General features: G+C 38.7%; 1 pseudogene; it reads right to left on the bottom strand.

The window, feature by feature from the left end:
* Positions 1 to 27,321: 27,321 nt before the first annotated feature.
* Positions 27,322 to 71,085, bottom strand: LOC149152789 (uncharacterized; annotated as a pseudogene).
* Between the last annotated feature and the right edge of the window lie 1,004 nt (positions 71,086 to 72,089).

The following is a 72,089-nucleotide window of genomic DNA, read 5'->3' as shown; positions in this document are numbered from 1 at the left end:
TACGCTTGCCGATATGATACTGGAAACTCAGAATTGCTTCTGTTTTTTTCACCCATAACCTTTGACCACAGATCTGCAGAAATGGCAAGATTAGTAACTCACATAGGCAAATTGTCCATAACTATTACTTTCTTAATTAAACATTACATGAAAGAAATCAAAGAGGGTTTACCTTATGCATTTAGGGAGATTAATGAAATTAAATGATACAAAGGAGAGAGAGAGAGTTAAAATGGAGGGAAAAATTATGCAAGTCTGGCACCCAACATCTCCCCCCAACTAGTCCTTCTGCATGTCCTCATGCAGCTCATTGAGTCTTCAGATCTAGGTTGGACCGATTGTGGTAACTTGCAGCTAAGCAAGGTCATATTATTTGGCCATCTCTGTCCCTGGAGGCTTGTATCCTTCGATCATAAGGACATCCTTCCACCAATCATTACTCACATTGCATGCTGGAGTGTAATGCTCTGCTGGCAACCAAATGAGTGGAAACTAAAACCTCAGCCCCATCCACCAAACCCCACAGGTCTGAATGCATGCAACAAAATGTGGCACCCTTTCTAATGCTCGTGCAAAATTGGGTGCCCCAAAAGGCTCCCGGTTTCTGACAGCTAATGACGAAATCATCCATCTTCTTTGGCAACTATCAAGGGCTTCATCCTGAAAAGTGACTATCTGTCTGACACAGAGGTCAGTACACCATCTTTGTGCTACCAGCATTCATTCCTTAAACCCCTCAATCTGTATAAAGGTGGAGTGCCTGTTATAAATAGTCATTGACTGGCCATTCTCCCTCCTTATTATCAGTGGCTTTGTAGCTTGATTTCCTTCAAAATTATCAAAAGCCTTCCTCCATTTAACCTGGTTAATGGTGTAGGAGGTAAAGGGTCTTAGGTACACATCTCCTATGAATGGAACCATGTTGAGGCTCTTGTTATCCTTTAAGAAATAACCATGCATGTAGATCCCACACATCAAATGTTGGTTCACAATATCATGGATTCTAATAATACACAAGAATTGTATCGGGTCCTCGATCTTATTGTTGATCTCCTTGTAGATGCTTTCCAAGCAGAAGAAAAAGAATTTCTCATGAAGAAACAAAGCGTAACTATGGGCAGGAGGCCAACATGCCATTACTTACTATGCTAGGGTAAGCATCTACTCTTTATCTGCCTTTAACACCTATATCTTCCCTTCTAAATCACTTATCTTTCTCTAATGTTTCTCGTGCTTCTGTTTTTCTTTGTCCAGCTGGTCTACATACTTGGTAACAACCATAGTAGCCTGCTCTCGAACCCTCACTGTCTCCTTCTTTTGTTCATTCATATCAGATTTCCATCTCTGAATTTCAGCCACTGAGAATAATTCTCGGGCCTCAAACACCTGTTCTATAGGACCAGTCTGTGTAGAAATAGATGTTGTGGGAACATATTTGGTCTGTACAGCTGTCGAGGAGACCTCGACCTTAGGCCTTATGGCCTTCCATTTATATTTCTTTACCTTCTTTTTCAGCCGAGATACCTACTTTCTTAGCTTCTGAACCTCCATGTTTAACTGCATGGTCTCTCCAAACTGAAGTTTATACCTCTCCTTGAGAGGTGGTCTTCTCCCCTCACATTGTTCCACCCACTCTTTCTTAACAATAAATTCATTTCTCAACCCCATAGTTGGTTCAGGAGGTGGTGGATTGTCTTTCGAGGCATCCGCTGGTTCCTTTATCAAGTCTTCCTTACTTGGTTTCTTGACCTCGAGAGCACTTTCCTCCTCAAGTTTTCTCAATTCGGGAATTTCTATTGCCTTGACAGTGCCTTCGGCAATCACTCCTTGCTCCAATCCTGCTGTCAAAATTCCTTCCTCGACTTGTTCTTCAGGAAGCCCCTGTTGGGAATCCTCAAGTAATGAGCTAACAATGGTTGCACCCTCCTTTGGGCCAATGTACTTCAATATTGGAGGAACAACAATTTCTTCTATTGAATCTCGAGAGGAACGAGCCTTATTCACTCATCTTTGCATTATGGCCTGAAATAGAGAGTGGGGAATATCCTCCTCTTCGTCGATACTAGTCATGCCTGCTACTTCTAATTCTCTTTCTTCTTTTCCTTCATCCCTCAATTGGGCCGAGCATTCTTCATGTGGTGCCTCTTGTCCTGTGGTCAACGCTGGTTCTTGTGGAACAACGTCAACCTCAGGATCCACCTCTTCCACATTTTCCTATCCTGACTGGGTTGGCAGTGGTTCTTGTCTAGCACCCCCACTTATTTCAACATCCACTTTTATTTTGGCAAGTGGTGTTGTTCCTGGTGTAACATCATCACTCGCCACATTTTTGACCAAAACTTCCTCTCCTTGTGCTTCATTAATGAAAGTTGATTCCTGCAAAACAACATCAACTCCATCCATTTCCTTTGTACCCCCATCGATAGATTCCACAAGCGAGGCTGGTTCTTGTGTGACATCCTCGACTGTATCACTAATCGTCTCCTCAACTTCCATTTATGCAATAATAGGCTCCACAGATGGGGCTGGTTCTTGTGTGACAGCCTCGACTGTGTCACCAACTACTTCTTCCACTTCTACTTCCATGTCTGCAATAATAGGTTCCATAGCTTCTTCCACTTCCATTTCTACATTAACAGGTTCCACAACCAGGGTTGGTTCTTATGTGATAACCTTGATTGTGTTACCAACCACTTCTTCCACTTCCATTTCCATTTATTCATTAACATGTTCCACAATTGGGGTTCGTTCTTGTGTGACAGCCTCGATTGTGTTACCAACCACCTCTTCCTCTTCCATTTCCATTTCTTATGGTTCCTCTTCTTCTCTCTCCATTTCCTTGGGCTCCTCTTCTTCTTCTCCTGTTGTACCAGTAGGAGATGTTGGTTCTTCCTCGGGCTCTTCTTCCTCTCCTGTTGTACCAGTAGGAGATGTTGGTTCTTCCTTAGGCTCTTCTTCCTCTCCTACTGTACCAGCAGGAGATGCTGATTCTTGCCCCTCCAATTCCTCGGGCTCTTCCTCTCTAGAAGCTATAACAATTGTCACTTCCTCCTTCGTCCTCTCAAGGAATTGCATCCAAGGTACTTGCAATTGGGTCATTGCATGCATGACAAGCAGTCAAACTAGTCCATGATTTGTGAGGACCACCAGCACTTGGCATGAGCACTGAGTGGACTGTGCCATAAGTTGAAGACTCTTCATGAAGAACAAAGGCATCTTCAGAGAATGAACTTGTTCCCATCCAAATCGAAGGTGGGCTAGAATTTTGAAGTGGTATTTGAACAGGGTGGTAAACTACCCCTTGTAGGTTATATATTTCATAACAAATCTTGCTACTTCACCCCATGGATGCGGCAAAGACTTCCGGTCATACCACCTTCCCTTCAGAACAACACTTTCTCCAGCCTGTAAAAATAATTCTGGGAACACGGGCAGGAGAGCCTTCCTTGAGAACCACTTCTGCCCATACTTTGTTAACCCACTAACTTTTGTAATGGCCTCCTCTATGACAGGGATTTCTAATCCTCTAACCCACGAGCAATTCTCATCCGAAATCATTGCGAATTCCACCGTGATCCCCTCGTGGAACCCTTACAGTCTGTTGAAATAAACATCCCATCCTACCTCTACAAAGACTTGCCACACATCTGCATTACTGTGGACCAAGGTTGCATCCTTGGGTTCATGACGCACAGGTAGTCCACCCATCCTATAGAAACTATAATAGCACTTTGGACGCAACAGACTATTGGGAGGAGTGACAGTGACCAACTTCTTGCAGTAACAACATGGTAAAAAAAATGAATAAGATGGAATAACGATAAAAATGTGGGTAATTTCTCCGGAAACGAAGAGAATCATGGTGGATGCAGTGAATGGTATGGTAATAACTATGTAGTAAATGAAAGGTACATGTTTCAAATCCTAACATATGCCAATGATTATGCGGAATAATGATGGAGATCATGGAGGATATCATTGCACAATTTTTAATGATTGTAGCAGTTCAATCATTATTGCGGTTTTAATCACACCGTTGTTTAATTATGATGGCACCCCCCCAACTTATAAATAGCCGTCCACGACATGTCAATTCCTTGTCCACATAATATTAAATTAAATCCGTAAAATTTAATGGAGATGTACCTCGTGACCTACCTAGCAGTTGAAAGAGTAACAGCAGAGTAACAATAATGAGGGAGTAACAGCAACGATGGAGTAACAACATTGGCAGAGTAACAACATTGGCGGAGTAACAACGTCGGAAGAGTACCAGCATCGGTAGAGTAACAGCAACCAAGGAGTAATAGAAACTAAGGAGTAACAGTAAGCGAGGAGTAACAACACCCAAGGAGAAACAACACCCAAGGAGTAACAAAACCAAATGAGTAACAACACTCGAGGAGTAACAACACCCAATACTTAGAACATTTCTCAATAAGATCAATATTAGTGGAGTGACTATCCCAATTACTCAAGAAATTTTTCAGCTCCTCAATTATTGTGCCTTGATAGTAGATCCTGCAAAAAGACAACAAGTGAGTAGTAACAACATTTTATATATATATATATATATATATATCTATATATATAATTTTTATTTATTTTTTAATTCAAGGGTGCAGAGGAGGTATCTTCTATACCAACAACCTTCCATCCAGATTTTTTAGAGAGATGTTTGATGAAGGCTTCTCTGGAGGGTAGGTGATGGTAGATTCTAAGTTGATGTACATTTACAATGAAATAAACATGGGAATCATCGATTTGTACCAATCTAAAAGTCCCATTGTCAAATACCTCATCAATCTGGTATGGTCCCAGCCATCATGAGAGAAAGATTTCCTTTAAAATCCTTAAAGCGGGAATCATACAATAATGCCCAATCCCCTCTATGAAACACCTTATTTTTAATAAATTTGTCATGCCATTTTGCTCTCTGTTGCTATATGGCAGCAGTTCTCTGGACAACCTTAAATGAATTTCATCCAGCTCATTTAGTTGTTCGAGCCGGTGTTTCTAGGCTTATGAAAGGTCCAGCCCAACTTCCATGGTTGTTCTGAGCATACTGATTTCAAATTCTACTGGGAACAATGGGGATTTGCCATAGACAAGCTCAAATGGTGAAAATCATGTCGTGTTCCACCATGTTGTTCTATACACCCAAAGAGCTTCAAGAAGTTTTACAGCCCAATCCCGGCGATGATTTGCCTCGGTCTTGGTGAGAATGTTTTCCAATACTTTTTTTGTGGTCTCGACTTGATCGTTCCCCTGAGGATGATACAAGGTTGTTATCCTATATTTTTCCATAAGATTTGCTATCATGTGTGATGTGAAATGTCCTCCTCCATCTGAAATTATCTCTCTCGGAGTACCATACTTGGCATAGATTTCTTCAAATTGAAAGTCCAAGACAACCTGCTCTGTCGCTTTTGCTACAGCCTTGGCTTCCAACCACTTTGTCACATAATCTATGCAGAGTAAAATGTGGAATTTCTGATGTGAAGGTGGGTTAAATGGACCCACAAAATCAATGGCCCACCTTCCAAAAGGCTCAAGAACTACTTGTGGTTGTAATGGCATTTTGTCTAAGCAACTAGGCTGACCCATCCGTTGGCAGTTATTGCGTCTTCGAACATAGTTCCTGAATTATTGAAGATAGATGGCCAATAATATCCCATCTGTAACACCTTGTGGCTGGTTCGTTTTTCTGAAAAATGCCCCCCACAAGGGCCATCATGAGTAGCTCTCAAAACCTCATAGATGTCACTCTTTTCTACACAACGACATATTTGTTGATCACCCCCTATATAAAAGAGATATCCTGCTATCCATGAGTAACAGGAACTATGATGAATAATCCTTCATTGTTTCCTATATGACAAATGCTGAGGTACTTTTCTTGTAGCCAAATAGTTAGCAATATCTACATACGAAGGTGTATTAGTAGAAATTTCAAAAAAAAATTCTTCCAGAAAGCTATCTTCTACAGGTTCTCCTTCATTGTCATCATTTAATCTAGATAGAAAATCAGTAACTACATTATCCTTGCCTAGTTTATCTATAATGGTGATATCAAATTCTTGAAGTAATAACAACCACCTTGTTATATGCCTAGGAGTTACATGTTTTTTCATCAAATACCTGATTGTTGCATGGTCAGTGTGCACAAAAGTAGGATACCCAGTAATATAGTGTCGAAATTTATTAATGGCATAGATAACAACCAAGAACTCTTTCTTCATTATCGTATAGTTTAACTCAACATACGTTAAATTCTTGCTGATGTAATAGACCGCATACGACTTCTTCTCCTCTTTCTATCCCATCACTACCCCCACAACCATTTGAGAGGCATCTGCATGGATATGAAACAGAAGTTCCCAGTTGGGACCGTGTAATATTGGAGCTTGGTAGATTAGTTCTTTAATCTTTTCAAAATCTACTTCACAATCATATGTCCATAAAAATTATGTGTCTTTAGTTAACAGCTGAAAAAGTGGAAATGCAATTTTAGATATTTTTCTATAAAACGCCTATAGTAGCCAGCGCAACCAATAAAACTACATACTTGAGTCAGTGTCTTAGGTATAGGAAAATGTAGAATTACCTTTACCTTGGCAGGATCAACTTGTATCCCAGCAGCTGAAAGTAAATGTCCCAGCACTACTCCCTCTTCTCTCATCATATGACATTTTATTGTACTCAGAGAAACATGCATTTGTTTACACCTTTTAAGAACTTTCTCCAAGTTTTCCAATCCTTCTTCGAATGACCCCCCATATGGCATGAAGTCATCCATGTAAATTTCAACACTGTCATTGAGTAAATAAGAAAAAATCCCCAATATTGCCCTCTAAAAGGTGGCAGGTGCATTATAAAGACCAAACGAAAGGTCTCGGTAAGAGAATGTCCCCCAAGGGCATGTAAAGGTAGTCTTTTCCTAATCCTCAGGAGCTATTTGGATTTTTCTATACCCACTAAGCCTATCCAAGAAAGAGAAAAACATCTTTCCGGCCAGGGTATCAAGGACTTGGTAGATAAATGGCAGAGGAAAATGATCTTTCAAGGTTGCTTTATTCAACTCCATATAGTCTACACGAATCCACCATTTACTATTCTTTTTAGGAACAATGACCAACAGGGATACCCACTAGCTGTCCGAGATTAGGTAAATAAATCCTACATCCAATAACTTCTGAATCTCATCCTTGACAATGTTCTTCAAGGCAGGGTTCATCCTTCTTTGACGTTGACTTATAGGTCAACAATCTTATTTCATGTAAATATGATGAGTACACAAATTGACAGGGATACCTTTCATATCAGTATAATCCCAGGTGAAAGCTTCTTTCTGTTCTCGAAGGATCTTAAGGAGTTGTTTTATCTGGGCCGATGAAAGATTTGGGTTGATATTCAATGTATTCCCTGGATCAATCTCCACCGGCATGCTGTAAAAAAGTGTTGTTACAAGCATGTCGTCACCTTCAATTTCTGATCCGATAGTTTCTTGTATCTCACAGCTCATGACTGATTCCAAAAACAGTCGAGTTGGATCCGCAACAAGATGAGGGTTATTGATAAAAGTGTTGATAGTATCATCCTCTCTCTCATTCTTAAAGAAGAGGGTTTGCCCCATAGTAAGCATTGGTTGAAGTTCCTGCTATTCAATTTCAATCCCATCCAAAGACAAAGAGTTTTGCTTGGGATTTTTCTATGAGCTAGGTTCTGCAGGGGGATAAAGAATAAGGTTTTTCATATATTTCCCATTAGAAATTATCATGTTTCTTGATTTATTCGATATAGGCATCAACAGTTGCAAGCCATGGCCATCCTAAAATAAGGGGATGACCACCAGCTGGGGACTCTGTATGCAATACTAGGAGATCAATGAGGTAGCGCTAAGATTCCACTGAAATAGTTATGTCTCCCAATTTCCCTATTGGTCTAATTGTAGATCTGTCAGCTAATTCTAATACTATAGGGGTTGGCTTGAGGTCACACAATCCTAGTGTAATCATGGTTTCGAAAGTGATTACATTAATTGCAGCACCCAAATCTACCAGTACATTTGGAATATCTACCCCATTAATATAAACTGTTAGAATTGGGTTCCCAGGATCCCCATATTTAACAGGCATAGCCTCTCCTAGGATAATGTCTGATAATCTCCCCATAACATTAAATGTAAGCAGATCTTTTTTTCTCTTCCCAAGTCTCTTGGAACAATATTCTCTGATATTTTTAACGTAAATCAGTACATATTTCATAGCCTGAAGTAGGGGGATTTTGACAAACAAATTATGTAATTATTCTAAAAGATCAAATTTTGGTTGAGGGACTGGTTTTCTCAAGGCTAATCATTCTAGATAAGGAAGATTGGTTTGACAGTCCTGAGTAACATTCAAATGAGAAGGAGAATGTTTCACAAATGGTTGGGTTGTCTCATCCCTGACTACTTGAGACTCTGGATTCTCATCATCAATATGTTCAATAATAACGGGTGATGTAGAAGCATTCACTACCCGTCCAGAACGCAGATTTATCTCATTAAACCCCGCGGTAGAAATGTTGTATGAAGGAAGGTTAGGGGTGTCTGCTTGCTAAGCACTCTTACTGTTTGGATTTGTGTTTGGCTAAATATGAATTTGAGTTCAGAGAGGAGGATTATTGGTGGGGGCGTTAGAGGGAAGTTGTAACTACTGTTGTTGTGTAGGTTGAGGAAATTGAGTAGTAGGGGGGACAAGACTACACCAACTTTGATACCATGAATAACTTGAATTAGGTTGAGGACACCATAGTTGCCAAGGTGGGTATTGATAATACTGAGGCCAAAAAGGAACTGACTGAGGATTCATTTTATAATACTAAAAAGGATCCTGAGAAGTACCTAGATTTAGGCCTGATGACCATGGTTGCCATGGTTTCTTGGACCCCATAAAGCATAGTTGATATGGTTCTTCATTTGGTCATTGAAATAATTATTTTAGTTCTAGAAGCGATGGACATGCACCGGTGGAGTGGTTCTGCTCATAGATAGCACATGTTTCTATAGTGTCTAGTGGACACTCCTTCATTGGGTGTTTGTTTCTACATCGTGGGAAGAAAATAGCCATCATTCTTTCCAACTCCATCTGCTTCTGCTTTTTCTGTAATGTGTCCATTTGGGAGGATAATATACTTAGGATATCAGTTTTCAAATTATCCAGCAGGTTCCCAGTTTTTGCTTTTGTGATTCCCCTGCTTGCTGCTTTGAAAGCTTGAATCCCTTGTTCATTCCTTGTAGCTCCTCTTGAAAATTGAATACAAAGTTCACAAATAGTGTCAAAGTATTCCCTAGATATATCCCCTTTTCCTACTACGTTTACAGCTCCAAAGATTCTTCCCTCAGGACCCGAAGAAAAATAATTTTCAAAATATCCTTATCCCAGTCTCGGAGAAAAATAATTTTCAAAATATCCTTATCCAGGTCACTGTGGCCAGACCTCTGTACTTAAAGCGCTCTACATAGTCGTCCATATTTTCATCCTCCTTCAACATAAACTTGAAAATTTATTCCTTAATGTCTTGGGATTTACAATAATCCTGATATTTCTCCAGGAAGGTCTTCTTCATCTTATCCCAGGTAGAAATGGTTTTCCATCATAAACCCATGAACCATCACAACGATGTCCCTTTTAATGTAGCGGGAAAAATTTTCAACTTTTGAGCATCATTGATATAGTCATACCCTCTACAAACGATATCAAACTCGAACAGGAAAGTGTCTGGATCCTCCGTGGAAAGCCCATGGAAGTTTGGTAGTGCGGTCAGTGGAATAGGCTTCATTGGTGCATCACCTGTAATTTCCCCAATTGGGAAATGAATTGAAGATGTTGCAGGTGCCATAAATATCCTCCAATACTCGCTTGGAAATTAAACAGGTTCTTGTTGTGTAACAACTGGTGGTTGTGAAGATTTGATAGCACTCCCATGATCATGATGTGAAGAGAATCCTCTGAGGCTTCCTTCTTCAATCCTTGAGTGGATCTCTTCTTTTGACCCTCTGCTTGCTACCTCCTCCCAGTCTAATACCAGAGGAAGTGTCTTTGCTTTCTCTAATTCCCTATTTCCTATTTCTCCTACAATTTTTGAAAGGGATACTTCCACCTTTGGAGGCTGTATAGGTTGTTCCACAAAATGTCCTTCAAATCTTGTGGTAACCCTCACCCTAATAGCCACTCACAAAGAGGCTTCTAATGTAGCTTTTGTAATAATTTCCTGGATATAGGTATTCCTCCCCAAATCCTTCCTTCCTTGCCTTTGGGGTCCTCCTCTACCCCTCTTATTCGAACCCTTGTTCATACATTTATTGGAAAGAAAACATTAAAAATTTCACAGCTCAAGACCTGGAGCAGGGAAAGGAAACTCTTTTCCCTCCCCAGGACGAGAGGATGATTTAAAAACAATAAATCAACAGGAAAAACTAAAGCTCAGGAACTGGAGCAGGGTGAGGAAACTCTTTCCCTCCCCAGAATGAGAGAGTGGCCCCTATCAAAAGGAAAATGAAAGAAAACCCAAAGAAAACAGCTAAGGCTCAGGATCTAGAGCAGGGTAACAATTCCCTCCCCAGAATGAGAGATTGGTTTCTACAGAATCAACAAAACAGAAAATAAACAAAAAGAAAACAAAACAAAACACTATGCTTAGGACTCAAAGCAGGGCAATAAATTCCCTCCCTAAGACGAGAGATTGATCCATAGATCAGTGTAGATCATGTTCTTGCACCTTGTTAGCCACCCCGGCAACGACACCAAAATGTTGGTGTCCCAGTGTGAATACCTATTCAGCCCCTTTCCACTTTTAATTTATCAATCCGGGTGCATAATTTGTTTTAAGGCAACACACAAAATATATGTAGGTAGCAATGCCACAATCAATCACTAATCTTAGATACAGAAATAGAGTTAACGAAAGAGTCACTGTGAAAACAATTAAGAATGAATTGTAGAACTATAAAAATCATTCACAACAATTAACTAAAATATTGTAACAACAATCAAATTAGCTCAACACATATGAAATAACAACACACGAAAATAACACAACACCTGATCAGAAGAGTGGGTCCAACTCTTTGACGAGGGTTGTGATGGATTCACAACTTATAGAGAGAACAACAAAATAACTTGCATTCGATTAACTTAAACAGTCTTCTATTACAATCTCAATCTCTTGCATGGCTAACCCCCATTCACAACATTGAAACCCTTCTTATACAATACACAGAGAAAATTGTTTCTCAAGATGGCAACTAATGTTCTATCATTATACAATTGTTACAATGACCAACTAGTTGTTGAGAGAAATACAAGAAAGGTCGAGAATAGGCCCCGAATCCATTATTTTGTTACAGCGCTTGCCAATATGATACTAGAAACTCAGAATTTCTTTTTTGTTTTGCACCCATAACCTTTGACCAACAGATCTGTAGAAATGGCAAGATTAGTAACTCGCATAGGCAAATTCTCCATATATATTACCTCATTAATTAAACATTCCATGAACGAAATCAAAGAGGGTTTACCTTATGCATTTAGGGTGATTAGTGAAATTAAATGATACAAAGGAGTGAGAGAGAGAGTAAAAATGGAGGGAAAAAGTATGCAAGTTTGGCACCCAACAACCGGCAGTTGAAGGAGATATTGACCATCTGATAGATTTCATGAGAAGGAAGTTATCCAAAGCTGAGAAGAATTACTCTACTACAGAACACGAAGGGCTGGCGATGGTCTATGCACTACAGAAATTCAAACATTATCTGTTATGTGGACATTTTAAAATGTATACAGATCACTCCGGGTTGAAGTACCTGGTTAATAAGCCTATGCTGGGGGGAATATTTTCCAATGGTTGCTATTGTTCCAGGAGTATGACTTCAAGGTGATTGTAAAACTTGGAAGGTTGAATGCAGGCCCAGACCGTCCATCTCGGGTTGAAATAGGTGAGGAACCAAGTAGTCTGGAGGAAGGAATGCTAGACGCGCATCTCTCTGCAGTGCACATCGGGTACAATCATTTTTCCAATATTATTTAGTTCTTAACAATCGGAACAGTCCCGAAGGTTATTCCACTCAATAGAACAAGAAGTTAGTAGTGCGCGTTGCATATTTTTTGGTGATTGCGGGTCACTTGTATAAGATTAGATCAAATGAGATATTGCATAGGTATGTTCCAAAGTTTGAACACGCTAGTATCCTAGCTGCAGCTCATGGAGGAGTGCTAGGAAGCCAATATGAAGGGAAGGCAACCATACAAAATATTTTTCGCGTAGGATTGTGGTGGCCTACATTACACAAGGATTCTAAGGCGTACTACAAGGCATGCGATGCTTGCCAAAGGACAAGGAAACCTTCATGAAGGGATGAATTTCCTTTAAATCCCAAAGTTTCATTGCAAGTATTTGAGAAATGGGTCATTGACTTTATAGGTCCCATACAACCACCAAGAAAGAAGAAAGGTGCGTGGTATACCATTACTGCAACTGAGTATTTAACCAGATGGGTGGAAGTGTAGCCAGTGAAGGATTCTGCAGTGGTCACTGCTGCGAAGTTTCTATTTGAGTATGTCTTAGGAAGGTTTGGTTGTCCTAATATTTTGATGAGTGATAGGGGTATGCATTTCCTGAATGAAACGATCAGTGCGATGTTGGAAGAATTTCAAGTGTATCATAAGAATAACACACCTTGTGGTGTTGGAATATCCTCTCTGTCGACAGAGATGATCCCTCTAGCCTAAGAGAGTGGGTCTAGCCACAAACAAGACAATCTAACATAATTTCCCTTAGATTGAAAATGGATAAGATCCCGTCTTGTATTGCTTATCGTTGTTCAATGATGTCCTTGTGTTTTTGCTCCAGCAATCAACTCCTTACTTGTTAATAAAACACCTGAAACAAATAGACAAGAAACCAAGAGCATACAATAGAGTTCAATCTACTTAAGTGGCTAAGGAGTCTTAAGCTACCAAATATAGTATTGCAATTGATATAGGAAACAAAATATTAGTTTTATTAATATGACAAAAAGGAAACTACAACCTTCGCCTTAGCGTTGCAATTTTGCTTCGATGGGTACGGATGCCAAGCATCACCCTAACATCTCCTCAAACACCTCAATCATGGGAGTTTAATATATCTTTCTCATTGTTCACACCAAAACATTCTACAATCTATTCTCCCTTTAACAAGCATAAACTAAGAGTTAAGACTAGCAAGCTCTCCAATCTTCCAAGCTAAATCCAAGCTAACAGAGGTTGGAATAACAGGGAATTATATAGGCATGAGAGAGGGGATATGGTTCCTCTAATGATGGGAAGAGGCCTTATCTCTTAGGTTAGTTCTTTTTTAATAGGGGAAAGGAGCCCAAAAAGTCTATCTCGGCTTTATCTCGACTAACCATTTACCATACCTCTACCCACGAAGCATCTAGATCTAGAAGCTTCCATTTCATTATCAAAAACTTTCCAGAAGAGGATCAGTGTGGGTAATCAAGGGATAACAACATTGATCAGTGTGGGGCTCAGTGTTATTCTCAGCAAATCAGTGCAGGGAAGAAACTGAGGGATAGCGCCGACCTTTAAAATTGGGTTTAATGGAAGTATCTCTGGAAATGATGTAAAGGGAAAATGCTTTGTAGGTGTAAATTGACTTAGAGAGATGTACTTCATGATAGGGAAGTACACAGGGTTTAATATAGAGGTGCTCCAAGATCAAGGAATAGGGAGTACAAGAACAGTGGAAAAATGTTGTGTAATAGATGCTCCCTAAAGCATGAAGGTCGAACAAGAGTGAGGGGTGAAATTCTTTATGATTAGATGCAAGGAACCTGATACTGTCATCAGAAAACCTGCAAGTCAAACATACATACACATACCTGAACTCATAATGATGCCCGATAAAACAGAGAGGCATATAACAATACATGAATCCATTGTATAGGTGTAGTTATCCATCAAGAAAAGGATCATGTGCATGAATCCTAGGCATGGATGAAGCCATCCAACTGAGGGGATAAAAAATGATACCCACAGCATGGTCACAGCCATTCGGCTAAATAAACATGAATGACTCATCACTCCTCGCAACCTGGACTTTTGTGATCCAAGCCCAGGGTCTTGCGCTCCAACACGACCTTATCAAAGTACAAATTCTAACATGTGAATAGACGTGTTGAAGTCAAACATGCTATAAATTCACTTGATTACTGGTCAATGATGTGAACTGTTAACAAGTGCAAGAGAAACCACCAATAATGACAATGGCTCTCAAGGTACTAACAACACAATTCACAGAGTGTGAATAAGGAATCAAAGTTGAACACTCGTGAAATAATTCGATCGAAGGCCAATGATGAGAACCGGTCATCAAGTGCGAAGAACTTGCCATTGAGGCATGCAAGCTCTAAGGTACTGGAAGGGAGTTTCTAGATCAACTTCTTGGATAATGAGCTGAAGTCGACAGGAAGTGATCTATCGAAGGAAGGTCATAATGAATGCTTCATCATTGACACAAAACAGGAAACACAATGAATGAGAGTAATCCAAGATGGTGACATATGATCAAACAATGTACAGGTAGGAAGACTTCTCTTGAACACGTAGATGACACGACTCCAGAGTTCGGAAGCATTTTACATCATATGGTCAAAGGTCATTATAACATGTAGGAGATCATATGAGAGGTTTAAAATGGATAACCCAAAACCCGGGAAGGCAAGTGCCAAGTGAAGATGTCCCAAAAATCGACACGAGCAACATATGAGTGTCAACTTTCAAGAGTGATATGCTGCCTCAAGTGAAGAATACAACTTATGAAATACTTCCAATTTCCCCCCACCATTTCTGGGGAGTACCCTAGCTAGTTTTAGACAAGCTTGATGGGGATAGCATATTCTTGTAATATAAGTCCATCCTTTGGATGGATCCATCCTAGAAATTTTTACGAGCCCTAGGAAGGAGTAGCTCGGTCTCATTATAATGACAAGTCATATGTCATATAATCTTTTAATGAGTCCAACAAAGGTGAAACTCGACATCTTTTTCATTTTTTAGAGAGTTTGAAGAAGACACGGAAAAGAAAGCTCCAAAAGGTCCCTTTTCATAAATATGTCCCTCAATCCCAAAAAGGTAGAAAATAATACTCGAGAGAACCTCCTATCCATGTTCAATTAAGGTGTACCTCTTTCATAAATAGTTTTATCCCAGCCCGAAAAAGGGGTAAATATATACCGGGTAAACGAAGTTTTATAACCATTTATGGGGTCAAACAACAAGATCTCGAGAATATTTTCATGTTTTGAGAGTCGTAAAAGAGCTTAAAGTAGGCTCCCCATTTTTATTTACTTTAACGAGTCAAAAATGGAAAAATGCTCGGCAATCTTTTCATATTTTTGGAGTTTGAAAAGAGTTGAAATATGAACGAGTGGTATGAAAGGATAGAAATTGGTTCTGGCAATGGTGGAACTACTCAAAACATGTAATGGACAAGAGGCTAGCTAAAAAAACCACTCATTGTTACGGTTCATCTAGAAAGGAAAAACAACCAAGTGAAAGCATATGATTGGCTAAAGAGATGGTGGCAATGGAATGAAACAACCAAATCTCATCTAGCAGAAATTAGCTAATAAAAATGGCAATCACGAGATGTAAATTAGGCATGGGTTCATTTTACACAAGCTTGAACCATGGGGAGCTTTGCTTGAATTCGGTTTCATGTTTATACAAGCTTGAAACGATAAACTATTCTTGAGTTTGGTTTCATTTTTAAACAAGATTGAAATAAAGACAAACTATGCTTGAGATACATGCCCCCCAAGCATCATTTCATTTAGTTAGGTGGATGGAATGAAGGTTCACTTTAGAGATCCAGGACAGACTCACTGGGATTTTACGAGATCTTAATCAAAGGCTTGATTTGGAAAAGGGAGTTGTTTCATTTTTTAACGAGGTAGATACAAGAAGAAACTATCCTCGGAAATTTGCTTCATTTTTTTTAACAAGTTTGATATAGGAAGAAACTGTCCTTGGACATCTGCTCCATTTTTTAATGAGGTTGATACAGGAAGAAACTGTCCTCGGACTCCTTAATTCATTTTTTAACGAGATTGACCAAAGACAAGGAACTAGGCTCACATCCTTTGTTTCATTTTTTAACGAGCTTGACACAAGACAAGGAACTATGCTCCAGACATCTGTTTCAATTTTTAAACAAGGTTGATACAGGAAGAAATTGTCCTCAGACATCTTCTCCATTTTTTAAAGAGGTTGATACAGGAAGAAACTATCCTCAAACTCCTTGATTCGTTTTTTAACGAGCTTGACACAAGACAACGACCTATGCTCTGACCCCTTGTTTCATGTTTTAATGAGCTTGACACAAGACAAGGAACTATGTTTCAGCCCCTATTCATGGACCATACAATAACATGGCTCCCAAGAGGTCCTCACTAGACAGGAGAACCACATTGTGGGAGGAATACATGTCAACTGGTACCAATGACAGATCGGGTTCCAATACAACCAATACATAATGTACTACATCATTTTTGTTATCATGATAAAATGTGGAGATAGAACGGATAGCCACATAATTGACCTATGGTGGGGAAGGTATTACTTACAAAAAAGAACCAATAGGGGATGATGGTTGCAAAGGAGGCACCTCGTGACCAATGAAAAACAATTGATCAATGGTCACTATTCTCCCTTCATGTCGAAAACAAACCACATGGAAAAGAAAAGAAACAAGAGCTCCCATGACATAAACATAGTCACATCCAAGGAGAAGATTTAAATATAAAATACCTTGAACTACCATCACATCTATATAGATGGTCTTTCCTCCCAAGGTAATAGGGAACTTCAAAAGGATCCCTAAGGGCTGACTAGTCCCTCCGTGGAAAGCCAACAGATTCTGGGTGATAGGAACAAGCTGTGGGGAACCCAAAGCTTGCCAAGTAGTAGAAGACATGATGCTAACAGACACACCTTCATCTAATATAGTGCCATGTACTACCATATTATAGGCTTGTACTATGATCTGGAAAGGCAAATAAGATGGAAGGCAAAAAGAAGTCAATTGACTCTAATCAAAAGAAATGATAGAACTACTTGGTGCGGGTATCATATGATTTCCCCCATACTCCCTAGGAATGGGAGAAGGACTCTCTCGAACAACTGGGATGGGAGGGTCACTCTTCGATTCATGAGAATCTAAGGAGACCAGAAGAACATGAGTAGTATGATCACCACTCTCTTCGGGAACATAGTGAATGATTGAAGGCAGTGCCAAATCACCACTCTTTCTGACTAATGGTTGGACGAGAACAGACATAAGAGAGTCATGCTTAGGAAGAGAAATATGGGCAAGAGATGAATCCAAGTCAATCTCTTTACCAACTAGGAGAGGGTCAGAAGAAAGTCTCTGATAACCAACTGGGAGTTGAACTTGAGGAGCTATAATGTTTTCCAAAATTTTGGAAGCTTTTTCCATAAGAGTACAAAGGTGAATAAGATGTTTCCCTTCACATAGACTACAGGGGAATCTAATCTTCCCCTTCTTCTTACCATCATTAGTTGAAGGCATAGCATCGATATGATCTCTAGAGGTCGACGGGGATGGTCGATTCAAGTCTTGATACCATACCTCTAAGACTCTAGGGATGCCAGGATAGTCTTGATGGAAATGGTCACCCTTACACAACTCGTAAGGGAATCTAACCCTTCATGGAGGATCGGAAGGTTTGTCTACGAGAGGTGCATTTGGAGTAATAGCTGCACAATTGGCTTCTCGCTTATCTAACTTCTTCTTCTTCTTCTTCTTCTTCTTCTTAGCCTCCTAGTTACTAGATTTCAAACTTTCACCAGGCGAAGTAAAAGAGGAAGGTGAAGAAATAGGGGAATAAGGTGAGAGGTCAACCTTAGAATCAACGTGATGTGGTTCAAATGAAGGAGATGGCTGGATAAGAGTTGGGACACTTAGGACCATCGAGGTCGAAAATAACTTGATAGGTAAACCAATGGTTAACCTAGGGAGGGACAATGTTGCCATATAAGGAGCACCAGCATTTCCAAAAGAAGGAAAAGGACCAGGATTCCCATATGAGGGGAATATTTGGCTACTAGACTCTAGAAATGTTTCCATTAGAATCGACCCTAAAGAATCAGTAACGAAGATAACTTTAACCAGGAATATTTCGTGGGTAGTTAATTTTAAGACACTGAAACAAAATTGTCCTTTTCATATTTTAAGAGTCAAGAAAAGAGCGAAAAGTGACTCTAGTTTCTTTTGAAGTTAACAAGCTTAAAAGGATAAGTACTCAATGATATTTTCAAATTTAAAGAGTCAAAAAGATCAAAACGACTACTTAGGGTACTCTAAGCATAAAGGATTACTAGGTAACCGTGAATTGCAAAATACCTCTCAGCGAACCGAAAAGTACGAGCAGGCTATCTCCCCGAATGCTGTGTTTGGTGTATCACATTTAAAATGCAGTAGACTTGGCTTCCTATGGATAAAGGATAGCAACCTATAGAGGTCTCCCTTTATATATGCGACGGTATGGGGAGCACAAGTTCATACTTGCACTGTCTAAAGTTAACGACAGCTGCTAGGTTTAAAGATATCGGAACACGTCTCTAGCCTAGACCACTAAATGTGAGCATTAAGTTTCAATGCTTCCTTATATTAATTCAATAAATTTTAGTGATTGATATTGAATTAGGCTTCAATTCCAAGGCCCTACTACTGTCATCTGAAAACTCCTATATGCCAATGTATGAGAAAAGATATCTTTCTTCGATGAAAGTTAACGCTAATTGAGGGATAGAGAGCACATAATCAATGCAACAATCAAGGAATGAAATCTTTCACTAATACATGTCCTAAATGCACTTGATCTTCCCTTAACAACAAAAGAAGTTTCATTTCATTTCCAATGCTTATGATGATGTAATTCTAGTTTCTCAATGATGCTACTAATGCAATATTTTCACTTAAGTAAACTAGAATGATGTTCTTCCTCTCATAAAATGAAAAATGAATCTTTCACATAGGGAATTTTTAATGAAAATTTCACAATTCCAAACAAACAAGCATTAATCAAATCCAAAGCACGATAAATGAAACTAAAAGAAAATTATTCCCTGAATCGAACAAACCATACACATAAATTCTTCAATCAACAAACCAAGCAATGTAATCTATGCTTGGAAAGAGAAAAGAGACTCTCGAAATAAGAGAAAAAAATGAGACTCTTTCACTCATTCAATTGAAAATAAAGCAATGAAGATGTTGCGACTAAAAGATGGATTAAATGAAGTAGAAAATCATAAACTTCACACAATGAGTAAACAAACAAATGAAATCTAATTGACATAGATTCCCTAAGGTCATAGAAACCATCCAAAAAAAAATCAAAAAATTAAGCAATGAAACTTCAAGCCAATCAATCAATCAAACCTAACAAACAAAGCATCCTAGTCATCTTAGTTCACAGGGAGAATAAACACAGACAGGCCAAGAAACAGAATCTAGAAGGGCAAGACACAATGGCATATGGTTTAAAAGAAACCTCAATTTCAACCTATAGGAATCAGTGATACTATTTAACGGGTAGAAAGAGCCATAAAGGGCTGTGGCGTGAATGTTTAAGCAAAACTAGCACTGGTCAGCGCGACTGTCAGCAAAATAACAGCACTGATCAAGGGATTCAAAGAAAAATAATTTTTTTTCTCAAACCACAAATAGACTAGCCACTCTAAATTCAAAATAAAAGACTACAAATGGTGTAAAATTCAGAAAACAAAGGAGAAACGGTGGTACGACAAAATTCTTCACAAACCACGAGATGAGGAAAAATCCAAAGAGAGGTATATGTCCCCAGCGTAGTTTCCAATTTGTGGTGTAGGGATATCCTCTCTGTGGATAGAGATGATCCCTCTAGCCAAAGAGAGTGGGTGTAGCCACAAAGAAGAAAATATAACATAAGTTCCCTTAGATTGAGAATGGATTAGATCCTACCTCTTGTATTTCTTATCCTTGTTCGATCATGTCCTTGTGTTTTTGCTTCAGCAATCATCTCCTTACTTATGAATCAAATACCTGAAACAAATAGACAAGAAACCAATGCACACATGAGCATACAATAGAGTTCAATCTACTTAAGAGGCTAAGGAGTCTTAAGTTACCAAATACAATATTGCAATTGATATAGGAAACAAAATATCAATTGTATTAATATGACAAAAAGGAAAGTACAACCTTTGCCTTAGCGTTGCAAGTTCTTTTCGATGGGTCCAGATCCCAAGCATCACTCTAACATATCCACAAACACCTCAAACATGGGAGTTTAATTCTCTTTCTCCTTATTCACACCAAAGCATTCTAGAAGCTATTCTCCCTCTAACAAGCTCTTACCACGCATAAACTAAGAGCTAAGACTAGCAATCTCTCCAATCTTCCAAGATGAATCCAAGCTAGCAGAGGTTGGAATAGCGGGGAATTATATAGGAATGAGAGAGGGAATATGGTTCCTCTTCTAGTGGGAAGAAGCCTTATCTCTTGGGTTAGTTCCTTTTTAATATGGGAAAGGAGCCCAAATAGGCTTTCTTGGCTCTATCTCAACTAACCATTTACGAAACCTCCACCCACGAATCTTCTAGATCTGGAAGCTTCAATTCTATTTTTAAAAACTTTCTGGAAGAGGATTGGCATGGGTAATAGAGGGATAATAGTGTTAATCAATGCAAGGCTCAGTGTTATTCTCAGCAAATCAACGTGGGGAAGAAACCGAGGGATAGCACCGGCCTTTAAAACTTGGTTTAAAGGAAGTATCTCTGGAAATGATGTAAAGGGAAAATGCTTTGCAGATGGAAAGTGACTCAGAGAGATATTCTTCATGATAGGGAAGTACACAGGGTTTACTGTAGAGGTGCTCCAAGATCAAGGAATAGGGAGTACAAGGACAGTGGAAAAATTCTATGTAACACGCCCCATCACCCACAGGAAAATGGAATGGTGGAAGCTTTTAAAAAAAAATTGGAGCACGAATTGACAAAAGTATGCAATAGGCAGAGGAATGACAAGGAAATGCATGTGCCTTCTGTATTATGGGCTTATAGGATGACCTGCAAGAAGTTGACTAGACAAACACCATTCAGGCTGGTCTATGGAATTGAAGCAGTTATGACGATGGAGTATATTGTGCCAAGTTTACAGATTGCATCCTTGACTGAGATGGCGGACTATGAGATCTTGGAGGAACGACTTGCATAGATCATGGTGTTGGAAGAAGACCGCTTCCTTGCAATATTTCACCAACAAGTGCAAAAGGACCGCGAGAAGGCATGGTGTGATCAACATATTAAACTACACACATTCAATGTAGATGATTTGGTGCTATTATATGACAACAAGTTCATGAAGTTTCTAGGAAAGTTTCGAATGCATTGGTTGGGGACGTATGTTATTAAGGAGATCACAAATGGTGGCACAGTTCATCTTGCGAAGCTAAATGCAGAACCATTCCCTGGAAAGGTGAATGGAAGTACGCTGAAGTTGTATGTAGGGGATCCTTCCCCTACATGATGACTATATGGAAGCAGGATAGTCTCAGTAATCCTGGTAGCTACAAGGGATTACGGGACTATAAACTACGTTTTCTGACTAAGGGAAATGCAAGGTAGGGAGGCTAGGTGACGGATGACAGGTGTGCACCAGGTGAAGCTGCATTGGATCAGCTGCGCCATGAAGGATGGTGCCATGCAGGTGGGTCCAAAAGTAGTCGTTGAGGTTACTATTCATGATTTGATGGCCAAAAATCAGTTAAGAAGAGTGGGTAGGCACTATTTATGGCAAAAATCTTTGGAGATCTACCACCAAGAATGCATTTATTATCACAGTTTTGGGGGAATGGTTAGATTTGAATTCAAAACTTCCTATAAATTATGCGTGTTGGTTCGAAGAAGAACACTTTGCATTCTGAGAGTTGGTTGGGTGCATTGCTTTCTGAATCTTATGAATCATAAGGTTTGGGAGGCCTTGATTGCCAATCCAGTATTTGCAACATTTCTTGAAAGTGACCAGAGACTTGTTCTTGATAAAATGAATGCCACAAATCTCGTGGAAGCCATAAGTTCAGAAGCTTATTTGTCTGATGTGTCGAGACCTAAGATTTCGATTATGGAAGCTTTAACCCTTGTGCCTGCCACAATGAGGTCATCAAGGCCACAAAAATCTGACTCAAAAGAGAAACAATCCGCCTCAAAATAGAAACAACCCACTACAAAAGAGAAGAAACCAGCCACAAAGGAGAAACAGAAGAAGAAGATGCAAGTGAGAATGTCATTGAGGAAGAATCCAGAGGTACGCCACAAGGAGAAAAAAGACAAACAGTTAGAGAAAGTGGTCAATTTGGAGGAGGAGGAATACCAGGGCATAAAGGAATTGCGCGCCGAAGAAGTTGAGCCTATCTTACGACTCCCCGAGCGTATCCCTCTGCAGAAGGGAAATACCAAGGTTACCAAAGACCCCGATTCTAGGAAATTCGCAGTTTTAAACCCACTGTTGCCTGAACAACTAGAATTCGAAGGCACACCATTAGCATGAATTCTGGTGCTGAAAATGGAGGATTGGGACCTCGTGGACCATGAGAGGTTACCACATTTGGTAGCAAGCAAATACATGACAAAAATATACCATGAAGAGACAGGTTTGAGGTGGTTGGATCCCATGAAGTGGATCACAGGTGTTGAGTAGGCAGGGCTCCTGCACATGCTCTGCATGCCTCATTTTCATAGATCAACAATAAACACAGTATTTGTGCGCCAAATCCTTGCGTTGGTGCATGATGGGTGACTATGGCTTGGGGAACCCATCCCCATTATCGACATGTTAATCCATGGCATGACGAAGCTACACTACAAAGGGGCGGGCCATACCAAGGAGTTTGGAGGGAAAACTGGGGAAAAAGAATTGGTGGAAAAGATGAAGGCAGAGTATGGGCTCATTAAGAAGTCATGCAGATATTCTATCCACTCTATTAAGGACCAGGCAGTGCAATTTTCCACCCAGATTCTTGTAGGAAAAATTATGAGGAAGTGTCGCACATACGAATTTTCGGTGCCGATAGTGTCACTTGCAGCACAGTGCACGAAGAGTGTCCAATATAATTGGGTGAAATATATATGCAAGGAGTTCCTCGTGAATTATTGAGAAGCCCAGGAAGAAAGCAAGTTGTTTCATTATGCTTGGATTTTATTATCCATTGTCTTGGTAGCTTGGAGATTGCTGGAGGACAGCGAGTTTCCCCTCCATAAGGAATATTCACCCGAGGCTGCATTGTTTGCCTCGTTGCGGTCTACTAAGGATCTAGCAAGGATCAAGGAGTCCAAAATTTTCTAGATTCTCATGGCGATGGAACTTCATATGGTTATCAGTCAGAGGCCAAGGTTGTCCCCAACCCTGTTCATGCAGTTGATGGCCTATGTGGAGTTCAAGGCCAATTTCCACAATGTGTCAATCAGAGTGTGAAAGGACCAAAAGCTCACATGGCACAAGTTTCCCTACTTGGTATTGGAGATGAACGTGTAGGAGATCATGGGGTATTGGCTAGAAGAGTGGCGCAAACCCACGGGGCTTGATGTAGGCACTAGCAAAGGTGCGAATAGTTCTTCTGCATAGAGGCGCAAGGAAGCAGCTCAGAAAGCCATGCACACTCTCACTGAACAGAAGAAAAAGGAATTTGTTGCTAAGGTAGCTGCGGAGAAAGAAAAAGTGGAAAAAGAGTGTGCTACCAAAGAGCAGACAAAAAAATAATGACAGGAGACAGATAAAGGAAAAAGGTTAGCATCAAAGCACACAGACAAGCAAGAGCCGTGAGAGCAAGAAGGAGGTGGTGGTGAGGAGCAGAGCAATCCTTTCACCCTTAAGAGGCATGGGAAGGAGCAGAAGGGTGGACAACAAAAGAAGCATAAGTCTTATAAGCAGACTCATCTCGATCTAATGGTCTTGACTGAAGGTGATCTCGATGAGATCGATGAGAAATTTAGAGATACAACAACAAAGGTACTGCAAAAATTTGACCAACATTATATGCAGACAGTAGGGAGTGTCCAAAAGGATCTGCATGAGCTGTAGATCCAGGCTAACAAAATTTAAGTGGGCATCGGGCAAGTGAGCAGGGTGCAAATGAGCTTGACATAGGGAAGTGGCATAGTGGTGGAGTTGGAATGAACTCTAGACCTTAGATTCATACCATTTCTAGAGGGGTCAGATTGCATCAAGTCGGATGATGATCACACTGTGATCAACACAGTGAAGGACATGGGCTGATTTTGGCCACATTGTTGCTCTAGACCCTCCATGCGCTGCATCAGGGGGTTTCAAACGAACTGAAGATTCGAGAATAACGCACCCTCATAGTCATCAGTGAGTTTAAATTTAACAACAAACAAATGGTTGCAAAAAAAACGTAGACACTAAAGGCAAAATAAGAGATATAATAGTGTAGTCAGAGCCTAAAGACAATGATAGAACAGGCCTCCAAAACAGTGTCAGAATTGCAAATCCCGGAGGATGTTGAAGCCTCAGCAAAAGTAAGGAAGTTCGCTGCCGCAGTACTCACATTGAAGGATGAAGTTGGTAGGGTTACCTTCAACTTCAAAATGAATATAGCAGAGTTGTAGTTGAAGTTTCAACCAATCACTCCACCAGAGGTTCAGGAGTAATGCGAAGTGGCAATCAAGGATGGAATGAACACATTGGATATCGTAGTCACTGATTGTTCCTCAATGTTTGATGCAACAATGGAGATATGGACAAATCTGCAGGAGGACACAAGCCTGCAGATGCTGACCACCAATGTCCACGAGACAGAGAAGCAGTATGATGAGGTCCAAGAGACTACACACACTTTGGTGCCATCACAATGCCTAGCGAAGTTATAGGAGGGAAAGCAGTTGTAGGCACAAGTGGAAGAATTGCAATGGAAAGAGGCCCTGCTAGAGGCCAGATTATAATTGTGGCTAGAGGAAGCTTGTCAGCTTACTCTGTCACTTCTAGAAAAGTTCAAGGGGATTTATAAGACACAATGGACAATGTGCCTAGTAGTTTAGGGGCCAACAATAGAGAAATTGGTCGAAGAGGTACGACAGGCTGCAGCACAGAGTGCTGCTAAGGTTGTAGTGATGTGGGTTGAGTTGGGTGGTATTCGCAGTAAGATCGAGGCACCAACTGATTGACTCGAGGGTAATTCATGATCTTCGCATTAGGGGCCTATTGGGATAAGGTTCCTAGGGTTAGTTTTGGGGTTAGTTTTGGGGTTAGTTAACCCAAATTTTATATAAGTTTTTGTAAAAGATGTAAAGTATTTGTGATATGTGGATGTGGAACGCGCGGATAGATAGGAGTAAAAGGGGTCTTCGCCCCTTGTTTGATAGATACCTAAGTTATTTTTGAGACTCACCCATGGTCCATGGACCATGGCATTGTATTGAGAAGGCTATAAATAGTTTATTCATAGTGAGTCTTAGAGATAACTTAGAACTAGTAAGCTATGTCAAGATAGAGATTGTTTGGGTGAGGGCTAAGGTAGGAAGGCTCTGCTTCCTGTACATAGGCAAGAAGGGGAAGGCTCCTATATCTGAGTGTGCATGAGGCCTTGGTAAGCCCGCAGCTGAGTGTGTGAATCCCTGTAGCTGAGTGCGTGGGATAGAATAGTCTATAAGTTGAACATTGAACATCAATAAAAGCTGATTTAGAAGAATTACTGTGCATTTTTGTTGATTTCGTTTATGTTATATTTTGTCGCTTGGTGATATGTTTTCATGAAATAATGAATGAATGTTGTGTGAACCAACTAAATATTTCTTATTCGTACATGATTTAAGTAGTTATCTAGTTCCACGAAGGTAAAAGTTCTTTATGTTATGTTTTGTAATGAGTTGGATAGATCCATGCAAACTCAGATCTAGGGTTATTTATTGATGCACGAAAGTGGATACATTGCTTTTTTAAGGTCCAAAAATACTGATCGTAGACCTTCACGAAGGTCTAGAAGCCATTTTACCCTAATTACAATAAGAAGCCCTTGAAGATTACCGATCTGCGCCAAGGCAAATACGAACTATCTGAGCTTAAGAATTGTTTATCACATGTCCCTGGATGCAGAAACCTGGTTCCAACATCCCCCAATATTGTTTCGGGTGAGACTGCAGGTTGCGCTATGTACGTTGTTGCCGAAAGGGCCAGCAGTTAGGCTTTTGTTGGTTGGTGCGAACAACTTTGAACCTGGGTCAAGCCCCTTTAAGCCAACATATTCTAATTGATAAAATGAAATGGTGACTGGTTTTAGCTACGACCTTCACCATACTAATATTCCAATGACATCAATGAAAATACATGTTCGATTAGAATTCTCAATTCCAGAAATATATTTAAACAATTGAGGGAAAATAATGGTATTTCCAGTTATTCCTAATCACAAAAAGGACTTTTGATAGATAAATCCATTTTAGGTAGTATATGGGGGCAACAAAAATTCAAATTATGTAAACAAATTTTCAAAATGCATAAAGAAAATTAATGTACAACCTATAAAAGCATACCAAATCAATTTTGGAGGTTTATATTTGAGTAGGTGTGAGAAAAACAAGGTCCTAGGGTTTATATATAACAACATTTAAGGTAATTTCTATTTATTCAAAGAGACGTGCAAATCAAGAACACCTAAGATTTTCCTTCCCAAAATATCAGTCAAAAAGGAACCTTCAATTCCTTTGGGCTATGAGTAGATCTAGGGAGTTTCAAACTTATTTCATATAAAAACACAACTTTCCATAGAAGAAGCCTTTTCTTAGTAGGCACAACACCGAAACCAGTCCCAAAAACACCAAAATCAACCCTAAAAGCCTAAAAAAATTGACAATAGAAATAGAAAAGTTGACAAGACCTAAATTAAATCTAATATCAGGAAAGTCCATCGTACCTTCGAAGTTCCAAATGACAATGGCATGATCTGGCCTTTCTCAAGCACTAGAGGCAACAACAGGGTATCAAAACAGGGATATCATACGTATCCCATAACATAAACCAACATAACATTCAATACATAAATCATTTGTCATCATCATCTTCTACAAAAACACCATGAACACGAACAAGAGACATCTTATATTCTTCTTAGGTGTTTCTTTGGTTGCTCTATCTCATCACCAACTCAGTTTCCATTCTCTAAATGACCTAACAGACACATTCATTTAATCTCTTAAATAGTAAAAGATCTTAATATCATCTAACTCTAGGCCCTGCATATGAATTACCTTCAGCAGAGGGAAAATGAAGTTGAGGTCTACTAGATGATCCACTACCTTTCTATTACCTTTAACAACCTTATTCTACTGATCTTTCTATTCCCGCATCAAATTCGTTCGAGGGAATTTTCCAATAATTCTGATTTGTGATTATGAAAGAGTTTCGGCAAGAAAAATAACAATCTGAAAAGATAGAACTAGGAATGGTAATGAAATCCCTAGAGAATGCCCACTTCATGTCATAACTGACAGGGCTTTCTATCACTTTCTTGCTAGATGTGTATGTGTGGGGGAGAACCAAGTTCAAGAATGTCTTTAGGGAACTGTATCTTATATAAGAAAACAAGAATGTTTATCATCTCCTGCCTATTGTTTGGGTAAACACATTATCCTTACTTGCATTATTGGCATCCTTAGCTTCCTTGGATTTCCTCTCTTATTCCCTTTCTGTTGGGGTTCCATCTAACTCTGATTCATGGCTTTCCCATTTTGGCATTATTCATGGACACGAGATTGATTACAGCTTAGAGGAAAATTCTCCTTCAGCGACGAGCAAACATATATGAAAACTCATTGCCTTCTAGCGTCCTTGATCTAATTCTTGATCTAGGGAAAGAACTTGCTGCATGTGTTTCCCAAGTTTTATCGAATTTGACAGCTTCCTCTTTAGTCAAGCTATGAAGACTCTCTATAGTATTCTCCCTGCCATCTTCATTCTTTTTCGTACAAACAACATGCATCTTGTCACTAATTTCCTGCTAAAATTCACTATTCTCAATACCAGTAGAGATATCTTTCTCATGATGTTCGACTTCCATCACTCCATTTGGACCAACCCTCATTTTAGATGAATAATTATAATAGACACCTCTCAACCCATAAATTGTATATCTATGGTAGTTGAATGACTCGAAGTAAAATTAGGGTGGGTCTGCGATTACTGGTATTGTTGTCTAATATTTCTTGATTCATCCTCTACATCGCCTGAAACAACCTCCTCATTTGGGTGTTCAACTAGGGGTTGTGTACTAGCAGGCTTAGATTCAGATGTTGGAGGTTCATTATCATCAAGAAACTCCTCAATCATAGGTCCCCATCAGCCTTGCGGATGTGCAGGACTGAAGGGCCAATGATCAATAAAAACCTCATTGGAAGGGCAACGAAATGGCTCATCATCCATCATGCCCATGCCCATGCCTATATTCCCCCTCATCAACCCAAAAAGGTTATAGGAACCAAACAAATTGTTTCTCGAAGGGCCGAACAAGCCCCTAAATGGTCGCTCGAAAAAAGGATTGTCAAATGGATCATGGTCGAAGAATTCCTCCACCAAGCTTCGTCCTCTTCCCCCTCCACCAAAGCTAGATTGATGACAGATTTTCATACCCGTCTCCAAACCACGGTCCTATGGACTTTCTTAAGGTTTATAGTGAGTTAAATAAATCATATGCTCCATTTAAGGCATATTTAAAACAAAGCATTGTAATTTTAATACAACATCGAAGCCCCTCGATTCGTCCACCTGTCAAAATTAACACTTGGGTCCAAATAGATTTTCAAATAACTCAGTTATATATATAACCATTAAAATTTAAAAATTATTAGAAATGAAACCTCTTTTGAGTATGAGTATGTAGATCACTTAGAAACATAATGCAATTTAAAGTACTCCTCATAATTTTGATGGTTAAAAGCTTAAAATTTGTTAAAGGGGTATCAAAAAGCTAGTAATTATAATATATTATTATTGTCATTATATAATTAATCCAATAAAAACTCTTTTGGATGATAAAAAATGTAACAAACATCCATTTCAAATAAGTCGTAGCTGAATCTGCCAAATCCCCCTCCACCAAATACGTTGAAGCCTAATCTGCCAAATCCCCCTCTAACTTGTCTTCCTCCACCATTGGATTATCAATTTTTTCTCATTCCTCATCCCTTGGATTGTCAAATTTTCCTCATTCCTTATCCCACCTAAAATCCCGCTCATCCTCACGTGCTGATTCTAATATCCTTTTTCTTCCATCACTAATAAAAGTTTTACTAAAAATAACCCTAACAATATTATTGATTATAATAATATCTCCTCGCTTTCTAATCCTAATAGTGTTCCCTTAAGTCCCCAATTATTTTCCTCCCCCTTCATTTATCTGACTTTAATAATATCCTCTCCAATTATAACTCTCTTATTAATTATAATTTAATTAATAATAAACCTCTCATTAATAATAATTTCTCTAATAATACTCGTAACAATAATAATAATAATGAGAAAACTAATAATTCTCTTAACATGTGTAATAATTTGAATAATATGACTCCTAACAATAATAATAAACATATTTTTTTAATAATAATAATAATACCTACCCTTAGTTGGATTGGATTTAAAATAAAATCCATTTTATCTTGAAATGCAAATCAAGAACCATGATTGAGGTATGTCCTCAGAAATGCTAAGGGTACAAAAGCCAAAGGTGTACAAATTAGGGCCAAACTCCATAGGACACTGAGGGATAAATGCACCAAAATCCTTTCAAAATTTTCAACAACAACATGAGTTTGAAGACATCAAAGCTATTTAGAGTAAGAAATGTAGGCTCATTAAGAATAAAGAGATTTTTCAAAAGCTTGTACCCTACCACAAACTGATATCACATCCAGCACTTCAATGAGAAGTCTAATGAAGAGGCCTTGACTCAATGTTTACAAGTTGTCCCTTCCAATTTTTCTCACGTGGATAGAGAGGTTTGTGAGTTGAACATATCACCAGAGGAATTTAACATTACCCTAAATAACATCGTTGATATTAAAACTCCAAGAATAGATGGGCTTCCCTGTGAATACTAAAAAACCAATTAAGAATTCTTTGGGTCTGTCTTGCTGAAAGTTTAAAAGATGTTTTAAGATGAAATTTACATGACATCATGATCAATTGTTAATAGAGAAAATATTAAGCTCATACCCAACTTAAGTGACCCTAAACTGACCTCCAATTGTATTTGAAAATCATAGATAAAGACCTTTCCAGGAAAATTAAACTTATCCTTAAAATCCACCTTAAAACCCTTCTCATATTTTAAGATCCATTAGGAAAAGGTTTCCCTATGGCACTAGTATGATATGTGATGGCTATTGATGGTTGAGTTGCCACTTTGAGCATGACCAATATGTGGCTCATCAAGATAATTTCACTGCACTTTATTCCTTTTTCCAATGCCCTTCCAAAAGACATAGTTTGTTGACAAATTTTTTCATAACCTTATAAGTTCTTATCAACACCTAGATAGGGGAAAATAGGTCTTATGAGGCTAAAATGGGACTCTGTTTTCCTTATCAGGAATGAGGAAGTTGGCTTCACTGATGTTTCCAAGTAAGGTAGAGCCTTTTCTACTATATGGATTGTCAAGATCATCCAGGGAAACAAAAGCTAAAAAAATCTTCTACAACCTAAAATGGCCAAAGGCACTCCCTAGATGTGTCACATGAGTGAAAACCTTTCTTTTGTGATGGAAGATGTCTACCACAGAATATCTTGCAAACAAGTTGTCTATATGGTGCATCATTTTTTTATCTTAATAATAAGTGTTTTTTCAGGGATCCTTGGTCTGATACCAATAGACTTAGTAAAAAGGGCCTTTAACCAATGTATATGATTACCAGATGTATGGGTTCCTTCAATTAGAAAATATTGAGAAAAAATTTAATCTCAAAACTACATTAGAAAGTTTCCAACCTATTACCTCAGTATAATGGATGGCTGCGACAAATGACATTTACATCAGTAAGTGGTCTGTAAGGCTATGTGAGAAAGAAAATGGTAAGAGAGAGAGGATGACCTCTAGAAAATATGAGGGAATCTAGTGTGAAGGCCCTCGAGAAGATATTAATCAGGATAATGGTGTCAAAATTGGATCTAGAAGGGCATATAAATCAAATGCAGATGGACCCACAAGCCAACCCAACAACCATACTCCTTCACTTGGTGAAAATTGAATGAGATCTCTAGGATATGGAAGATGGAGAGATCGATCAGGTAACAACCTCAATCAATAGGCATATTGAAACAAAGGTCTCATCTTGTTTCACCAATGAAACTTTCCATATTTAAAACCTAAAAATGTCTTAAACTTGATGTTATCAGGGTTCAAAAATCCTGCGGTTATATGATTAAAAATCTAAAGGGCATAAAAAATAGGGCACATACACATAATCAAACCCTAAGCATGGTATCCCCCTTAGAAAATAGATTTGACATTTGAATCACTAGATATACATGATCCTTCGAAGAGAACATTTGCATGACGAAGTACCATAAGATGGCCATTGTCAAAACCCAAAACATCATCTACCCCGGGCCACCATGTTGTTGTTGTTTCTTGCCCGTAGGTGCAACGACTTGCCTGCCTCTTGTAGGTGATTCCATTATTCTTAATAATATTAATGAATACCACTCCTTTTAGAATGCTTAGACTAACTCATAGATTGAAATCGCTGCAAACCTTGGAAAAACAATCAATGGGGTTTTGGGAAAAAACAGTAAAACAAAAAAAACAATCAATGGGGATTTGTGCGAAAAAAGGAAAACTGATCTCAGAAGGAAGCATGGAAGCATTGTCCAAGTACGAGTCGAAATTTGACATGGATTTCTTGTACTTTTCACTTGTCGCAAAATCTTGCTCAAATTTAATGTGCTTGGAAATATCACTCGAATTTAACATGCTTGGAGGGATTATATTTTCCCTAATTTAATAATATGATGTATTTATGTTTTCATTAAAATTAAAATGGTGTAAAAGAATTTTTATCTATTAACAATAGTCTTGTTTTAAAGTGTTATTTATTTATTTTGAAACGTGTAATCCTACAATTTTATTTCCATTTTCAATTTATTTTAATAAAAGTTAAATCCCATGCAAATTGATTAATTTATATTTTTTCAATAACAAGAAACCTATTATAACTTAGTTTTCAAACCAGAAGTGAGGACATCCATCTCCTGCTGCTATCTAGAATGCATCCTAACTCACCACTATTATTCAAGGAAAACCACATCACCTGGAATGACCCATTCATGGTCCGTAAAGGAGCAGGCTTTCATGCCTTCCAGATGACTTTTTTCTTGGCCCATTAACATGTTTCCATATGTCCAATGAAGATGAAATATTAGCCAAGAAGACGTTGTTTTAGGGAATACTCCAGGCCTAATCGATTAATTCAAATTTCAAGGAATATATTAAAATTAATAGTTGTTTTTTATTTATTTATCCAATTCTATATTAATATTTAGTACAAGATTGGTTAGCCTTACATTGATGAAAACAACCCCTGATTCTCTTACTATTTCCTTTCCAAGTAACGTTTTCCTAGTTATAGAAGGGCCATACACCAAAACACTGGAGGACTAAGGAACTTGCTTTATCCAAAAAAAATTAGGCCTCTGTAATGGAAAAATAACCGGCTCATAAAGTTCTTGTTTAACCTATTCTAACCCTCCAATTGAGTCAAAGGTTACATCAATATCATCTATGTTTATAACATAACAAGCTATCACAACATGTAAGATAAAGGAATCACAATCCAAAAAACATAGTGCACAATTAAATTGACTAACATAAATGATTAATTTGTATTATTGTAGTACTTTTCAAGCAGTCATATTTTTGTTCCTAAACAAAATAAGTCATTCGCATTAATAAGTTATAGTTGCATTACTTGTTATCTAGTCATATATTTTAACCTGAGACTAAATTAGTTGTTTATGTTAGTCATTTTAAGTTGTGTCACTTAATATTGCTCATTTTTTGTAGTATTTCACTTGGAAAAGTTGTGGTGACTAACTATTTTAGTCACCTGGTCACTAATTTCATCATTTTCTACTATTGTTAGTAGCTGGCACATCATGGACTAATCAAGATCATACTAGAAGATGCCCTACGCCAATTAAGAATCCCTATTATGTGGTCCACATTTGCATACATGAACTTAGAAGATGTAATTCAAGCAATTGAGTATGAACTAGAAGAAAGAGAGGAAGAAGAACTAGAAGAAGAAGAGGAAGAAGAGCATGAAGAAGAGGATGGATAACCAGAAGAAGAAGAGAAATAAGAGCCTGAAGAAGAGGAACATGGAGAAGAATAGGATGAGACGGAGGAAGAGGAGGAGGCAGAGATAAATGAAACAGAGGAAGAGAAGGTTAGTTAGGGAGAAATATAAAAGGATGAATCAAGTCCTGAAATGCATAGCAAGGAAGGGGAGGAGTCCCCAAGTGTGTCTCTTGAACCCACAGAGAAGGAGGAATTTGTCTCCTTGAATGCTCTAAGTACACCCACAAAATTGACAGGAAAGAGGAATAGGAAGACTCCCCTGTACTTCAAAACAAGGGAGACCTCAAACACCTGCCAAGACTCCTATAATCATTGAAGAATCACCAAGAAGACAAGAAAATCTAGTCTCCCCAGGAATGAGAGTTGAAGAGGGCACATAAAAATAGGATTTCCCAAGATCACCAATCACCTATGTTAGGAGACCTGTCACCAGGTCAATCTCAGCAAATAAAATTAAATAACATTTGGCCCCCTTTCAAAAAGGGAAGAGCCTCCTACAGGAAAGACAGATAGTCCTATAAGAAACTCGTTCAAACTTATAGGAAACAAATAAAGAGGAGCAGGAAGGACAACAGGGACAAAGGAAAGCAAAGGAAGCAAAAACACAAGTACAGGAGGAGACAGATACTTCAAAGACAGTAAAGGGAGAATCCCAAGAGATGCAGGAACCTAGCCCAAAACCACATCTCAACTCCTATTACATATTCATTGAGGGAGGCAGAGTAATACCAAATTTTTTTTCCATCCCTATATTCTTGGAGCTTGAAAAGGAGAGAGAAGGACACATCATTGGAGGTAAATTGCTAAATCAAAGAGTGTAGAGGATGTGGGCCATATGGAAGAGAAGCTACTAAAGATGTGTAGAGAGTTGAGTGAGATAAGAGACAGGGAAAGAGTGATGAAATATCAACTAGAGGTTGAGAATGCATCGATGAGGAGGTAGGTAAAAGAAATAGAGAGCCAATTGGCCACTATGGAAAGTCTCTCTATGGAGGCACTCCAGTGCAGGATGCCAACAAAATCATATGCCTTGTACCTAAAAGAAAAATGGTTGCATTTTCAAATAAAAACCATAGCACAATGAGGGACTATGCCTTTCCAAGACTATAGGCAATTCGTTGATCTCTATGACCAAAGCACCCTAGAGGATAGGGCCAAGATATCTGAATTATACCTATATAACTTGGCCTTAACAAACTTGATTGTGTGGGACCCCAATCCAATGTTGGGGGACTTACAACTAATGGCCTTGGCATCATGGGTGAGTCATGAGAACACCAGGGCTAAGGAGGTAAAAAGAGTGTTGGAAAGAGAAAAGCCAAAGCCCCTTTACATTAAAGAAGAACAAATCAATTCCATGGTTGTCATTAGCACCCACAACCTCATAGCTAATGATCCCTAACTTGCACCAAGATACCTAGCTACACAAGAGCAGGCAGTCACTCATTTTGAGAACACTTTGAAATTTCTAGGGGATGAATGCCAGGAAGCATGCCAAAGGATATGGGGCACCTTTCCATACAACCTAAAGATTAGGGAGTATCATTCCCCTGAAAGAATGAGGGATGCACTAGAGAGGACCCCACTATATAAGAAGGCACTACAGAGACCTAAGATCAACTGGATTGGCTTAAAACTCAGTCCACCATTTCTCTTGGGTATGTTAGAAGGAATAAAGGAAGAAGAAGAAAGAAATAAGTGGGAAGAAATAGAGAAGCCTGGAATTTCAGAGAAGGCAATAGAGCAATGAAAGACATGGACATAGACTGAGTTCCTCAAAGGATGAGCAACATTTTTAATAGGGGGTTGATGATTAGGCTCATCAATGGGTAAATTATACGAACCTTAATTCCACTCTCCATCTTATTAAAATCAATTTTTATGACATTTATTGACATGTTTTGTTATCTTTTGCTTAGTGAGAAGGGTAAAGATGAGATGTTATGTCTTGTGGTCTAATGTGCATTAATTGTAGGATTTGGAGCATTTTTTTCTAATTAAAGTGAAGGAACTAGAAGTAGATAAGAAAGAGGTATTTTAGGATATTGGATCTCCCCCTTAAATCCTCACTCACTCGAAGATTCCTCCACCAAATCTCCACCAGATCTCATCAGCTTGGAGTTACAAGCAACCAACCCATTGAGGTCATTGGCAGCCAAGCCAGTGATAGTTGAATACCAGTTGATCTCTAGTTGGGAGCCAAGCCTCCATAAATTTAAGGAATCTATTGGTAGCTTTAGTTGTATAAATAAGAAGGCCTAGAGCCTCATTACGATTCAACTTTTTTTGTTGTAGCCAGGAGGAATTTTCGAGATAACACATTGTGACTGATGACTCTTATGTATTTTTTATATTTTAATTAAAATGAGAAGCATTCCCTTGATCCACCAGTGATTTGAATTAGAGGGTTAAAGCTCTTGGGTTAGGTCCTAACCCTAGCAGTAGAGGTTCCTATTTTTGTACATGTATGCTTAGATTACATTCATAGTTAGCTATTGAAGTAATTTTGGTTTTGTTAATCTGCAAGTATTTGGATGATTAATTAGTTTGCTTCCATTTTTGGATAGATATATCAGTGGTATCATACTGATAGTAAACACTTTAGAAAATCTTGTGATAGTGGCTTTCACCTCATCTCACTTATAGGATCATGATTTGAGGGTTCCATTCACACAACCCAAAAATAGATTTCTTGTTTGATTACTGCATAATCTAGGGTGTCTTATTCAATAGATCATTGTCTTTGAATTTCTTAGAAGTATTTGAAATTGTCATTTTGATCTCTTGAGTTCGTTGTAGTTTAAAAGTACTTCCATTCATAAACTTAGCCATTAGTTATTAATAACTCTGTTTTCCACCATTCAACTCATCTTTTCCTTGTATAGATGAATTTGTGCATAAGTGAAGAAAATGGTGTATGTTATTGCAGGAGCTTCTAATTTGCAAGAATACCTCATCTCATTCACCTCATCAAAGTCCTATCCACTTATGCTTCCAAGGTCCACCAAACCCTAAATCTGAATTCTTGTTTTATAAGCACGGTGGTCATTTCCATTAAGAAAATTCAACCATATTGAAGCATTTGACTGATCCTTGGATAATTTGAACCCAATCCATACCTTATTTCCCCATCAGACACCATTCCCACACTTCATTCTACCTTTCTTACCATCTTCTAATCTTTTGACCTGTTTCCTGTAGTAAAACATGGCATCCTATTGTAGAACTAGGACATCATGTAGCAGCCTGTTTTAAACCTGAATTGAGTAGAAATGGTCATCTAATATTAGGTTAGGCCTCTTCTTTCCTTCCATACCCATGAAACTAGTCCATACCTATCTCCCCTTCCAAAGAACAAGTTGAATATTAGCATTTGCATTCATAAAACTAAACATCAAAAAAAGGTTTTTTTATGAAATTTCTAAATTAGCACATGCATGCAGTAGTCATAATAATTCTTAGATAAAATTCCATGCTTAGTTAGTTTATGTCATTAAATATTATAAATAAGGTTAAGCTAGGTTTCTTTTTCAAGAAAAATGTGTAGATATTTAGCTAGATGATTTCATGTCACTTTATAGCACCTTCCAATTCAATATATCATTTCCTAGAGATGGCAACATTCCCTTTTTGAATTAAGGATAATTTTCCCTTTTCCATTTGGTAGTCAGACTCCTTCTAGTAAAAAGAAGACTAGTTTGAAAAACACTAGTGGTCTATTTCCCCAGTTGAAAAGTGACATGAGTAGACCATTACATCTACTGTGTATACAACACTCGCACCTCCAAGTTTGTATGCACCCCATATTGATGAAGTAAATTTGGTAGCCTAAGAGTTGCAACATTCTTGTTACAATACTAGTGCTCATTGATCCAAATCTCTCTTTAGCCATTGACACCTATGCCATATTCCAAGCATGAATGTTGAACCCAAACCAAAAGAACCAACTAGGGCATCTTGAGGCTAAACCACCTCACCCTCATCAATAGAAACTAAGATTTACCATATTCTCTTCCGGATTACTAGGCCAATACAATGAACATGTAATAACAGGCTTTACCTTGATCTTAATGAGATCACTAATCCAAACAAGCATGGATGCCACCGGATTTCTCCACCTACACCTTGAGGAATTTTCCTCTCTCCTAGTCTCTCAGGCTATACCGCAATCCACTCTGGATCACTAGGCCCTAAACCGAGACCTACTCTCCAAGATTTATTGTATATGCCAACCCGGGATTACTAGGCCCAACAGAGAGAATTCCACCTCTTGGCTTTACCATATATCCCACCAATCACCGACAAGGATTTCTAGGTCCACTGAGGAAACACAAAATTTGGCTTTATTGCAACCCACAATCTGGCTCAAGGGTTACTAGTCAATGTGTTCTATCATTTTAGAATCCACCTCACTCGGCTTTGAATCCATTTGGAAATCCATCTCAACCAAAACATGAGAACCCCATCACACCATGGTTATTCAGAAATGGAAATGCTAGGCTAAAATCACTTTCACACCTAGAAAAACCCATGCCATAATAGTGAAAGAACCACATGACATACCATGCATGCCAAATCTAGGAAGGAGAACAAACATGCAAAACAATACTTGCAAAGAATACTGCTATAGCTACTTAATCTTGCTCTTTCCTTCTTTCTTTTCCTTTCTTGATCCAATGCCAAAGTGCTCCAAGAAAACTCTAAGTGTCCAAGAGTGTGAGAGAGGGAGAGAATAATGAGAGAGGTCCAAAACTGAACTGAACAAGCTTTCCCATTGATGCTCATAAGCCTTTTTATCAATTCGGCCTATGTTTTCTTTATTTTCCATTATTTTCCTTCAATTTCCTCCTCACATGAAACCTATGACCTTTCACCTTCCTTTTCTCCCAATTTCCATTATTTTCATAAATAAAATGCCAATAAATGCTCATGCATTTCCAAAGCCTTTTCCATTCCCTTTTCCAATTTCCTTAGCCATAGTAACCGAAATGAACACCCGTTAGGATGTTTTTCCCACCATTAAGCTTGGAATACATGTCCCATCAACTGTGGCCTTATATATTTTTACATGGATTTTTAACCAGGGTTGTTACAGAACCCTCCCCCTTGAGGGAACACCGTCCTCTGTGTTCAATTACACCTATAGCCAATAAGACTGTTGCAATAAAAACATACTACCATGGATCTTTATAACATAGCTCATTGCAGTATTTATAATGACCATCTAATAAAACATTACGAACATATCATTTACTGGAGCTTTATAACATAACTCATTACAATATCTACAATAACAACCACATATACACACATACATATTTGCTTCACCTAGCAAATAATCATACTGTCTATGGAGCTTGGTAAATCTAGCTCGATGCAGTATTTACAATGATATACACATATACACATTTTCTCAACCATCAAATAAAAGGATACGATGCCTACATGTGCAACAAGGGAGCCCAGAGGCTCACACCTCCACTCTCAAAGTAATACCAAGTTTCACCTCTTTCCTAAGAAGTAAAAAACTCACTGTTAAATTCAAAGTTGCATCCAATTTCCAGTGCTACAATCCTGCACCACTTGTCCTCTCAGTGAATAGTTATCGGTTCATTATTCTAGGGCGCACTCCCAGTGTGCATCTGATTCCATCTAGTAATGGTTATGACAAAAAAATCCATCCACGACCTTCCATTCTCTTCTGCACAATCCCTTGGGCAATCGTGTCACCCCTTCCATCCAATCATTCACCTTCCAAGTTCCTCGACATCCCTTATTCCAGGTGATTCATCCCTTGGCAAGGCTTCCTCACATCAGAAGTTCAAACAACCATGGCATATAATTCCCTCAAAACCATCATAACAGTCATAGCATGTTCATGGCAATCAATGTACACTCTTGGGTAGTAGTGTCCCACAATTTCCCTTCTCTTGAATTACTTTACCCGCATAATACTACATGTTCTAATTTATTTCACTGGAACTACTAATTCTTGTAGTCTATTTCAACCACCCAACCAGGCATTTCATGCTTTCCTGCACCAATAACATAGCTTCCATTAGATTAAAAAAAAATTGAAATGAATTCACATCATACCTCATTGGTATCTCGTCAATAAGGTACACTTGCAATCCTATTTACTTCCTGTCATCATAGCTCATTGGTATCTCGTCAATAAGGTACACTTGCAATCATGTTTACTTCCTATCACCACAAGTCAAAATAGCATCTTTGATCAAATCATTATGTATAAGCATATGACATCAAGTTAGCTCAAAACACAACCATCATAAATTAAAATCATGAATCACATGAAATCATCATAAACCAGAATCACAATTCACACGCATAAAAAAACTAAAATAAAATATTGATACTTATCCTTTAATCAATACTTGGCTTCTACGTTTTTCTTTATTCCATACACACTCTGAATTGGTTTCCACACCTAGTTCCTTCTCCTCAACCATGTGCACATAAACATACTATGCATCACACACATGACATACAACACCATGCAATACATGCACCTACACTTGACATACCACACATACACCTACACCTAGTGTACAACACAATATAATACATGCACCTACATCTGGTTTCCACCACAACACAATACATATACATACATAGAGTACAACACAATGAATACACTTGTCACAGTACCACAACTACACAATGCACATACATAGTACCACATGTGCACAACACAACATGTATGACATGCACATAATACCACATGTACAACATATACATAGTACCACCTGTACACAAATCCACCTGCAAAACACGTACACAACATTACCTACACAATGTGTACACAATGCCACATGTACATCACACCACCTATACAATGTGTACATAATGCCAGACATACACATCACCACATGCACGACATGTATGTGACACCACATGTACACAACACCATATGTATGACATGTACACAACACCACCTACACATAGCACCATATGTACAATGTGTACATGGCACCACATGCTCATAACACCACTTGTACAATCATGCACATGACACCATATGTGCATAGAACTGCATGTACAACACACACACAACACGACATGTACATAACACTACATATCCAACTAATACCATCATCTGTACATAGCTCTGCATATCCAACATGTGCATAGAACCATATGCACACAACGTCGCATATCCAACATGTAAATAGAACCATCTGTGCCCAACACTACATATGCAATATTCACACAACGCTATCTGTACCACCCTGTACATAACATTGCATAACAACATGTACACACACTATATATACACAACATCACATGTGGCACAACATCACAGGTGCAACATTTACAACATATACAAATATGCAGAACAATAGTACCACACATCCAAAACCACACTATCTCTACCAAGCAACCTTGCTTCCAATGTCTCTCCACCATCCATACTTATCGTCACATGATGTGCATCACGTTTTTTTCATTTGATTGATGTATCTCTCAACATTAGCTTTTCCATAACATAAACATAGACATAGTATAATCACATAATATAAATTCATATCCACATGATACCAACCTCAGAGATCTGTTAGGCTAATCTTTCCACTTGATTCCTCATCAACTAGGAACCTCTTCATGTCATTCACCTACCTAAGCAATCATTCCTCCAAAAGAATGACTCCTAACGACCCTGTGAGACAACAACATATATATATATATATATATATATATATATATATATATATATATATATATATATATATATATATATATCAGCATTAAACAATCTGTCAGATAATGAAATACATACATACATACATGTATACATATATATACATTGACACAATCATGATCACAACATAATTACCAGATATCATAAGGTCAAGGTTAAGAGAACTTCCTTTATTCATGAAACACATGTACAACATTGAGAACAACAATTCCCAACGTAGCTAAGGCATATGACACATCAAATATATTTACTTTACCTTTCCTGATTACTTTTCTCATGATTGTCCCACCATCATCCATTTACACCAATGGGCCCAACCAATACAACTAGTTGTTCTACGCTTGCCTTCAGCTACCGTTATACATGCATTGAGCTTCATCCAGGCCTTACATTACTTATTAGGTTTTATTCATCTCTCCCTGGTCTCCATTAACTCTCGTCTATCCCAACCAATTCCCCATACTCAAACGTTAAAAGGAAAGCACAGGAAACAAACAAGAAGAAAACACTGAAACCCAATAATAACATGACTACACAAACAAAGTGGTATGGCCATACACTAGACACAAACAAAACTTCAATCAAGCACAAAAAATCACAAGTGACAAAAAGAACATGACTAACAACAAACACCATGACTCAATCCCCATGGTTCCCATTGCCTCCAACGGAAATCTCAACCTAATAATCTTTTGAGATTTCATGGAAGCCTCCTTTTCCATTCAATCCCTGCATCATACTTCCATAAACACATAAATTTCAGTGTATAAATAATTATAACAATACATCGGTTACCTTATCTTGTTATGCCAAGAATGTTGCTTGCAACTAAGCACATCCATGCCATCTCTCAAGGGACTCCAATTCCCTTGACAGATCCACCTATAACTAGAGACTAGCTAATATACTTTTTAAATACATGTTCGTGAGTCTAGCACATAGCCACATAATGTCAGACAGGATTAAGGATAATAATACTTCCTGTATACAAAGAACTCATCCATTCTGAATTAGGGTTTCCAAACATAGCCAAATCATTCTTTCCCAATTACTTTCTTTTACCTTTTTACCTTGTTGCAATCAAGGCTTACTACATATTGTCACATCACCCAACTATTAGTTATATAAACACATCAACTAATACCTCATCAATCTGATACCAAGCATGTTTCCCAGCAACTGCTCACACATGTCAATTTCACGTTCCAAATATCAAGAAATCATGTATATTAATTTGAATTCAACCTTCACCAAGTCTAACAACCATTTCATACTCAACAATCAACTCATGTTCATCAGTGATAATACATAATTCTACAACTATCACCCACTTACACTCAAGTACATATTAGTTGTATCTACACATATGTATTAGTACAACCATCTTTAAAAAATGTCATTTCGGCAAGAAATCTTATAGGAACATACTCATATCATTCAAGTAATAAAACATTCAGACAATAGATATACAACCTAATAGACACCAAACACTCAGAAACAAAATAAACAACATAGTCAACCATTCAGACACCAATAGATGACATAAGAAAACACATACCTTAATTTATCTCAGGGGAGGCTATATTTTCTACACAATCAATCTATATTAGCACAATATAAATTCAAAACATATCAACTCAAACATAAATAAGGTCATGATATCCATAACATTAACAAGCTAACATGTTCACATCATAAGCTCATAAACAATTGTCATTCATACATAATAATCACATCTACACAGTGAGTCTAGATTAGTATGACATAGTATCACAAATAAGTTGAATCGTACCTGAATGTCATAATGCTAACCATTTGCATAGGCCAATCAAAATTAGTATGATACATATAACATCAAGATCTTAATGTAATAACCCTAATCATAAAATTACTAACATAGAACAATAAGTTATATATAACATGCTCATCAACAACATATAACCTAATCATCAAGCTAATTATCATATGACAACAACAATTTAACCTATAACATACTCAACAACAATATATAACATATAACATATAACATAATCATACCAAGTTATCTGACATAAAACAACAATAGAAATTCATGCAACCACATGTTACTATCATTCATGACTATCTAACACATGTGCATATGACTATACTAATCAACTAGAACATATCATGTATGTAACCATAACATCAATAGGAATGTACATAAACCTAATGTATATAACCCTAATGCATATAAAAATCCATTAACTAACATACTTGCATGCCTGACATCTGAACCGGTATGATGACATGCTCTTGCCTCAAGGTCCAATGCTACAACTTCACTTTAATGATTTGCATCTCCTGCTCTATCTCAACCAACACATTAGCATCATAACATACCAATAACATCATGATGACCTAATTTCATATAATGACCTCACAATGCACAACAACGTTAACCATGAAAATGCATGCATAACAACATATAGACACTGACATGCATAACAAATGCATATACAACCATTCACTCATGACAACACATCCCACAATAGTACCATCAACCTTCACATGGTGAAATCACTACAACCATGATTAACACCATGAAAATGAAACAAGCACTTGGATTAAAATCATAAGGAACACATATGCAATCAACATGAATTCATGACCAACACAATGCCTATCTAGTCTGAGAGGTTAGCCATGCTCTAATATCAATCTATAATACCCTCCTCCCATATCTACCCAAGTAACTGGCTAACTGGGGTAAACATGTGATGACAAGCTACTATGATATGATTCAACATCCTAGGTGACCTTAAGGAAGTGGAACCGATGGAAACACATCAAACATACCTTCCACATCAGCGAAAACACTCCCATGAGTCATCCCTACCACTCAGGTATCATGCCCCTAGGTCCCACTGAGTTTTTAAGTTATTAAACCTATGGAAACTCCCACGCTATGGGCATGCCAGCATCCAGAGAGCTCTGGATGCTCCCACAAGCCCACATGCCTGCATCCAGGGACTATTTCTAGCAGACCTGTGCCAGAGTTTCTGGGATTTAAGGCACTTTTCAATCACAGAATTTTGGTCATTGCCCAAAACTTGTTGTAACTTTCGAAATCCATAAAACACATCATGACAAGACTAATAAATGAAAAACTCACTCTAGGACTAGGCCTGACCATCCCTAACAAGGACTGATATTCTCTCAAACACAAGTTGGCATGAATGAAATCTACATGTTTAAAAAACATATATAAGCATAGGGGTCTCATACTTATCTGAGAATCCCTAAGAAGCATTGTTCCATTATATCATTAGTTTCGTTATCATCTATTAGGTCATAGACACATTTTTCATTCATTTACAAGTAAGAACATGAAGAGAGACATACATATCCACTGTCATAAAACATATACATAACCAACATAATAGCAACACAAATACCAAGGAAATCATATCCATATGATCCACATATAAACCAGTATAATACTCACATAAATACAAGAAGAAATAACCTCATATTGATGATGCAAAATACAAACCTAGGATGGGACTACCATGTTCCACGAGACCATAGAATGGCTGAGCCAAATCTCTCTTCAGCCACTCAACCTTGTGTCATGTTCCAAGCATGGATTTGGGAGTCAAACCAAAAGAGCCAACCAGGGCATCCCAAGGCTAAACCACCTCATCCTCATTGATAGAAAGCAGTATTTACCACAATCCAACCTAGATTACTAGGTCAATACAATGAATATGTAATAACAGACTTTACCATGATCTTCACTAGATCACTAGGCCAAAAACACATGGATGCCATTGAATTTCTCCACCTACACCTTAAGGAATTTTCCCATCCCCTAGTCTCTCAGGCTTTACCGCAATCTACACTGGATCACTTGGCCTTAAACTGAGACCCATTATCCTAGATTTACCACATATCTCAACTTGGGATTACTAGACCCAAGAGAGAGTAATCCACCTCTTGGATTTACTGTATATCATGCCAATCACTAGCAAGGATTCCTAGGCCCACCGAGGCAACAAAAAATTTGTCTTTATCACAGCCCACAGTCTGGTTCAGGGGTTGCTAGGCCATGGTTTCTATCATTTAGAAATCGACCTCACTTAGCTTCGAATCCATCCAGATATCCATCTCAACCAAAACATGAGAACCCCATCACACCATGGCTATTCGGAAATGGCAAGGCTAGGCTAAAAACACTTTCACACCTAGAGAAACCCATGCCATAAGAGCAAACGAACCACATGAATATCATGCATGAAAAATCTAGAAAGCAGAATACACATGCAAATCGATACTTGGAAAGAACAGTACTATAGTTGCTTGATCCTACTCTTCCCTTCTTTCTTGTCCTTTCTTGATTAAATGTCAAAGTTCTCCAAGAAAACTGTAAGTGTGCAATAGTGAGAGAGATAGAGAGAGAATAATGAGAGAGCTCCAAAACTAACTGACCAAGCTTTCCCATTGATCCTCAGAAGCCTTTTTATCAATTAGGCCTCTGTTTTCTTCATTTTCCATTATTTTCGTTCAATTTTGTCCTCACATGCAACCTGTGACCCTTCACCTTCCTTTTCTCCTAATTTCCATCATTTTCATAAATAAAATGACAATAAATGCCTCATGCTTTTCCAAAGCCTTTTCCATTTCCTTTGCCAATTTCCTTGGCCATAATAACCAAAATGAACACCCGTTAGGATTTTTTTCCCACCATCCAACTTGGAATACGTATCCCATCAACTGTGGACATATATATTTTTACATGGATTTTTAACCAAGGTTGTTAGAGAAGGCCTCTTTTTTTGGCAACTCAGGTTGAACCTGGATCACTATCATTCCAAAATTTTCTTCCAACAAATGGTTATGTTGTCGATACCATAAGATTAAAAGCGATCTAGATCATGGTATCTAGATTTTTTGGTAATGGTACTCAGAATTGGTGGCATGTTAAAGTTGATCATTTCATTTTGAAACAAGATAATTAAGACAGAAGAACCTATATTGGGTGAGATCATAAGTTATGTATGCTTAACCTTCATATGACCAATATTAAATCTTTTGGTGTGCATTTCCTAAGAAGTTACAAGATTGGTTAAAATGATTGTGAGTCAAATCACAGGTTGGAAGTTGACCTATGATTCATAGAGATTGGTTGACCATTGATCTTGTTGAAATCCACCAATTGGATACAGATCTAACAAGGTCTATTGTTTTTTGGGTGAATTCAGCAATAAAAGGTTATATTATTGAATTTTTTTCCGAAGATAACTAGTCCTTTTATAGAAAAAAATAAATTTTCAAGTTGGGTTGCTGGGAAGATTTTTGAAAGAAATTCCCCTGTAGATTGAGGTATTGATGGTTGAAGAAAATTTTCTACCATTCCAAGAACATCGAATGGACGCTTAAAACCCTTAGTGTTGGGGGTTTGACATAGGGAGGAGGGGGTAATTTTGTCCAGTTAAGGAGAATGAATAGTTGTTGTGATGGATCCATAAGATTTTCATAAGGCATGAGATTTTAGAGCACTCGGAAGGGCATGAATCCCTGACGAGTGGCGAGAAAGGAAGTTGTGAGAAATTAGGTGTAGAAGGAGATAATTGCAAAGAATAGGAGAAGGGATGATATATTCATCGTCTTAGAAGTATAACATGGATAGTCCCAAGTTGCAGAGAAGTGGAGATCATGAGGGATATTTGTCTGGTGAAGTAGGAGACATCGTCAATAGTTTTGCGAGGAGATCGGTTGGGACTAGTAGGCCCCGCTCCAGGTCAGAAGGATTTCACATGCCTGAGCCACCTGTGTAGCCGATTATAGGGGGGAATACTCCAGTGGATGATGACATGCACTTTTTGATGAGGAAACCACTTTTTGAAGATGAGTCGATCCCCATTAGCAAAAACCCACAACATACCAGTACAACTTTTCGTCTCCCTAGCCTTCCCATGTGTTCAATCCAATTTAGATAATCACTTTCAACTGGTTTCCAAAGGATTCGTACTTGTTTAGCTAGGGCACACATTTTTGACTGGTGTTGAGGGGCCCGAAGTCGGGTCAACAACAAGGGGGATACCCACCCGGTCCGGAACCTGGTTGGCGGCTCCTTGCCCGTTTGGAGTAGTGGGTCCGACTGGGGGTAATGGGACCAATTTCCCAATGTGATGGGTGTGTGTGTGTGCATAGAGTCTGATGATATTAATCTAGAGGTTTTTCTAAACTAGTCTCGATTCTAACTGCTAAACTAACTCTATGCTAATGTAATCTAATGAAGAGAAATACATCTGATCTATGCTAACCCGAGGTGTTTTTCTTTTGTTTATGCGATCTAGAAAGATTTCTTACAGCAGCTGGTAATAAAGATCATTCAACTGATATCAGAATATAAACCAATAAAGATAAACCATTCTGCATAAGAAGTTAGGCAAAATAGTTGTGAACAACATATCGCATAATCAGTCTTCTATATGTTAAGCATGATTAAATGATCCCACCGTACAGAAGTGCCAAATGGTAATGCAGACATTCATACAATAACATATAAAGAACTCAGCTACATATCACTTTAGGGATACCAGCAGAATCTAGTCAAGAGATAAAAGTACCATTTATGACTAACTTCACCAATAAACTTCAAGTAATAATGATTTATTTCTACTTGTTCTAACATCTGCTAAGAGTACAAAAGTGCAACATCAGTAACAGATATTAAAATGCAAACATAAATAAATCTTGATCCATCTATTCATCAAAAACCTCCTCTGAGGGTGCAGAAGTGCATGTTCTGAGGATAAGTTTTTTGACAGATTTCCGGACCCTTCTCCAAAAACCATGAGAAGGGTTAAATACTACTAACTAATCAATCTTAATTACATGAAATTAGGGAATCGGCTTCAAATGACCGCCCTTTTACTAAAAGCAACTTTATTTCTAAACTTAAAATCTAATTTCTGACCGTTTCTGTATATTCTCTTTAGTGCTGTCAACAGTGCAACGTTTTCCTGGGAAGAGTCGGCTGGCCGCTTTCTTCTTTCGCTCTGGAGATAAAAGTGGAAATAACAGGAGCTGGCACTTCCTTCCGGCAGACCAGAAGATATTTTCGAAAACCTTTCTCTAGCTGGGTGCATTCGCCACGTGTATACTTAGCATAACCCAGGTTCTTCTCGAACTGATTTTGTTGTTGCTATTTTCGGTTTCCGGTCGTGCGAATGACTGAGTGGGTTAGGAGTCGTGCTGTATGGACATCCCCCTATTTTAAGAATTGTTTCCGTTCTTTGTTCCAGGTTTTCCTGAAGCGTCTTCCTTCTCATGCGCTTCTTTCTCTGCTTTACCAAGTCTGAGCTTCAGGATCTTTTCTGAACACGCTGCTTTTGTGCGCCTTTGACTCTGAGTCCTGAATAGTCTAATTTCATCAGTGCCGGTTGGCTGATAGTCTGGAATCCGCGGTTCTGCTGCATGCGGCATCCGTTTGCGGAGGCATTCTCTCTCTACTATCTGATTGGCGCTTTCCTCTTTCCCTCAAATGTTTCCTGCATATAAACTTATATTAGTTGCGTGTCTTGCAGTCTACGCAAAGAAGGGAAATGAAAAGATTTGACGTGAAAGTATTAATCTCCAATGAATGCATAACCCTGACATTCATCATGACTTGACTCTTCGATAAATGTAATGCAATCATTCCTAGATACTCAAGCATGTGGTCATTAAATTCCTTCAAGGCGCGCACTTAATCCTGGGTTTATCATGTGATAAGTCTTTTCAGATCGCAAATCGCAAATCGCTGCCATCGCAGATCGCAAATCGCAGATATCGCAAATTTTGTTTAATGGTTATGCCGCATAGCGCGATGCTTGCGATTTGCGATATCGCATATCGGCGATCGGCATTTCTCGAAGGTCTTCTTTTAAAGGGGCGCGTGTGATGTATGCGACGCGATGGACTTCGCATCGCTCCTTCGCAGTCTTGCTTTTCGCGCTCGAGCAATGCTTCGGCCTTTCTTTGCGATGCGATTTAAGCCTTAGGGAGAGAAATACAAAAACTTTAGAAAAATATTTTTTGGGATTTTTGTTCAGGGTCCCCTCTTTGCTTGATGTTATTGCTAATGTGAAGTGAAGAAGGGGGGTTGTTGGTGACCACAATAATGGCGATTCACTGTGAAGAACCAGTTATCTCTGCTTGTTCTATTGCATTTTCACTTCCAAAACAGAAAAGTTTTCTTATGCCTAAATTTTGTTATGGACAGATAGAGTATTACCTTTTATCCTGTCAATGATGCTTCGTCACAACTTCTTATTTCATTCTGATTGTTTGTTTCCTCTGGGTTATTTCTTGTATTCATACCTAGTCATTACTCAGTCTTTTCAAAGACAAAATAAGGTCTTCTCTGTGTACTGGCTTTGTAAAGTATGCTCCTTTGTCGTAGGTAGAGCCTCTGCTGCCCGCAAGCGTCCATAGCCTCGACAGGGTTACCATGTTATCCAGCAATGATCCTTTTTCCTGCTTGAGGTTATTTACAACATTCCAGAGAAAAACCCTTTTGACACTTTTTCTTTCTTTTTTAATTTTTTATTCTCTAAATAACAATGTCTTGGTTTGGTGGCCAAATTATGACACAGTCATCCACTTGATTTACACTTTTGCTGAACAAGCTGGCTCGTGATGAGACCCCTTGTCTTTCGATTGCAACAATCTTGAGTCGTTGCCCTGTTTTGATAGACAGTAGTGGCAAAGTCAGCAAGTTATAATATCTGTGATCATGATAAGCCGGCTCGCGATGAGACCTCTTATTCTTTGAGATATAGTGTTTTCTTGGATTGTTTCTCTGGATGCTGCGATTCTCCTTAGCAGGGAGGAAGTCATTGTTTTTCCTTAAGAAAGCTCTGGATGACAATAATAGAGTTTAAGAACAGCAGTTTTGCAGAGAATACTTATTTTGCTATCGATGATACTTTTCATTGCATTGGCATAAAACAATTTTTTGCCAAAAGTTACTTTCATCCCAGATTTCTTTGTAAAGTTGAAACTAACATCACATTCAGGCTAAAGTTAACTCTACCTGTCAATAATAAAAGTCAAATTTTTCAAAAAGTTTTGCTATTTATATAAGTGAAATCAAAATCTGATAGAGAAAAGGCATGTTTCTTCATGAATACTATTTATGATCATTCACAACCAACCCTATTTATAAAAAAATGGAAAACTAACGTAATAAAAAAAAAAATTAAAATTATCCTACAAAAACAGAAGGATGACCTTCTATGGGAAATACATTTTGAGGATTTGTCCATTTACAGGCAGAGAATCTATCCTACCTGTCAAGTCCTGCAACACAAAAGTCGATGGGCCTATGACTTCTACGATTTGAAAAGGACCAAGCCATAGCTTCTGGAATTTCGTATGTTTGCCCTTTTCTTCGTGAGCCTTATGCCACTTCAAAACTAAATCACCCATCTGAAAGTTTTTTCTGGTCATTATGTTCGAATCAAAAGAGGATTTTATCAGCGCTTGGTGGTGAGCGTGGGTTTTCTTGGCCTGCTCTCGTCATTCTTCTAACTTGATTATTTCCATTTGCCTTAGTTGTAAGGGAGAAATAGGTACTTCATCAATGTATTGCACTAAGGACAAGGAAGGAATGAGTAAGTGAGTAGGAAGAACTGCTTCTCTCCCGTAAACCAAATTAAAGGGAGAAGTCCCGATAGAGGCTTTCTTGGTAATTCTGTCTGCCCATAAGGCGTTTACCAGCGCTTTGTGCCAATTCTTTTGGTTTTGGTCGACTGTCTTTTTGATGATCCTGATTAGGTTCTTGTTCGTTGATTCAGCCAACCCATTACCTTGCGGATAGTAGTTGGCGGAATACTTCAGTTTGAACCCTCTTTTGAGTGCGAACTCAGTCATGGTATTTCCAGAAAAATATGAAGCGTTATCAAATATTAAGGCCGTTGGCAATCCAAACCTAGTAATGATGAACTGATCTATGAATTCAACAATTTTTTCAGAATTAGCTGTCTTGAGAGGAACTGCCTCTACCCATTTAGTAAAATAGTCAGTTGCAGTGAGGATATACCTATGCTGTTTAGAGGAGTGAGGAATGATCTCACCTATTATGTCCAAGCCCCATTGGCTGAACGGCTGTTCGATGTTAACCGGCTCCAGTGGCATGGATGACTTCTTTTGTTTCCCTGCAGCCGTTTGGCAGACTTGGCATTTTCTTACGTGATTGTACGAGTCTTTGAACAGCGTGGGCCAGTAGTATCCTGCACGTAAGATTTTGTGTGCGGTGGCTTCTCCAGCATAGTGTCCACCTGCTGGTCCATCGTGGAGTTCCTGCAAAACCTTTTCGGCTTTAGTTTTCTCAAGACATCTAAGAAGCACAGAATCATAGTTTCTTTTAAACAAGACATCATCTACGAGCTGATATTGTTTAGCTTTCAACCTCAGGGCTCTCTTTTTGATGTGATCCAGGTGAAATGGGGCATATCCATTTTTCAGGAAATAAATGATGTCAGCATAAAATGATTCTGCGTCGTTTAGGCTTACCTCATACGTGTGTACCTCTTCAGGCGATTCTTCGAGGATTTATGATGCTCCAGCTAACATCTTGCAGAAGCCTTGGCCTCTTACGATGTGTGCTGGCTTGATTTCCAGGTCGTATTCTTGCAAGGCGGTGATCCAATTCGCTCTCTTTTCACCCACGTCTTTCTGAATCAGGAGGTTTCTTACCGCTGGGAATGGTGCTATGACCTTGGTATGGGCCTTTAGCAAGAAGGGTCTGAAATATTTGACCGCTTTGAAAACGGCATACGCCTGTTTCTCTACGTCCGAATATTTCAGCTCAGTACCTTGTAAGTTTGAGCTAAAGAATGCGATTGGGGCTTCTGCCTTTTCTTGGTTTGCCTGGGTCAAGATCGCAGCATAAGAATTTTCTGAGGCAAACGTGTATAAGATGAATGGTTCTGAAAAATTTGGGGTTGCTAGGGATGGAGCGTTGATGATGGCTTGTTTGATTAAGTTAAACGCTTCGTGCTCGTCTAGACCCCATTTAAAGTTTGAATTCTTTTTTATCATTTTTTGTAAAGGAGAAATAATACGTGAAAAATCTGGGACAAATCTTTTCACAAAATTGATCTGTCCTAGGAAAGATTGCATGTTCTTTTTGCTATGGGGCATGGATATCTCGGAAATTTCTTTGATTCTGTCAGGTTCAATGTGAATGCCCGATTTGGACACTATGAACCCTAGCAATTTTTCTTCACTTAACGTGAAAAAAGATTTCTTCGGGTTAAGCGAGATTCCATACCTTAAACATCTTTGAAAGATTTGCTTCAAATCTTTGAGATGGTCGCTTCAGTTCTTGGTGTACACAGTTATATCATCCAGGTAAATCACTACTGATTTATTGACTAACCCTTTGAACGTAATGTCCATAGCTCTTTGAAAAGTAGCGCCGGCGTTGATCAAACCGAACGGCATCTTCCGATACGCGTAGGTACCCCATTTAGTTCGGAAGGTGGTTTTTAGCTGATCGTCTGGGTGTACCAGCACTTGATTATATCTTGAAAATCCATCTAGGAAAGACATCAATTCTGAGCCTGCTACAGCCTGTAATATTTGCTCCATAGGTGGGAGGGGAAAATTGTCTTTCTGACAAGCTTTGTTGAGATTCCGGAAGTCGATGCAGATTCTAATATCTCCGTTTTTCTTCCTAACAGGTACCATATTGGATACCCATTTGGAATGTCTGACCGGGAAAATTATTCTGGCTCTCAACAACTTATTCAGCTCAGTTTTTATCTGATTTTCCAGGTTGGGGTGGATTTTCCTGAGCTTCTGTTGGACGGGTTTCTCGTTGTCAATCATAGGGATAGTGTGCTGAATGATAGAAGTGTTATAAGTTTTCAGCTCATCGTAGTTCCAGGCAAAGACGTTTTTGTACTGTCGTAGAAGACGGATGTAGGCTGACTTTTCTTCAGGAGCCAGGCCTTGGCCTAGATTGACGTTTTTGGGTTTCTCTTCGGTTCCTAAGTTCACTGATTCGTAGTTCAGAGTTGAACTGTAAAGTTTGGTGTTAGATGACCTTTTGAACCGACTTTTTAAGTCATACAAATATTCTAATTTGACCACTGATTTGGGTATAGCATTATCAGTGCCATTTTGTTGTATTTGGTGGTCATGACAGTCCTCGTCGATTATCTGGTTTGAGTAGGATCCTTCAGAGGTAAGGAAACTTACGATGTCTGGGTTGTCGTTGAATACTCTCCAGTTGGTGATGTTGTCAGGGATAGACGGTTTAAAAATTAATTCTATGGAAAACCTATCTGGACTAAAGTCTTTGGAGGGGATGAGTCTGGAGGCTACGTTTGCTAGCAGGTCTGCGCTTACATTGTGAAGTCTTGGGATTGATGAAATATTGAATGCTATAAAATGCGTAGTGAGATCTTGCACTAAAGATTGATAGTGCTTTAAATGACTAGACAGGCAGTGTATGGTGTTACGTACCTGTTTGACGACGATCTCGGAATCTCCAAAGACTTGAAGATATTTGACGTTGCAGCCGATTGCTTTGTATAGGCCTTGCACCAAGGCTTCGTATTCCGCTGTGTTGTTCGTGCAATCGAACTCCAGCCTGCATGTGAGCATGGTCTTATTTCCGTCCGGGCTAATCAAGACGCATCCTGCTCCCGCTCCCTCATTGGACTTAGAGCCATCAAAATATAATTTCCAAAATAAAGAAGTATTTACAGGGTTATCTAAGAAACTAACACATTTTGAATCATCAGTCTGGGAAAAGTTTTCTACTTGGGACACGACTGGATTTTCTAAATATGGTGATATGTGAGCATTGAAATTTCCAAGGAAAGAGTCTACCGATTAGTTGCCTATGATGCTGCTGTTGTATGTTATGGCTTCGTTCTCTCCCTCCAAATCCGTCACTATGTACTTTTGGTGCAATTCTCGTTCAACCTTTATTTGATTTGGCTTCCCGTTGAAGGGTAACCACATGTGTGACCAGTCAGTCGAAAAGTATCCGTGGAGCTTCTCGGACCAATCCCTGCTAAGAATTAGACCATAAAATTCAGGGATGTCAGCAACTAGAATATCGATGACCTGGCATACCTTGGGGTTGGACGACAGTCTTATGTTCACTTGATTAAGTTCGCCTATCACTTCGACTTGTGATCGATCAAGTTGAACTATGCGTACTGCGGATTTTTGCGGTTGAACATTAAGTTTGGCACATATTGACTTGGGTAGAATATTGGTTGAAGCACCAGAATCAACCAAGCAGTTATGCACGTTTCTGTTAAAGATCTCATAAGTGAGGAGGAAAGGAGGAGTGTGAGATCTAGACCTCCCTCCAATCAAAGCAATGTCATTTGGATCGATTTTATTGATCACGTTGATTGGGGGTCTTCCTATATTATGGGAAGCTATAGCTGTAGGTAGAGGTGCAGTAGGTACGACGTGTAACTCTTTCATCATGATCTTCTGTTGGTGTTTCAATTTTCTCAACTCGTACAGGGTGATATTAGCCCTAGTCTTCTTCATGTCGTCGATGATGTTATACTCCATTTCATCCGACACTATTAGTGTCTTTGATGGAGGCAATTGCTCTGATTGGACTGGACTAAATGAGGTCGCTTTAGGGGTTGTCTTCTTTGTTGGGACCTTTTCTTTCGCTGGAGGGCTTACGCCCTTCTGTTTTGGGGTAGTCTGGGGAGGATCAAGTTGATTTCTGCTTCGTGTGCTAACCGGAAGTGCTTCTTGATCTTCCTCTTGTGGGAGGATGAAATCCCACATTCCTTGCAGTTCCACCACTTCTTCGTCGTCGGTCTGCGTTTCGATGGTGCTCTCTTCTTCTTCTTCTTCAGATTCCACATTTGAGACCACGTTAGGTGGCTTCATCTCCATAGGGGGATTTCTTTTGAAATTCCTAAAAGGCTTTCTTGGGGACGATTCTGCTACTTGCTTTCTTATGTCAATCATCTCATTAGACATGGCTTTCAAGACTTTTCGTAATCCTTCCATGTCGAAAGGATCCTTCGTTTGCTTCTTCTTGGTTTCTTCTTTGAAAGAGATTTGCTTAGATTTACGCTCTTCGATTGTAGATCTCTTTTCTAGGGCTACTACGCGTCTTTCGACTACCAATGCCTTAGCCAAGTTTTCAACTAAGGTTGTCTTGCTTGCCCTATCTACGAAGATGGCCAAGTTTGAAGGTAAGGCCGTGATGTACCATTCGCATCTTACTTCCTCGCTGGGCTGGGAAGCAGCGGGGATTTTATTGAGGATCTTGTTGAACCGTAAGTTAAAATCTTTAATGGGTTCCCTAGCCTCAGCTTTAAGATTGGACAGATCGTTGATCAGTGTCGTTGTCGATCTATCATCGCCGAATTTGGTGAGAAATTGATTTTGAAAAATATCCCAGCTGGTGATAGATCCGGAGGGTAGCGAAAAGTACCATGACCCGACTGTCCCTTGCATCGTATAGGGGAAGAGTCGGACCACGGCATCTTCGTTGGTGACCCCGTTGAGATTAACAGAAAGCATGAAATTATTGATATGTTCTTCAGCTAGCATTCCAGTTTCTGGATTGAACTTTGGTAACCACTTCTCAGGATGGGCAGGTATTGGACTCAGGGGTGGAGGCATTAAAACTGCCCCAGGGTTGTTCCATGGAGATTGTGCCATCGCTGAGTTGCTGGTTAATAAAAGTGCAGAAGATGATCTTTGAGGTTGAGAAGATAGAGATGTTACGATCTTTGACGATTGTGGAGGAAGGGTTGCGGAAGATGGATGAGTGATTTGAGGTGGAGATGTGGGTGGTTGACTTCGCGGAGAGGGAGTTGAAATGGACGAGGTGGATGAAAGAGTCTCTCTGTCAGACTCTTTAAGTTCTTTCCTTGCTCTTTTCCTAGTGGGGAGAGGGATTTCAGTTGGCTGAATGCCAAACTTTTCACTCTTCAATCGGGTCAGGGGATGAGCAGGGTTGTATTGCGAAGTCAAGCTGCCTTTAGATTTATCAGATTTCTGGTTAAAAATAGAGAATCCCTGCAGTTTACGGATCAAGGTTTGAACTTCAGGGGGATCGACAATAAGTTGTTCTGATGTATCGGGATGTATAGCAGCGGTGGATGTCCGAGCGACTTCCAGTTCCGAGTTTAGTCGTACCGGGGAAGTCGGGGAAGTTGGTGAGGGTGATTTGCTCTTAGAATGGTATTTGAATTTTGAATTATGCGCCTTTCATAGCTCGGCCCTCCTTCTAGCGCCAGAAATGTTGAGGGGCCCGAAATCGGGTCAACAACAAGGGGGATACCCACCCGGTCCGGAACCTGGTTGGCGGCTCCTTGCCCGTTTGGAGTAGCGGGTCCGACTGGGGGTAATGGGACCAGTTTCCTAATGTGATGGGTGTGTGTGTGTGTGCGTAGAGTCTGATGATATTAATCTAGAGGTTTTTCTAAACTAGTCTCGATTCTAACTGCCAAACTAACTCTATGCTAATGTAATCTAATCAAGAGAAATACATCTGATCTATGCTAACCCGGGGTGTTTTTCTTTTGTTTATGCGATCTAGAAAGATTTCTAACAGCAGCTGGTAATAAAGATCATTCAACTGATATCAGAATATAAACCAATAAAGATAAACCATTCTGCATAAGAAGTTAGGCAAAATAGTTGTGAACAGCATATCGCATAATCAGTCTTCTATATGTTAAGCATGATTAAATGATCCCACCGTACAGAAGTGCCAAATCGTAATGCAAACATTCATACAATAACATATAAAGAACTCAGCTACATATCACTTTAGGGATACTAGCAGAATCTAGTCAAGAGATAAAAGTACCATTTATGACTAACTTCACCAATAAACTTCAAGTAATAATGATTTATTTCTACTTGTTCTAACATCTGCTAAGAGTATAGAAGTGCAACATCAGTAACAGATATTAAAATGCAAACATAAATAAATCTTGATCCATCTATTCATCAAAAACCTCCTCTGAGGGTGCAGAAGTGCATGTTCTGAGGATAAGTTTTTTGACAGATTTCCGGGCCTTTCTCCAAAAACCATGAGAAGGGTTAAATACTGCTAACTAACCAATCTTAATTACATGAAATTAGGGAATCGGCTTCAAATGACCGCCCTTTTACTAAAAGCAACTTTATTTCTAAACTTAAAATCTAATTTCTGACCGTTTCTATATATTCTCTTTAGTGCTGTCAACAGTGCAACGTTTTCCTGGGAAGAGTCGGCTGGCCGCTTTCTTCTTTCGCTCTGGAGATAAAAGTGGAAATAACAAGAGCTGGCACTTCCTTCCGGCAGACCAGAAGATATTTTCGAAAACCTTTCTCTAGCTGGGTTCATTCGCCACATGTATACTTAACATAACCCAGGTTCTTCTCGAACTGATTTTGCTATTGCTGTTTTCGGTTTCTGGTCGTGCGAATGACTGAGTGGGTTAGGAGTCGTGCTGTATGGACATCCCCCTGTTTTAAGAATTGTTTCTGTTCTTTGTTCCAGGTTTTCCTGAAGCGTCTTCCTTCTCATGCGCTTCTTTCTCTGCTTTACCAAGTCTGAGCTTCAGGATCTTTTCTGAACACGCTGCTTTTGTGCGCCTTTGACTCTGAGTCCTGAATAGTCTAATTTCATCAGTGTCGGTTGGCTGATAGTCTGGAATCTACAGTTCTGCTGCATGCGGCATCCGTTTGCGGAGGCATTCTCTCTCTACTATCTGATTGGCGCTTTCCTCTTTCCCTCAAATGTTTCCTGCATATAAACTTATATTAGTTGCGTGCCTTGCAGTCTACGCAAAGAAGAAGGGAAATGAAAAGATTTGACGTGAAAGTATTAATCTCTAATGAATGCATAACCCTGACATTCATCATGACTTGACTCTTCGATAAATGTAATGCAATCATTCCTAGATACTCAAGCATGCGGTCATTAAATTCCTTCAAGGCGCGCACTTAATCCTGGGTTTATCGTGTGATAAGTCTTTTCAGATCGCAGATTGCAAATCGCTGCCATCGCAGATCGCAAAACGCAGATATCGCAAATTTTGTTTAATGGTTATGCCGCATAGCGCGATGCTTGCGATTTGCGATATCGCATATCGGCGATCGGCATTTCTCGAATGTCTTCTTTTAAAGGGGAGCGTGTGATGTATGCAACGCGATGAACTTCGCATCGCTCCTTCGCAGTCTTGCTTTTCGCACTCGAGCAATGCTTCGGCCTTTCTTTGCGATGCGATTTAAGCCTTAGGGAGAGAAATACAAAAACTTTAGAAAAATATTTTTTGGGATTTTTGTTCAGGGTCCCCTCTTTGCTTGACGTTATTGCTAATGTCAAGTGAAGAAGGGGGGTTGTTGGTGACCACAACAACTGGTAATATGGCCAGATCGCTTACTCACTATCAAAAATTTTTAGGATGAGGTGTGAAGATGTTGAAAAGGACTCTATAAATGGAAGAGAGAAAATTCCGGATTGGGAATGACTATGGTCGGATCTCATGCACGAGGAGATCAAGAGGAGAACTCGAGATGGTTCTTCATCAAATAATGAAGATGAAGAAAATCTGTCCTTAGCGAGTAAGGCAAGGAAAGGGAAAGGGAAGGCTTCCCATTCCAAGTCGAATTCTTCTCATGGAGGGAAGAAGGGTGACAAATCTAAAGTGAGATGCTTTAATTGTCATGATATGGGACATTATGCAACTAATTTCCCATCAAAGAAGTCCAAGAAGGGATCCACAAAAGGATCGCAAGGTCAGGCATTAGCCTCTTAGTTCGAAATGGACTTCACCCTCATTGCATGTATGGTTTCATAGATGGTGGGTTGTGTTTGGTATCTTGACAGTGGAGCCTCATTCCACAAGACGAGCGATAAAAGTTTATTCAGTACCTTGGAGGAGAAATACCTCAATATGTGCATAGAGATGGGTGATGACAGAAAGTATAGTGTTTCAGGAGTGGGCACGGTTGCTTTTCAGAGGGAGAATGGAGCTCCTCTCACCTTAACGTATGTGAAGTATGTGCTTAGATTGAAGAAGAACTTGGTATCGGTCACGATGTTGGAGGAAAAAGGCTATGATGTTATCTTCAGTAAAGGAAAGGTGTTCCTAAGACACATAGCCATGGTTCAGACCAAGAGGATTGGGATTCGAGTGAATAATATCTATAAACTAGAGGTAGATGATTGTGTTGCATTGAGTTCGAAAGCAGAATTGGTGCAAAGCCAAGACATTGGTGAGTTATGGCACAGGCGGTTGGGCTATTTTCATCATGGGGCCTTGAATATAATGCAACAGATATCTACAGGACTTCCCAAAGGTAAACTTGAGCAAGTTGACACATGCAAAGGTTGCACCTTGGGAAAGTATGCCAAGTCTTCCTTTCATGATCGAGACAGTCAAGCAGAAGTGATCTTAGAGCGAGTTCATATTGATTTGTGTGGACCATTCTCGACAGCATCCACATCAAAGCAAAGGTATTATGTGATTTTCATTGATGATTATTCTCGTAAATGCTGGATTTATTTCATGCAGAAGAAGGATCAAACCTTCTCAAAGTTTTGTGAGTTCAAAGCTTTGGTTGAGAAAGAATCAGGGAAGAAGATCAAGGCCTTGAGAAGTGACAACAGTGGAGAATATGTTTCCCAAGAGTTTGAGGACTTCTGTGCAGTGGAAGGAATTAAATGGGAGTTGACGGCACCTCATAACCCACAGCAGAATGGGGTGGCCGAGAGGAAGAACAGAACGATTGAGGGGCAGCATGAGTGATGCTGCATGACCAAGACCTACCACTTCATTTATGGGATGAGGCATGCAACACAGCGGTCTATCTTTAGAATAGAAGCCTGCATCACATACTTGGGATGAAAACACCAAAGGAAGATTTCTCCGATAAGAGACCAGATGTGGGTCACATCAAGATCTTTGGCTCATTGGATAATTTCCATGTGACAAAGGATGCACAGAAGAAGATTGAGCTAACAGCTGAGTTGTGGATACTTGTGGGGCACACTAATACACCCCATAACTATTAGGTGTAGTTGCCTACCAGTCGGAGGACAGTGGTTCGCAAATATCTCAAGTTCGATGAGCAGAAGGGCATGTGAGTTTCCCTTGAGAGGGAGCTCCAACTAGAGGCTATGGAGGAACTATTGGTTCCTAAGGAGGAGGAGCCTCAGACTGATGCAGAGCAGCCGCATGCAAAGGTTCCAGGAGTGGAGACATCCACTCAAGTAGATTCTTCCAGAGATGGATGGAAGTGCACAAGAGAAGCTGATAGATTGTTTTCAGATGCGAGAGAGAATGTGGGAGAACCATCTTCTCAATGCAGACAGAGGAGGTCACCTGAGAGGTACACTGAATACATGGCCCTTGTTGCGGAATGTGTTGAGACCGAGCCATCTTCCTTTTGAGGAAGCAGTGTAGCAGCCGATTTGGGTTGATGCTATGGTGGAGGAGTATGACTCCATAGTTCGGAACAGTGTTTGGGATATGGTTCCAAGACCGGAAAACAAGTCAATTGTGAGTTCCCATTGGCTTTACAAGGTAAAGAAAGCTGCTGATGGTAGTGTGGAGAAACATAAGGCAAGATTTTTTTCCCGTGGTTTCTCACAGGCTGAGGGGATTGACTATGATGAGACTTTTTCTCCTGTAGCAAGGTACTCATCTATCAGATCGATGTTGGCACTATCAACACAGATGGGTTGGAAGATCCATCAAATGGATGTGAAGACTGCATTCCTCAATGGCAAGATTAAGGAAGAGGTGTACATAGAGCATCCACAAGGTTTTGAGACCTTCGATCATGAGTCACATGTGTGTCGACTCAATAGAGCTTTGTACGGGCTAAAGCAAGCACCTCGTGCTTGGTACACCAGGATCGACAACTAATTCATCGGGTATGCGAACCTGTACCACATCATGGTGAAAGGTAAGCAGTTGATCATTGTACTTTATGTTGATGATCTCATATTGACAAGTGATGATCAGTTGATCATGTCTTGCAAGGAGGACCTTGCAACAGAATTCGAGGTAAAAGACATGGGTCTAATGCATTACTTCCTTGGCATGGAAGTATGGCAGAAGCATGGGGAGTTGTTTGTGTCTCAAGGCAATTATGCCAATAAGATACTTAGGAGATTCCACATGGAGAAGTGCAAGCCCATGCAGACTCCTCTACCAGGTAACTAGAGGAAGGAGGATTCTACTTTAGGAGAAGTAGTAGAAGCTACTGTGTACAGGCAGCTTGTGGGTTCACTGATGTACTTAGTGAACACACGACCATATTTGTGCTATGCGGTGAACCAGCTGAGTCAAGCTATGGTTCAACCTACCAAGATTTTTTGGAAGGCGGCAAAGCATGTATTGAGATACCTTAGAGGCACATCTCAGTATGGATTATGGTACAGACGGACAAAGGGAGTGAAGCTACAGGGCTTCACTGATGCAGATTGGGCAGGGAGTCCATTAGATCAGAAGAGCACATCAAGTGGAATTTTCAACCTTGGGTCGGCGATAGTTTCCTAGTACAACAGGAAATAGAGGTCAGTTGCACTGAGCATGGTAGAGGTCAAATACATCGCTGCAATTTAGGTAGCATGTGAGGCCATATGGATGCAGAAAATTTTATTTGGTTTGTTTGATCAGAGGATGGATCCAACTATGATCTATTGTGATAATTAGAGTTGTATCAAACTCTCTAAGAATCCATAATTTCATGATAGGTCCAAGCACATCAACATTTGATATCATCATCTCAAAGACTGTGTGGCGAGGAGGATCATGTTGTTGCAATATATTTCGAGCGAGGAACAAGATGTTGACATTTTGACTAAGGCATTGTCAAAGTGTAAATTTGAGTTCCATAGAGACAAGATCGAGGTGGAAAATAATCCTTTTCTTGTTGAGAGGGAGTGTTGAAATGTGGCAACAAGAATATTCCAATTTTAATTTGTCCTTGAATTAAAATTGAGAATTAAAATTTGGATTTAGTCTCAACAGTTGCTTGAAAATAATTAATTAATTCATCTTGGATTAATTAATCGGAGAAATTCAAGCTAGAAGTCTTTGTGAAGTGATGTAACAGTTATCCCTTAAATTAAGGAGATTACCCCTTAATTAAGGAGATAAGGATGAGTTATAATTGAGTTGTAATTAGTTAGCTCAGTTAACTGAGTTATGTCCAGTTAAATTAGTTCCAAACAGTTTGAGGAACTAATTGTGAGTTCAATCAATTAATGCATGCATGCATCAAACTTGTGTACCCCAGATAACTGAATATTCTCTCATAAATAACTCATGCATGTCTATTCAGAGAAAGACCCAGTTGAGATTAAAGACAGGGATAGTGTACTATCAGTTGCAAGAATTTTCCTATAAGGAAAACTCTTTCATGTAGAAGGAATTCATTTCCTTGAGATTTGCGTAGTTTTACAAGGTGTAAGATTAGTGTGAGTGATTAGTCTTACACTTGGTAACAGCTGGATCACCCAAGGAAAACAACACAAGGAAATAGGAGCTTGGAGGGTAAAGGAGAAGGCATATGAGTAGGCTATTTTGTTTGTGAGCATCTGTGAGGATTGTACTAAGAGTTGGCTAGCTGTGAGAGCTAAAGCTGTGTGTAATCCTGAGATATTTCCACTTGTATGATAATACAGATAGTGGGAGTTTTAGTTGAGGCTTTCCCCAAAGTATTCTTCTATGTTTCATGTGCATTGATTCTTCTTCTGGTTGTATGTGTTCTACTTGATCTTCCTCAAATCTATTAAGCTTCCACAAGTTTGATTGTAGAAGTAGATTAAAGTATTTTGCTTTAGTTATATTGCATTATCAGGTTAATCTATAATGAGAATTTCTACAACTTCTACCTCTCCTTCCCTACTACTACTTTCGTTATTCAAATGTTCACAGCATATTGATTTTGATGACCAAGAAAAGTTATAAAAGAATAAATAATTTACCTCAGGTTCAAAAGGTGCACATGGGGTCATTTGTTTGGTCTCAGGGATGGCTATTTATTGGATTATTAGGTGCAATGGATCCTCTACATAGAGTTTTCATTCCTCCTCCTCTATTATATCACTGTTAATACTTGGATGATGCGCTTCCCCTTCTTCTCTTCTACTGCAATAACCTTCTACTTATCCTGGGTGGACGACCCTCTCCATGGAATTATGATCCACTGCCAATGAACACACTCCTTCTTTGCACCACTCCCTACTCTCCCTTCCTCTTGATATTTGAATCCACCTAAAATTCCCCTAATCTCTATGTTGTGATTCTATTCGACACACCTCCCTGTTAACATTCCACCATAGATTTCCTCTATCATAGTCTCGTTGCATGTTTATGAACTATGAACATACCTAGTCCCACTACACATAATTCCAAATTATCTACTCTTCTCACCCACTCTTAACAACGATAGTAAAAACTCCTCTACTCCTTGACTAAACACGTTAGTGGAACTTCCTCACCTTTGAGTAGATCTCCACCCCATTTGCAATTCATCCTCTTGCACTAAATCCACTACATTCCCCCAACACTAGTCTCTTTCCCATAATCCTTCCCTCATTTTCCTCTACATCCTTCACTCACTTACTATGCAATTATTTATATCTCTATCATTTCACACCACTTTTCCTTTCTCTACTTCAAGCCATCCCTAGGTTAGCCCCTAAGTTCCATATAAGGCACAAGGATTTAGTCACTCATGGTGTCAGATTCCAAAAAAATTATTTCGTTGTCGCACAATAATATTTATATTCAAGTTGAAAATGTCCTCATTTATCTACTTACAGTTCCCTGGAGAAGTCTCGTTCGACTACACAGAAAGTTTGGATGGACTCTACTACAAACTCTACTAGATACCCTTCTACATTCTAGTTACCTTGAAATTCACTACTTTAGAAATATAATTACTTACAATATTCACTATTTTCTGTAATTAGAGCATCCAGTAGTAAGGTATTGGTTAGGGTCTCATTCCTCATCAATTGGGTTGGCATTTAAGCCACTCCCACAAGATGACAGATAACTCGATGAAGAAGATCTCATAGAAATCATGACACAGGTATCTCCACAACCAAGCTTCTAGAGTAATGTGCAAGTTCCTGGTTTGCTCTATTGAAAATTCATATCATTTTTGGTCAAACAATTATTTAAAATCTTCTTGGGTTGGCCTCCACATCCCCTTTTCTACCATATACCTTTAGGTCTCGACAATGGAACCATTTTTTGGTGCTTGTGGCGGAAATGACCGAGGGTTCAGAAGTTTTCCAACAAAATTCCCATTGATTCTAGCATTGTCAATGTCTAGAAGTAGACGACGTCTCACCCAAGGTATGTGATGGGTTCACAAAACCTTTGAAGGTTATAGAAGGAGAAAAGAGAATAGGAGATAGTTCTCACTCTAATGATGCAACTTAGGCTAGCACAATTACTATATGTAGCATGCAATACCCATTAAGAAAAAATAAATTCCCAAACATTACTACACACATTAAAATGTTTTAGATATTATATCCAAAATAGGTCTCACTTAACACACAATTTGAATAGAAAAGTCTAATAGACCGCTCTATTATACACATAATATTAACTTCGACATGAAATAAAAACATGGTCCATTCATAACAATCCCCATAGACACAAAGTATTTAAACATCAAAGGCTTAGATTTGAGACAAAACCCCTAGAGAGCTCATATATATTAACCAAAAACATAGAAATATACATCAAGTTTAGGTGTCCAACAATAAATACTCAAGAATTATTCCTTCATAATATGCTACTGGCCAATGCAATATAGTACATATTAATACAATCTCTACAAAAAGACACCATGTCAAAGCTCCACAAAAAATAACTTCATAGAATTCCTTATTAGAAAAAAATAGTATCAAACAACAATGATAATACAAATAGAACAAAACATGGTGGAACAAAGAACTTGATCCATCAACAACCAAATGAATAAAATCTAACTAGTAGAATCACACAACAATAGAATAATTACACAACCAAGAGAAAAACATTGGAACATCTCATCATCAAAAGACACCCTTTACATAGAGGTGGTCTTCTATATCCAGTTCGAGGAATATCCTTCTAGCTCAACCTACAAATTCACCCAGATGCGTTGTCCTTGTAGGTGCTAATTTCAACTATCTATGAACCACACCTTACCAGATCTCTACCCTAGCTCATATCCAACTAACTTTCATAGTAGGCAGATACGTCGTCGACTGTAGAATAAATTGATTAGCCTATAGTAATATTTTATCTTTGTCACACATATACATGGTCTATTAAGCATATGTGCACTCTTGTATTCACGATATCCATCTCCTCCTACGGAATACTCCCATACTTAGGGAAAATTTAAAAAAAAATCCCCTCATCCCTTCTTTACCTAAACTCCCTTCTTTACCTAAACAATTGTTTTACATGGTTTTTCTAATGTTTTTTTTCTTCAATTAATAGATATTTCTTTGATAAAATTTTGTTTTAGCAATTTGTTCTCTTTTCTAAATCATTTATATATATATGGTTTTTAAATGTGTTTTTTCTTTTTCTTTATTCCTTATTTCATTTGGTCTATTTAAAAAAAAAAAATTCTAATATATGTCTTTTGTGTTTTTTTTAATGACATTAATTTTCCCTTTTCAAAGTTTTTCCTTTTATTTCTATTTATTTTCCCTTTGTTCATTTTTTTTTTATCTTTCAATTTTATTTGGAACAACTTTGGAATTTTAAGCTATGGTTTGAAAAACGTTGTAATTTTAAGTTTAACAAAATGAGGCAATATTGGTAGTACCTCTTTATGATTCAAGCATTTAGTATAATATTTTGATTGTAGGGATGCTAGTTTTCAAGGCCATGATATGAAAACTGGTGTAATTTTAGCCTAAAGAAATGTCGGGGGGTGGCATGGAGAGAGTGTAATACTTCAACTTCAATTTGGGGACTAATATTTTAAGATTATTCTTGCAATCATACAAATCGTTATGTCCAAGGTTTCAATGAAATTTCAATTTAACCTTAGCAAAAAATGGTGCTATTGTTAGCATCGATTTTTAATTCATGGCTAGATTTTAAGGTTTTTGTTGGCAATATTGTGAGGGTATAAAATGACATGGTTGGAAAAGGTGGTAATTACTCTGAATAAATGACTCTTATTGGTAACACCACTTTTCAATTCAAGATCTGATTACCTTTAAATGAATCTTAATTATCTCCAATTGAGCACTAATTTCCACTAAATGACCACTAATTAATGATAAAACCTAACTAGTAGACAAGATGGCCTTTTCCCCCATAATTCGACGATACAAATTTGGATAGGATTATGAATTCATGTTGTTTAAAATGGTTTTTTGAATGCATAAATGGATTCAACATCCTTAAAAACCATCTAGGCACTTGAACTTTGTAAATTAAAAAACTTAAACTTATGATTCTTAAAATATGTACTGGTTTTTGGCAAAATTGACCAGAAAGGATTCCCAAAAAAGGTTATTTTTTCTATTAGTTAGTATATGCTCTAATTAACCCCTCACTACTACACAATTTATTGTATAAACTCCTTGAAATTTTGCAACTGTTAACGAGAAAAAATTGATCTGCAAAATACATAAGTTTCTCTACCAAAATTCTATGGAAAGAAAACAATGAATAGAAACACAATCACACATAGAACATAATAAATTATCTAGGGAAGTGAATTGGGAAAAACCCCTCTTACTTGTATTATCCACTAAGCAATCTAATCTATCACAAATAATTTTCTTCAATCTCGAAGCCCCTACAATATTGATCAACTCCTCAGAAGAACTACCCAACACATAACCAAATAACCTTGCAAGGAAGCTTTTATTTCCCTGCACAATTTAACACCTAAAATAGGAATTTCTCCTATTTCCTTGTGCAATTCCCAAGAGAAATTCATCTACTCAATTCTCAGGCCTCTACACAAAACCCATTGTACAATAAATTACAATCGTGCCTTCATCCAATCTCAATAGGAAATTTGAATTGCATGGTCTATTAGGGATAATTTTAGCAGATGCAAGTACTTAACTGAGAGTAAGTTGACTTAACTGAAAGTCAACTACCCAACTAAAATCAATTTATTTCTATTTTGGAACTAGATATCAGTTAACTGATAAACACTACAGATAACACAACTAATTTCCTAATTTTAGTCATCAAGTAGTCCACAACTCACTGAAAGCCATCTAGATCAAATTAACTAACAATAAACTAGTGATAGGAAGCATCACACATGTTAATTGACAGCTAACTCGAATTTATATGAGACTGAATTCAAATTTTCTTCTTTCACTAAGGCAAAAGTTAAAACAAGCCCTTCCTTGCTACAATTTTAACACTCCCTCTTATTAAGGAAGGGATTATGGACAACCCCAATCCTTCCTCTGTGGAACTCAAAATTTTCCCTTCATAGGGATTTGGTCAATATGTGTGCATATTTCTCCTCTATAGGAATGTATTGTAGCATCATAATCCTCCTTTACACACAATCTCTAAGATGACGGTACATGATGTCTATATGATTGGATCTATCATGAAACACTCGATTCTCATAGAGTTTTATGAAACTATGATTATCATAGTGTATCAATGTAGGATCCATCCCTCACTAGAGTGTCCTCCTAGGATATTCCTCATCAAAATAGCCTTTCATGTTTTGCCTAACTAGCATCCATATACTCACCTATGTTGAACTGAGTGTAATTGATCTTTACTTCCTACTGTACCAAGAAACTGCAGCTGTCCCAATACTGAAGATTGCTCCTGAAGTGTTGTTCCTATGTGAGGGACTCCCTGCCCAATCTACATCCATGAAGCCTTAAAGCCTCACTCCATTAATATGTCTATTCCACACTCCATATTCTATTGTGCCTTTGATGTATCTTAAAACATGTTTTGTTGCTTTTCAATAGACCTTGGAAGGATCCACCATAAATAGACTTAATTGCTTCACAACAAAAAAATATTAGGCCTTGTGTTCACCAATATATCAACGACCCAATAAACTATCGGTAGATTGTCCCGTCTACTGCATCCCCTTTGGAGGCATCCTCCTTCCTCCAGTTAGTACCTAGAGGAGTATCCATGGGTTTTCAATATTCCATGTGGAATCTCTAAAGGATCTCAGAGGTGTACTTCCCCTATCCATCAAATATCTCTCTATCACCCTTCCGAACCTCCAATCTAAGGAAATAGTGCATTAGCCCCATAACCTTCATTTCAAACTCTCTTGCGAGGTCCTCCTTGCAATCTTAGATAAAAATGCCATCTCCTATTAGAATCAAATCATCCACATAGACAACTAAGATTAGAATACTACCATCTGCATAATGTAGTATAGATTGGAATCTGCCTCACTCTTAGTGAAGCCCAATCCTCTGAGATAAGTATCAATGTGAGTGTACCATGAACAAGGTGCCTGCTTAAGCCCATAAAGAGCTATCTTCAGCCTACACACATATCTGTCTCTGTTGAGGGTATCAAATCCCTATGGCTTCTCTTAATAGATCTTCTCCTCAACCACTCCATTAAGGAAATATATCTTGATATCCATCTCGTGGATCCTCCACCCCATTTGTGCAGCCAGTGCAAGTATGGTCTTGATAGATGAGTACCTTGCCACTGGAGAAAACATCTCCTATAACCAATCCCCTCAATCTGAGAGAATCCCTTTTCCACAAACCTAGCCTTTTACTTCTCAACACTATCATCTACTGCATTCTTCACCTTATACAACCACCTGGAGCCAATAACTGATTTTCCCTTAGGTCTAGGAACAACCTCCCAAACATCATTCTTCATGATGGAGTCATACTTCTCCACTATGGCATCCACCCATACCTACTAGGAAGCATCCTCTTCAAAAGAAGATGGCTCAAAATCTATGAACTCTATCATGAAATCCATGTATCCTGTTTATCTATCTGGTGATTTTTGCGGTCTGTGTGAGGAACTAGGAAGTCTAGCCTACACCTGAGATTCCCACACCAATATATCAACCAACCTAGTTCTCTTCTTCCCTTCTCTAGGAGTTACTATGTGATTGGGTGCCTCCACTCAGCCTGCTCTTTGATCCTCATCATGTCGTTGCTCCACATCATCCTCCTAGAATATTCTCTTGCCCTTAAGAAACAATTGACTCTGTGAATCTGACTGACACTCCTCCTTGGGAGCTAGAAGCTCCTCATTTGGTGATATTTTCATCTCTCTCCAAGAGAACTCCTCATGGTTTTCTCCTCATCAAATCTCACATCCCTTCTCAAAAAAATCTTTTTGAGAGATGGAATGTACACTCTATAAACATGTTTTGTCTCAGTATAGACCACAAAGAACCTCCTCTTTGTAGTAGGCTCCAACTTCTTCCTATCATCTTTGGACACATGAGAATACACCATGGATCCAAAAATGTGAAAGTTGGAAACATTTGGCTTCCTCCTAGTGAAATCTTCTTTAAGTGTAATCATCCCAAGAACTCTGTGAGGACTCCTATTTTGCAAGTAGATAGTTGTGTTACATGCATCTACCCACAAGAATAAGGCCAACCCCTAATCATGCAACATCCATCTAGTGGACCCAACAATACTCCTATTCTCCCTCTCTGCAACCCATTCTGTTGAGGATTATGGGGTGAAATCAACTCCCTCCTAAATCCCTCCTTAGAACATAAATATTTGAAGGCATTTTAGATATACTCTCCTCCATTGTCACTCCTCACAAAATTCATTTTTTCCCTGTCTCATTTTCAACTAAGGCCTTGAATTCCAAAAACTTGGAATAGACATCATATTTCTTCTTCATGAAATAAATACAACACTTACAGGAAACATCAACAATGAACATCACATAATACTTGTTCTTACCAATTGAAACTGTGGAGAAGGGGCCACAAACATGAATATGAACTCTCTCGAGAATAGTTCCTAATATGTTATCTCAGCCCTGAAAGGTAGCTTTGGCATATTTTTCCAAGAGTGCAACCCTAGCACACATTATGCTTCTCAAGGGTGCTCTGAGGTAGCATGATGGTGATTTTCTTGAGTATCTTAAAACCTCCATGATGTAGATGTCTTGTGAGCCTGTACCAGGGCTATCCAATATCTTGGCCCTAAACAAACCCTTCCTTGTTGCTCAAGGCTATGCATGCATCCACCTCCAACTTGTAGAGGTTTTTGATCCTCACACCAATCTTCCTAACCTAACCTAAAGTAGAATGCTTGAGGTAGGCCTTCCCTTTGTTGAATAATACATCATACCCTTTAACTTCAAGGACTGCTACTGACACAAGGTTTTTCTTCAATCATGGGACATACATCACACTCTTGAGATGGAGGAGGGAACTGCAATCCGTCTTAAAGCTAATTATACCAACTCCTTTGGTCATATACCTATCATCATCTCCAAGCTCGATATGTAATTGCATGTCTTTTTCCTCCAAGCTACTAAATAACTCTTTATTCCCAATCATGTTGAAGCCCCTGAGTCAATATACTGCACACTACCTCGAACTAAACTTTCCATGCAAGCTATTAGAGAGAAATCCAATTTGAATTGTGAAGAGAGTTCTTCTCCTCTTGTTTTGTTGCAACATGCTTGATGTATTTCTTGTTTCGACATTTTGTAGCATAATGTCCAAATTCATGACAATGAACACTTAATTTTTCTACGTTCCTTCTTCTCTTACCTCCATTCTCACTAGATTCAAGCTTTCCTTGGACCTTCTTTCCCTTGAATTTCATCCCGTTACTAGCTAAAGCAATGTTCTCCTCCTCATCATATTTAGCTAAGACTCCATCTTTTCGATTCCTCCTTATCTCTTCCTGTACGAGATCTAACCTCAATCTCCCAATTAGGGAGCTTATCTCTGCCATCCATAAAATCATGGAAATTATGCCATGATTTTAGAAGCCTAAGAAGAGCAAGGTTGGCCATCTCAGATGATGAAACTGTCTCTGAAACACCTCCAAGTTCATCCCTCACTTGAGCTAACCTGGATAGATATGTAACAGTGAGCTCATCCTTGCCAATCTGTTAGTCAAAGCAAGATTTATGGCATCACTATTATTTTCAAAAATATTAGTAAGGGCTTTCCACATCTGGAATTTTTTCTCCTTCCCATGAAAATTTGGAACAATATGGTCTCTAACTCCTTCTAGGATTGTCCTCCTAGCTTGGGAAGTATCCTTCTTCCATTCAATTAGTTATTGTGCATATGATGCAGGAGGTTTAGGAATATCAGTATTGATGTATTCCAAAACTCCATTATCATCTAACACAACCTCCGTCTCGTCCTTCCATACACAAAAATATGAAGTCCCTTCTACGGAATGTTTTGTCCTCAAACCATAGACCAACATGATTCCTACACTTGAAGACTTCCTGCACCAAGAGATCTCCTCTTCAACTCACTATGAATCTAATCAAGGAACTTGGTCTCTATCGTCTTTTCAGCCCTGATACCATGTAGAAAATCCTTAAAATCTTTCAACTGCTAATGAGAGCAAACTGATATGCAAAAGACACAAGGTTTCTCTACAAAAAAATCTGTGGAAACAAAACAACGAATAAAAACACTATCACACATAGAACACAATAATTTATCTGGGAAACCCAATTAGGAAAGACCCCTCTTGATCGTATTATTAACTAAGCAATCTAATATATTACAAATAATTTTCTTCAGTCTTGAAGCCCTTGCAATATTGATCAACTTCTCACAAGAACTACCCAACACTTAGACACATAACCCTGCAAGGAAGATCCTATTTCTTTGCTCAATTCAGCCGCAAAAAAGTAGGAATTTCTCCTATTTCCTTGCGCAATTCCCAAGAGAAATTCACTTACTCAATTCTCAAGCATGTACAAAAAACTTTTT

This window comes from Pinus tabuliformis, chromosome 9, assembly GCF_031772625.1.
Source record: "Pinus tabuliformis cultivar Carrire ecotype Pingquan chromosome 9, CPIR1, whole genome shotgun sequence".
Classification (NCBI taxonomy): domain Eukaryota; kingdom Viridiplantae; phylum Streptophyta; class Pinopsida; order Pinales; family Pinaceae; genus Pinus; species Pinus tabuliformis.
Note: the sequence above shows the minus strand (reverse complement) of the source record. Positions and strands in the feature narration are given on the sequence as shown.